General features: G+C 37.9%; 1 protein-coding gene across 2 annotated transcripts; it reads right to left on the bottom strand.

The window, feature by feature from the left end:
• Positions 1–28,524: 28,524 nt before the first annotated feature.
• On the bottom strand, positions 28,525–61,107 carry tsc22d3 (TSC22 domain family, member 3). 2 transcript variants are annotated; one of them, XM_081381920.1, is made up of 3 exons: positions 32,076–32,873; positions 31,844–31,895; positions 28,525–29,898 (listed from the first exon to the last, which is right to left on the bottom strand). In XM_081381920.1, exons 1-3 carry the CDS (start codon positions 32,195–32,197, stop codon positions 29,641–29,643), a joined length of 432 nt encoding a protein of 143 aa, XP_081238046.1. In that variant the 5' UTR covers positions 32,198–32,873; the 3' UTR covers positions 28,525–29,640. The 2 variants fall into 2 exon arrangements, with proteins under 2 accessions (XP_081238046.1, XP_081238045.1); XM_081381919.1 differs by lacking the exon at positions 32,076–32,873 and adding an exon at positions 60,432–61,107 and having other exon boundaries at positions 28,539–29,898.
• Between the last annotated feature and the right edge of the window lie 10,982 nt (positions 61,108–72,089).

The following is a 72,089-nucleotide window of genomic DNA, read 5'->3' as shown; positions in this document are numbered from 1 at the left end:
TCCGTTGACAAATGGATGACTTTGTCCTTTCAAGGACATTATAATGTATCCTCACCCTTCATTTGCAGTTTGCAGTCTTGTTAATGTTACATAGATGCCATGACAATGTGTAACAGGGTCCATTTCCGTTTTTCAACGGAATGAAATGAAACGTGCCAGCTTTCTTGCCACCAGTGGCAAGTGGCACCAGTTTAAACTCTGCCTTTGCCAATATTAATGGCTGAAATCAAAAAAAAAAAATTTTTTTTTTTTTATTTAATGCACACTTCACTTGAAACATTGAATTTCATTTGGCATAGATTTATAGTGGTTGTAATGTGTTTAAGATGTTGAAGGTTAGCATAAGGCCTTAAAGATTACAGACTCCAAAATAAATAAATATGTAAATATATAAACAACTGAAATAATTAATTAACTTTAAGTTGGGCAGGAGTCACTTTGTAAGGGAGGCCTGTTTCTGCTTAAGAATAAAAGTAATTGTGAGGTTTAAAATAACACACACTGATATAAACTCACAGATTATTGGACTTGTTTCCATGCGTTTTAGAAGCAAAAAAAAAATAAACAGTACCATTCAAAAGTTTGAGTTTTTGAAAGAAGTTTCTTATGATCATCAATGCTACATTTATTTGATTAATACAATAAAACAGTCATATTGTGAAATATCATTTCAATTTTAATTTAATTCATTTCAAATTAAAATTTCTGTGATTTTTAGCATCGTTAGCCTACTCCAGTTTTCATAATATGCTGATTTGCTGCTCAATAAACATTTCTTGTTTTTATCAATGTTGAAAACAGTTGTGCTACTGATTTTTGAAAACTGTGATACAACTTTAAAAACTATTAATTACTTAAAACTGTTAATTTCTTTCTAATAAATTAATAAAGTCCCAACCACAAACTTTTGAACGTAGTGTAAGTTCAACAAAACCATCTAAAATAGTTTCCATGCACAATAACACTCATGTTATTATAACAGTTACGTAAGCTTTTAGACTCTCAATCACAATCAGTTACTGATCAAAACCACCCACACATTAATTCTTCTATACCTCATCTCGTTTGCCCTGTTTTTTAGGGGAGTTTCGAAAACAATAAACATGCACTTTTTTAACCTCCTCAGTGTTGTAAATTTATTCTGAAATGATATAATGAAGAGCTTAATTCCTCTAAAAACCAACTGGCCAAAGAAAAAAAAAAAAAAGGAAGTGCTTCATATAATATTGTCTCGCCATGCAACTGGTTGCCTGGGTGTACAGTACACCAACACTACACCATTGTGTGTATACAGTGTAGATAAGTGTTGTTATCAGTTGCCTGGTAACACAGCAGCATCTCTTTTTGTGTGTGGTGACTCAAAATACATGACTAGACATCCACGCGTCGATGAAATGACGAAAATCTACTTGATGAAATCATGTTGAAATCTGTCAAATGTACAAACAGTTTCATTCTCGTATTAACTATTGTCATGGTAATATAACCATTACTTGTTGCAAAAAGCGCTTGTCTCTTATTTGACTTGTGTCGGTACATCTGCAGTCACTGCTTTAAATTGTGTTGCAAGACCTTTAACATGGCACTTACACAGGTGGGTGAACATGTCAAACTCCATTTGCTCTAAACAGCCCGCACATGTCTTTGAGTGTCTATAGCAGCATTTGCTATACTCTTGCTCAGGAAATACAAGCCTCCTGCGACACAGATTTTAATTAGCATTAGATAAGACTTCCTGCTTGGAGGACAAGGCTATGTGCTACAGGATTTTCTTGAGTGTCTCTCTAGCCATGATACACTTAATCACATGTCCCCAGTTTAGTTGAAGGTGCTGCAATATTTTTTAAAGGAATAGCTTGCAGGAAAAGTCCCTATTTCCTGACAGATATCATCACTAAAATAGGCGTTCAGAGATATTGGCTCCGTCTGTGAACTCTAGGCTTTATAAACAACAACATATATTGTTTTAAGTGCCTTTTAGTACAATCAACTTGGATGTTTAAAGGGGGGGTGAAACACTCAGTTTCAGTCAATCTCATGTTAATCTTGAGTATAGAGTAGTATTGCATCCTTCATATCTCCAAAAAGTCTTTAGTTTTATTATATTTATAAAAGAAAGATGGGCTGTACCGAGTCTTTCCGGAAAAAAACGAGCGGCTGGAGGCGTGCCGTGTGGGCGGAGCTAAAGCTGTGCTTACGCGCCGATAGCTAACAACACATAGACATTTGAAGCAGTTTTACTCACGGTTCCAACGCACGACCGTGAACCTTTATCGTTGGGACTGCTCCATCCTTAAGCATCAGACGATCTGCAAATCCGCCGTCGAACTGGGCCTTGTTTATAAAATGATCATCGTCGAAATGCAGGGAACAAACAAGAACACTTGCACAACTCCGTTGATGCTCTGGAAAAACAAACTCCATCCACTGGTCCCTTAAAGCTGGGTTCTTTGGGAATCTGTGCAGGGTTGTCTTGCCCTGGCAACCAAAAACACACTTCTTTGGTGACATTGACTTCCCTAAAGCCGAGCATAGCGTTTTGATGGGCTTACTGCTTTCGCTCTCTTGCTCTGGTCTACGGGTGCGCGCGTGCTCTTCCGGGAGAAGTGCCCTTAGGACCCGTATAAGGAAATTCCGCCCCATCTGACGTCACACAGGCCCATACTCGAAAAAAACTTTCCGAAACTTGTGACAAACCGGAAGGAGTATTTTTGGCACAGAAATACTCCTTCAAACGTACAATTTAATTTTTGAAACTTTGTCCATGTTTAGCATGGGAATCCAACTCTTTAACAGTGTAAAAAACTCAGTATGCATGAAATAGCATTTCACCCCCCCTTTAAGTCATTTCAACTTAAATTACATTAGTTTATAATAAGCCAAACGGCTAACTTCACTGAAAAAACCTTTGAGTGCAATTTAATTTTGTGCTAAAAGGAAATGCAGAATAGTTTTTAAATACTGTCTAATTGTGGACAAACAGTAGACACGTAGGACATTTTTGAGTGTGAGAAGTGAATGTACCCATGTTTAGTTGATCACTCCCACCTGCCTCCCTTAAAAACCACAAATGCTGACCTACTGACAATGTCGTTGACCAACAAAGCAGGCGGGAATTTGACTATGAGCAATTTAAGATAAGGGAAATATGCATTCCAGGTAAGAGTGTAATCAAATCCCTCTTCAGGGAAATTGCTGCTTTGAGGATTTTTTATTATTCATTCCAGCATGAGTTCTCCATTCTTTTTCAGCAGTAGAGCAATCAAAGTGATCAAATGAGTCACCCGAGACAATATAACCAAATTTTCCATAAACAAGAAATCATGCTGACAGAAAATGAGGTTTATAAATTGGTTTATTGGACGCGTTGTATAACATCTGTACGTGACATCCATCCATGTACTGTATCTGTCTGAGTTTATAGTAAATGTTCCATGAGTTTGCATGTATTCTTTTGTTTGCATCACTGACGCCACTCCTGTCTCGTCTGCCGCTTTGTCGTATTGTAGCCTACTTTGCAAAACAGTATTTTTTTCATGTCATTACCCTTGACTTGTTGTTCCTACCTGTCAGAAAGAGACAGCAACCTGAGCCCTCAGACTAGACCTACGGCAAATCTGCAAAAAGAAACCTAATATGTCTGTTCACACTTCATAACCAGATGAAATTCACAGGCTGTTTCAAGATAGCACTGTCACAATGCACAGTAAGCTAAACATATATTATGGTCTTACTGGACTGGTGCCTAAGGCCTGTTTCACACCACATGTGCGAGCAGTATTTATTTTGGTGCCCGTTTTAACAGGTTACAGCATTCACACTGCACGTACGAGCAGTCAAATGCTGTTTATCTGGAGTCAAGGAGTTTCACCGCTCTGCACTCAGCAGAAAAAATGCACTATAAACGTATTCATCAACATGATATTTTACAATATAGGCTTTATGAAATGATATAAAGTATTGTAGTGAATTACTCACGCATTAGTGAAACAAAAACACATTCTTTTCAGTAAATCTGAATTGATATTTGCCATGCTTGTGTGTGAAGGCCATATGTGACAACAGACACTGAAAAAGTGACTTAGTTTTTACAAAGTTGGAAACTAATTAGATGTAAACGATAAGCTTCCGTGACCACGCAGCACAGCAACGACGCGTGAGTGTAACCACGATACATGGTTGACAAATATATACCGGTTAAACGTGTCTACCGGTATATCGCCCACCCCTAATGGCTTGTCTTGAAAAGAACAATGTAAAAAACGAAGACAATGTTTGTAGAGCAAGAGGTTTTTTTTTTGTTGTCTCGCTAATTGAGCCATCAGGTTCTGCGCTCCTATTGGTTTTTGATTTGTCGTGGGAGAAGCCACACTGCAGGACTGTGCGTCAAACCTTCTAACACTGGCAGAATTTCACTGGAAGTTAAATTTGATCGCAACGGTCATTAATCAGCTGTCGGCAAACTAGCGATCAAAGACTTCTGATTTTGGATGAGAGAAATCTTTTAACATTCTCAACATTTGTCTCAGATGGCCAAATCGTGGCCAAAATCGTACAGTGTGGACCCACTGGTCTTTTATTTTTATTTTGGTCATTTGTTTTTGTGCGCGTGTGTTGGGTGCTTTGTGTCCTTTTAAAAAACATAGTTTGTTGTTTTACACACAGGTGCACTGGACTAAATAAAATACAACATTTTACCATTGAAATTCCTTCTATTTTTGGCTATTCTTGACAATAGCCCACCACTCTCTTTCAGCAAGAATGCACAGTCATTGTTTTCAGTAATAATAGGTGCGCACATGGGGGAAAAAGATATAAAAATAACAAATAGCTAGCAACCTGAAAAGCAAATGTGCCTGTTTCAATGGTGTCATAAAGATGGCTGTCTTTACGGCCTCGGATCATTTCTTTAGCCCTGGCAGCATATGAGTACTTTCAGTTCTTCCAGACTCCATAGGGAATAGTGTGTTCATGCCCATGTTAAGAAGCTGCAGAGCTGTGCTTCCCAACAGGAATTTATATAATCTGTCACTGGATGTTCCTTACTGTTGTGTACAAGTCTTGCCAAGTCCTGGTCTAGTCATTCAAAGGTCTTACTTTAGGTCCTGACTCAGCCTGGTAAAAAAAAAACAAAAAAACTAGGGGAAAATCTCAAGGCTATGAGTGGTCTCACAGCCTGGTGTAGTCTATATTTAGACAAAACAAACTATATATATATATATATATATATATATATATATATATATATATATATATATATATATATATATATATATATATATATTTATATATATATATATTTATATATATATATTTATATATATATATATATATATATATATATATATATATATATATATATATATATATATATATATATATGCAAATAAATTGGTTAATCTGGTGGCAGTCTCCTATTAATTTTAATTGAATTTACAAAAACTAAAAACTGAAAATAGTTATTGTGTTTTTTCTGTCCATAGCAATGCTTTTTGTTCACTAAGAAACAGATATGCAAATAATGAATCAGATTGTTTTTTTTTCCAGCAAATTTGGGACAGTCTTTAGTCTTACGTAAACATTCCGTACACCCATACAACCTTTTATAGTGAAGAGGTTTCTGGGATAGCCAGCATGACTCACTGATGACTTTTTATTTCCCTCTCTCTGTCTCACCCTCCGGTATGGACTCTTCACACCATAGTTGCCATGGTGACTCTGGTTGTATGCAAATAAACAGACAGGGGATCTGTTGAACTTGGAGAATGATGAAAATAGATTTCATCAGGCGCGGCCTGGTTGATGAGTGGTGCTGGCTAAGCCATACTGTGGTAGTTGAGGCTGCTTGCACTTCACCTCCAGCCAGGCTGAGTGAGCTTTTCCCAGCCTCACTCCCAGAGCGAAGTGGGTCAGGTCCTGGCCGCAAAGGGCATTCCTGCTAAGCACAGATGTGTGTCACAGGAGGTACAAGGCCCCTGGGATTTAACACCAAACTGTAGGCTGCCTTAGCAAGTCCTGGGAAAAACGCATGGTCAGCGTTTCATGCATAAACTTTACCTTATGTGTAAAATCCGTCAAATGGTTTTAAAAGACTTTAAGTCCTAGTAAAGATGGAGCGCCCACACAGATGTGGGTTATGTAATATTAAATGTAATTCCTTAATCCAATAGTAACCTGTAGTATGCTTTGAGCGGAGTCCTTAGCAGCTGAAATAATACACAACGGGCACCGAGGCGGTAGGAGACACCTCCTTCTGTGCACAGCTCGAGGCGACATGGCGCTAACACCAATATTCCAGATGTAATGAGGCCATTTGAAATATAAAGTATAACTGGTTGATTCACCTCTCTCATGAACCTTTAATGAGAACTACGATCACTGGTGAGTTCCCACTGCCCTATCAAACTGATAAGAAAAACAAATGAAAACATCCCCTGCTGTCAGTTACACATCTGTGCTTTCCAATAGTGTGAGAATGCTTTTTTTAATGTTTATTTTGAGCAAAACCACTATAATTACCCATATTATATATATTATAATATGTTGGTCACATATTGGTCACATAGATGTTGGTCATATATATATATATATAACATATGGGATTGGGGGGGGGGGCAATTTTCTTTTCAAATTTTTAGAAAGCAAATAGAAGTAGAACAATGAAGGGATCATTGATCAATCATTGTTCAATCACTTTGAACTATTCACAAATAATATTTGCATTCATTCATTCATTTAAATATGCACACATATACTTTTATTTGTATGCATAATGTCAAAAATGTAAAATGTTTCTTGTCTCGTCATACTCAGTAAGGAATTACATGAATCTCGCAAATTTTCACTGTCGGTTGTTAAACATTTGTATTGTAAAACAGTTGACGTATTACATGTTTTACTATTTAAACTTAACCTCACTCTTTCAACATTAACTGATCCTTTGAACGGAAAATCCGCCTACTTTGATTTGATTGGCCATCTCTGATTGCCAGGCGTGGCCAATCGAAGACATGTATGTATGTATGACTGTTGTGTGTGTTTTCTACAATACTTCAGCAGAGCTGGCTGGTGTAACTTCGTACATTTGTCTTATCACTGTCTGGTCAAAGGTCAAGTACACCTCACTCTACAGCCTCTGCACAGCTCTCCGGCTATCTAACTTTCCAGCTCACTAATTAAGCTGCTACTTCATTATGCTGAACTATAACACTAGTAATGGAAGGGAGATATGTTATATTTGTATGTTTTAGTGTAACCCAGGTGCAACAGTGGATTTTGATCCTAGTGTTTCCATGCTTCAGGGTATGATGGATGGCTCGAAGTTAGGGCATTGTTGATAAATAATACAAGTCTCATGGTCTTTTGACTCAATATGAACAGGCAGGGCTTATAAAGCCACAACATGTGACTGTACCAGTACGTCTAGATTGTCTACCAGGCACTCTACAACTGTCAATACAAAAATAAGAAAGCATGACAAACGTTATTTGCGCTGGGTTCAGAGGGTACACTCGAATCAAATAGATTTTGCCCTTTTGATTTTGTCATTCTGGTGTCATGCACACAAAACTGTTTCACATTCTGCACGTACCACAGTCTTTTTTATATCAAAGCAGTTCCTGTGAATATAAAAGAAAACCTGTTATGAGGATCTAGACAAACAGACAGATGGATATTTTTCGGATGGATGGCGTTAAGCGTATCGTAGTTGATCCGTACGGACCAGGCCCCACGATTCAGCACGCATGTGATTCGCGGCTCTTTAATTTTAACCACCATAGAATGAAAGCATCTCCTTGCACTTGAATGGACACGTACACACAAAATTATGTCAAAATACTCGTCTCTGCAAATATGTTCGTAAATTTCACAGTCAGTTATGTCTTTAACTGAAAGTAAACAGTTGAAAAAGAAATTGGATGTGTATCATTATATTGGACTCGTGCATTAAATCTTAGTGACAGCAGCCTGTAAATACTTGCTTTTGTCTGTCATTAATGTTAATTAAGCAACAAAACACAGTTTTAACATAGATTAATCTATATTAAATGTATACAGTGAACACTCTAGTGTTATTTTACGTTTAATTATTACATTTCTGTACCTGAAATGAATACTACAGTTAGACCTTACTTTATTTGTAACTGTTATATTGTATTTATAATTAGTATTTTGTAATTTTATAAATATAATTTGTAATTAGTGTATTTGTTCATATTGTCACTTGCTTTTAATAATGTTTGAACTTTATTAGTTAGGCAAGTAGTTTTTGCTGTGGTATCAGAGTACTTAAAGTGTGCTTTATGTAATAAATGGAAAGCAAACTTACCTAAAATATTGTATCTTTCTGAAAAAATTGCTAAATATTTTACCAAAACAAAAATGCAATCCGTGGTTTAAAAACCATAATATGATCCGAATTGTGAGTTGTATGATCCGTTGAACCAATAATGGATTTTTATTTTATTTTGTTTATTTTTTTCAATCTCTGAAATTTTCAGAGAGTTGCATAATTTCTAATCTTTTTATTTTTTATTTTTTTTTAACATGAACACATTTTGTAATCTATGACTAACTGCTAGGAATTGAGGATTTTTTTTATTTTTTTCTTGCAAAAGATCAGTAGTGCTGAAAGGAATTTTACAAAGCTTGTGGGAACTGCTTGGGACTGTTACTTATTAGTTTTTGTAATCAGTTTAGTCAACATGATCCTTGCAGCTTTAATAGGCATTCAGTTCTCAAAAGTGCAATCGCTTCTCATTTCTCAGTATGTTTCTCTGGGATTCGGTGTCGATCTATTTGTGCACCAGCAGGCTGTAGATCATCATCTCTGCGTACCACAGATATAATCCATCTGGAATGATGGAAAAAGAGTTATGAAGCCAACCTATATTTGAAAGCATTTTGCATACATCCACAAGATAAAGTCTATAGAAGACTACTGTATAATTGCAAAACAGCTCAGTGATCAAAGTCTTTGCGTTTCCTCCTCATGCCTTCTGCAAATGCCATGAGATGTCTGGACTTGGGTCATTTCATCTGGTCAGTGGGTAGCCACATAAACATTTGCAAAGGAAATCCTGGCAGGCTTGTGTTCTTCAAGGTGTCACCCTTCTTTATTACAACTCTTTCCTTAGTGTTAACCTGCCCCACCACATCTGCCCAATTACAGTTGAAAGTAAGTCACTTGTGACAGTTGTGTGAAGAGTGGCTGCTGGTGGACACAGTTTAGCATGCAGACTGAGACCTAAAATGGATGTTTATAGTTTTATGGATTGGTTTTGTTTTGGGGTTTTTTCCGCCCAACAGTGCATGACCAGTGTTAGCTAGCTACAATTACCGCACACAAATGGCTTTATCTTATGTTAAATAATTGAGCTATTTCGAGTTGATAAGATTTGTTAATGTTTTTAAACAAAGTCTCTTACTGAATGCTTATGGCTGCATTTATTTGATCAAAAATACAGTATAATAGCAACACTGTGAAACAATTTATAATAACTGTTTTGTATTTGAATCTATTGAAAAATGTATTCCTGTGATGGCAAAGTTAAATTTTCAGCATCATTACTCCAGTCTACAATGTCACATGATCCTTCAGAAATCATTCTAATATGCTGATTTGCTGCTCATATTTTTTATTGTAATTATTTTTAAATACTGTCCATTTAGAACTTGACTTGGAAAAGGAAAAATGAAACTAAATAAAATAATGACGGTACATTTCAATTTAAAACAGAGCTATTTATTGTTCAGGAACAGCATGTGATGTTCTCGGTATATTTTCCAGTGGGAAAATGCTGGTATTGTCCCACTGTTCCGCATGGAAGGCATCTGTATGAGGTTTCATTTGCAAGAGAACAGCTCCAAACATTTACAGCCATTGGAAAAGTCACGCACAAAGCTTGACCTTGTTGAACGATAGACCACACAGACAAGCATTGCGTGCCAGCTATTGTGTTTACCTCCCACTCACAGGCTCTGGCTTGATGACTTCCCCCAGTCTGAGATGTTGATGAACAGTATGATAGTACATTAGATTCCCTTAATTCAACACCATTGTGAGGAATCTTGCATTTACTGTACATGCTGACGTTTCAACCAGACTAAAAGTGGACATTTTGATTTTATATTACTTCAAGGTGAATGTCTGATTATTAATTTTAGATTATGGAAATGTTTGTTTCTGATGCAAATAATTGAAATTGTTTGTTCTGAACTACGTAAACAAACAAGAGTTCAGGATGGTGTAGGAATCGTGAGGACAGGTGGTTTCAGCAACACTGGTGTGAATTGTTTGCCGTTTGGAGCGCGTAGAGCATCTGCTGGCCCTAGACAGCGCCCTTGTCTGCTTTAACTGTTATGTAATCCACCGCCTAGCCATGTGCTCTCTTCTTGTTCCTCATTGGCCTAGAGACACCTTGTATTTGCATATCCTTTCAAAAACGGGGTGGTTGAGATTGAGCTTTGGATTTCTCCACCGCTGCTGACTTTCACATCCAATAAGCTTTTGAATGCTTGACCACATTTCTACAAGCTGCTCGGTTGCATTATCTGGGGGTGAACTGGATAGCAAAGGTCCAGAATACTGTTTGTTTTAGTCAGAAATGCTGCCGAGTGGTCCTGTGAGAAGCAGCCTGTGTCAATAAATGGAAGACTGCTCAGGTTTCTGTTTACGGATATCATATTGTGTGTTCATGCTGGCTTATGCATAAGGCTTTCAGCAACAAAATTGTCCTGTTATGTAACATTCTGGGATCCAGATTTGTGTAATCAATTCATGGGAAAGGTATTTTACCCATATATAGACCACAGTAAGCCCAAAATTGCGGCAGCCTCTTGAATCTAGTTTGATTGCAAATGCACTTGGTTTCAATAAATCCTATGGACCACCTAAGATGGCTGGTAAACATTTTTAGTTTAATCTTGCGAGGATAATGAGCTTTAAAATCAAATTAGAAACATATAGATGCCCTTCTGCATAACCACATTATAGGTTTGTAGTTGTAAAATCACACACTCAAAGAACTCAGTAAACATCACACTTTTAGCGCTGTTCTGCCAACCCTTTGTGCTGATGTTTATATTAGTGTTATAATGGTTCTGATAGTATATACTGCTTTTTTGCAGAAGGAAATGCTGAAAAGATTAGATCATAACCAAACATGGATGTTAAAGACTGAAGGGAACCTCTGATTTCCCTTTCGATTATGTAGCCTGTTCTATATCTGCTTCATCTTATTTCATTTTGACAACGGTAGTATTGGAGTCAGGACATGCTTTACATTCTCACAGAGGTTTTAATTGTCATTTCAGGTCACATTAGCAGACCAGACGGAAGCATAAATTGCTGTAATTTTACACAAACACACACACAGAGTTAACAGACAATAAGTAGGATGATGTCACAGTCAGAAATATGAAAACCCTCAGAGCTGAGAGAACTAGGTTAGATATTTCAGTAAAGTCACCTTTATGTACAGTATATATCGCTTTATACAGATTGTTTCAAAGCAGCTTTACAGTGATAACAGGTAAATGATGCATTTCGGCTGTTGTTCAGCTGAAGTCAGTTCAGTGTTGATTCGGTTCCAGTGTGAAGATCATCAACTATTGAATTAGTTCATTTTATTTATAAAGCAGTTCTGCAAAAAATTATGTCATCATCCAGCTCAGTTCAGTTCTCATACAACAGCGTCAGTACAGTCAGATCAATAATATGTAAGGGATAATCCACGGCTAGCCATGCATTAAAGGATTTTAATGCACGACGTAGAGGCGAAGAACCACCCGACGCGAAGCGGAGGGTGGTTGCCTCTACGAAGTGCATTAAAATTCTTTAATGCATGGCTAGCCGTGGATTATCCCGCTTATACCTTAGTTATTTGCCAAGTTAAAAATATATTAAAGCTGTAACTGATGTTTACAGTGTATATTTTTAACAGACGTGTAAAAATGACGGTTATTTCTTAAGTTAAGGCTCGTCAGTTCTTGCACTCCGTCTGCTTTAAATAAAGTAGAGCCATCAGATTGCTTTTATTTGAATGAATTCACATTTATTTAAATTCATTATTAAAAGAGAGAGACAGAGAACTGAAGGAGAAGGAACAGAGAGAGAGAGAGAGAGATGCGTGCGCGAGTTACCTGTGTGCGTCGATCTCTTCCTTAAAGTCTAGCAGCTACAGTCCCCTCGTTGCTTAAAGAGCAACTTGCAGGTTAGAAGACCCAACAAGTCAATGTATAGAAAAATAATGTAGGAACTAGATTTTCTTTAAAAAAAAATTATAAATATGCTACAGTGGCTTCTGGAGTCGTTTTTGTGAGAAAATTTTACTTCCGCATCTGAAAATGGGCGTGACGGGCGAGAGTCGTGACGTAGCACGAGGGAGAGCGGTCGATTCACACAACAGGGAAATATGGATTGCAATGACATTTCGGACGCTGAGGAAATTGTTTACGGACCACAGCCATACAATTATGAGCCTGCTAGGCTGCCAAGAGAGCAGGGACAGGCCAGGATTAATGTTAGACAGAACATATTGGAACTTACAATAACAGAAACTAAGCTTTGATCAGGCGTTTGTCATGCTCATTAATATCCGCCCAGACTAACGTTACGTGATATAACTTAGCAGTTTCTCATGGAGAGACAGAGAGATATTTATTCATGATACATTTTTTGTTCCATAGGTGCTTGTGTGGGAAATGCGAGGCAATGTTTACAGCTGAGGAAAGTCAGTGTTACAGGGAGGTGGATGCATACTGGGCCTTAGTGGAAAATGCCAAACTTCCATGGTTGCAGTTAGTGTTACTACAGTAAAGCCATGGTGAATGTTGCTGATCTGTGGACACTGGATAGTTCGTTCATTCATTGCACAATGTTTATTCCTGGTTTTCACGTCAGCGCTGTTTGATTCGTTAATAACGGAGAAATGTGAATATTTCTCACTAGATCTCGCAGCGATGTTATTACTTCAGTGGCGAACTCTTTATTTACCTCGCAGTTAGGCTACAGTGTTGCTTGATCAGGCTCGCGCTGCACTGGTCCAAACTGATAAACGGTCCACACAAACACAATAACGAGTAACTGTTAGCTCAGTTTCGTTCCGCTTACATTGCGTTTGCCAGTTGATGTTGTGCTCGCGCCTACATCCAGCGGGAGAACCCGAAGATGCGTACACTGAAGGAACCGCACTAGCTCTGAGTCTCACCCGGTTCTTACTTCGGTATCCCATGTTGAACTCCTTCATATCGCCGGGACGATAATCATCCGATCTGAAGTGAACGCTACACACGACCGCGTTTTCCGAAGCCGACGCGGAAGAGAAATCCCGTCTCTTCACCTGCACAACCCGCACCCAGGCACAAAAGATAGCACCGTCCTTTTTCCTGTTAGGAAACCGGTGGACTCGATGTCCTGACAGGCTGGAGTTTTTGCAAGCTCCACAAACACATACATTTACCATGACGATGATAAATTGAAATACAAAAACTACTGAAAACACACTGTCTCACGACCGCTCTTACTGAATACCAACCTACTCTGCACTGAGCTGCGGCAGAGCACAGCACACGTCTCCCTCGTGTGACGTAAAATGACGCGATGTTGAAAAAAAAAAGCGGCTTGTACGAGCAGTCAAAGAAACGCTCACTTTATCTACTAAATTGGTGTCATTATGTCGTTTTAAAACATTTTAAATCCTGCATTATCTTTTCATATGGTATTTTCATACACGGTTATATATTCATTTAGATTTTTTTTTTACCTGCAAGTTGCTCTTTAAGCATATAGCTAACTTAATGATTCTTTAATGGATTTATTACAATTATTTATGAATGACAGGCAACACTGATACAAATTAAACGATATTCAAAAATCATCCATTTAGCCTACCTAAACGTTTCCATATGCGTCTCTCACTCTGCTTGCAAGTGTATCTGTGTTACTATGGTTACCAATGTAGCGGATTAATTTCGAACTGTAATCAAACTGACTGGAACTACCTGTGCATTAAACGGTTTTACTGCACACCTTGCAGCCAATCAGAATCGAGTATTTAAACAGCCCATGGTATAATGTTGAATATTAAGTTTCCCTAACCCCAACTAAAGCCGGGTGCACAATGCAATTTATTATAGTCCTTTACGATTGTTCCTCACTGTAAAACCTGATGAGTTCCGTTTGAGGAAACCGATTGCCTTAAATCGTTTAAGTTTATTAACTGTCCAAGTAACTCAATAACTTATTGTTAAGATAACTTGGGTAAATAAAGTTAATAGTACTAATTCCATTCAGTTAATATAACTCAAATCTAGACTGTACAAACATGATCCTCGCTGTAAGCCATGTCACACTGTAAGATCTCAGTTTTTATTAATGTCAGACTGTAAGATAGTCAAGACGCGTTAAAAACGGACGCACGCAAGAAAACTTGTCCGGAGTTAATACATCATCTCTAACGTGTATTTTGGTCAAAAAAGTAGACAATTTGACGGTCGTCGTAGAAGTCACACTGCAGGACTGTGAGCCAAATCTTTTAACACTGCCAGAATTTCGTCGGAGGTCAAATTTGATCGCAACGTCATTAATCGGCTGTCGGTGAACATGTCAAACTAAGGATCAAATACTTCCGATTTTTAGCCTATAGGATCAGAGGAATCTTTTAGGATTTGCACAATTTGTCTCAGACGGACAAATCGTGGCCAAAATTGCACAGTGTGCACCTGGCTTAAGCAAGCCAGAGACGACAGTGGCAAGGAACCCAAACTCCACCAGGTGACAAAATGGAGAAAAAAAAAAATCTTGGGAGAAACCAGGATCAGTCAGGGGACCAGTCTTCCTCTGGTCAACGAACAAACACGGTGGGATTATGATTCAGGCTGCATCAAATAAGATTGAGCTGTCAATTGTGCTGTCATTTTAAAATTGTAATCAAAATTATTTATGATATGCAGTTATTTGCTGTGAAAAGCCTCCACATAAAAACATCATTGTGGAAGTCCATATATTGTTGGTTTTATTTCCATATCATTGAGTCCACAGTAATCCATTACAAAACCGAATGGCCATTCAAGGCTGAGTGGTTCTATGAAAACTGTTACGGTTATATTTCCACTTGAGATTGGTTTTTGTTGTGTTTTTGTTCGGTTGTGTTTTTAATGAAATTAAAATAGTTAATTATATTAACATTTTCTTACATAAATTCTAAAATAAACCACATGCTATACGTGATTAACAGTAGTTTTTTTTTACATGTTTCACATAAATTTACATGCAAAAACACTAAAAAACAGCAACCACTGGACTGTTGGTTTGAAATGACTGTATTTTTGTGGCCGTTATAGAATTCCATTCATTCATTGCCATCTTGTCTTGACGAGTGCCAAACATGCTAAAATGCTTAATCTGTATTTTATTGTAGTCCAGTCCAGATTTGAATTCAGATCAACCTTTTTTTTGTAATTTTAGCCAAGTGTAATTTGATGATCGTGCCCAAACGCATTAACCCCAAACACATTTCCACAACTACTCCAGTCCTTGGAAACAAACGTCTCCAGTGTTTGTTCTTGGACGGTAAATGAAAGCGAGGAAGCTGCTTGTGACCGGGATATGACTGGGTGCTACAGTTCTGCCAGCCGCTCCATTGTAACAAATGTATTTTACAGGGCAGGTTGTTTTGTCTGGCCTGTTTTCTTTGTGGGCTCTTTGCCCTGCAGCCATTTTCCTCAAAGGAAACCTTTCCTTGTCCTTTCTGTTTCATTTCCGAGACTTGCATAAGGCTGTCACACTTTTGTTCTGCTTTGATGCTGCTTATTCTTTGTGACATCTTGTGTACATTACAAAGGCCAATGTCTCACTTAAGCTTTGAAAGGATTGTGACCCACTAAACATACAATATAACAGCTATTTTCTGCTTCCAACACTGAAATCAAAGCTCTGAGGTGGAGGTAACGGAGACAAAGTCAGCTAAATGTTTTGGACTGCATTTTTAAAAAGTCAATACACACTTCCTCTCTCTCTCAAGGGGAAAGGAACAAGGCAAACAAAATCTGCCCCTCTTGACAAATATTCCACCAATTGCCAATGGAAACAGTCCTTGGGACAGTGTTTAAAGAGTGATGGATTGAGGGACTTTTGTCCATGCTTTTCTGGGAATTTATTGATATGATTAAGCTCATTTCATTTGCTTGGTTTAGTAGCGGCCTGAACTTTATCAGTCATTCAAAACAGTGGGAGTTCTCCGCACATGATCCGTGCGATAGGGTTCCTTGGACACAAAGCGGATTTAAAGAGGGAGTGCGGGCGGCCGTCCAACTAGGACAGAATGTACCGCACGAGCCCGCTCACATGCATAAATCTGCATGCAGCTGTCGTTTCGCACCGCTGATGAATCAATGCAGCATTTGAGTTTGTTATTGCCTTTGGAGTCTGTGCTGACGTAGCTGATGATAGGCAGACTATGTGTGTTTTTCACCTCCTCTTGCACAAAATTGCCCAGAGATTCAGTGGTGGGTAGAAAGAGGGAGGGCTGATACTCTAATCCTGTGCTGCATGCGTGTGTTTACACCTCCTCCCTAATGTCATGTGCTCTCATGTGCACTGACTGGCCCTTGTGCAAAGAACTCTGACTGAGCTGGAATGCACATAGCACCACGAATCAGGTTTATTTTAGCTCACGTTAAAAGAGAGTTAACTGTTTTGAAATGTTTTCAGCAGAACACCAATGCAATAAACATACACTGGGGAAAGAATATGTAGAAATAATTTTCACAAGTAATTACAAAGTAACGCATTGAATTAAATGTGAAATTTTGAAGCAGAAAGACTTTAAAAAAGTTATTTTGGTAACACTTTACTATGTGTTATGCGTTATAAACAAATTGTAAATATCCTCTTTTCATACAGGTTTGGAATGACATGAGGATGAGTAAATATCTATATATATATTTTTATATAAATCTTGTGGGGATCAGGAGGGAGCCCAACAGAGTCAAAGACTTTTAAAACCCCTGGTTTAGTAGATGATAGATGATCTGTAATGTGTTTCCCACCTGCAGTCTAGCAGAAACACTTGTGCATTACAACCACAACTCTTTATGAACTACAATTGGATTTAGGCCCTCTATCCACAGTTTGCCCTGTCTTATCAGCATTCCACCCCTCCCCTGCGACCTAGCTGGTGATTTACACTGGAACTTTGTGGTCACATTTGCACTCAATACTAACTTTTTAACAAGAACCAATTGTGCTCCCCAGTGTAAAATCTCTCTCTGCGTGTCTAGCATAGAGAAAGCTTAAATTTATCTTCGTCCAAATGGAGAGCGTGAATCCTCAGTAGGTGCAAGCCTTGTTTATTTTCTAATTTTATCTGAATGCATTACTTCAGTGTTAGCTGCCAGAATGCTAGTTTAAATTGGACGTGTTCAGCATATTTAGTGCGCCAGCACTGGAGCCCCTCCAACTAGTGTAAAAGTGGATGATCAAAAAAAAAAAAAAAAAACACTCAACAAATGTGGTTAACAATTAGGCATTACTGCTGCATCAGTTCGTTTTTTATTTGAGGACAGAGAGATAAATCTTTGATTGTGTAAATAACACTACCCCATTAAATCCAAGAGATCAGAATGTCTAAACAGGCAAGAGTGCCAAACAGGTCAACTGCTTGAAAACACATTAGTTGTACAGGGTCAGAAGTTCCTATCTAATGATCTTGGCTGTGGACGGCCTGGCATAACGCGTGTGGGGTTGAGCTTTGTACTTGGATCAGAACACTTCAACAAGCTCACTGTATTTTGCTTTAAACTTTATCATCCAAAAGAAATTTGCAGATTAACATGTTTTCTGTTGCCATTTGATTCAGCACACACATTAAAAATCAAATAAAAACTGTTAAAAACCACAAAATACATGTGGTATTCAGCTGAAAAATCACCGCTAGTAACGTTTGCTGTAAACCTTACGACCATAAAGTAAAAATTAAAATGTGTTGTATTTAAACATCCTTTCCAAGCTGTGGTAGAAGTGCCAAAGTGTGTATTTATACTCTTAAAACTTTAATTACACTTTTATATCTGCATGTTCAAAGGGAAGTCGGACCATAATCTTTTTCATAGTGTTGGGTATGACTGAAATAGCATGAACAGCAGCTCTCTGGAGGTTAAATGAATTAAGCCTTTTACACACTGTATGATTTATAATAGTCCTTTACGAATCTTACTTGTCAGACTTGTCAGACTGCAGTCAAGACGCGTTAGAAACAGACACATGCAAGACTCGTCTGGAGTTTTACATCATCAATCCGTGACTCGGGCATGCATTACATGCAGGATTGAAATGGTGGCTTGCAAACACAAACAGTCTCTAGCAGTGATTGTGATCATGGCTTGTCTTGAAAAGAAAAATGGAATAAAAGACGATGTGTGTGATGGTTTGTTGTTGTCTCACTAATGTTCTGCATTTGGCGGTTGTCGTGGGAGAAGCCACACTGCAGGACTGTGCGTCAAATCTTCTGACACTGCCAGAATTTCATCTGAGGTCAAATGAACGAGTCGTCGGTGAACATGTTAAACAAAGACTTCAGATTTTGGCCTTGGATCAGAGGATTCTCAGCATTTGTCTCAGATGGCCAGATCACGGCCAAAATCATACAGTGTGCACCCTGCTTTAGGAGGAATATAGATACTTGGCACACTTATGTTTTATAAGTGGGGGACATCTAAAATGAATTTATGGTTTGATTATCCCTGTCCAAACCCTTTTACACCATTCTCACTACTTTTTCAGCGTCTGTTTTTAATTCAAGATTTTTAATATAATACAATTACCAGAATTAAGATTTTATTTAACTTTAATCATAATTTAGCTTTAAATTTAAGTCCAAAATGCCTCTGAAAATGCCATTTATGTCAGGCATGGTAATATTTCTTTGTTTGTTTGTTTTTTTCTTATATGTCATTACTCATGTTATTGCTCAAGTTTAAAAAGTCTGGGAAGAACTGAGGCTGTAATTTTATTATGTCCAGGTGTTCTGCCAGCGGCTTTCAGAATTCAGTCGAAGTTGATGTTTCACTAAAATTAAAGTAGTCTACTAAATCCATCAAACAATAAACAGTGAGCTAATGTGTGACTAAAATGTCTGGACGTTTCTTCATGTCAAACAGGCATCAAATGAGTGCTTTAGACATCGTGTTATTTCCTTCAACCATTAGATTATTTATTTTTTTCGTTTAACTTTGGTTTGTATGTGTTGCAGTTTATTTTTTTATTTTTTTAAAGAGAGGTTCATCCTTCACCCGGAACATTCATTAAACTTGAAAGCATTATTCACTGGCTGAGTGGAGTTGGCCATTGCACAGTCCTTTCTTCAATACCCCAAATCTGCCCTGTGGCATTTCCCATAAAAATGTCTCTCACACACAAATCTAATGCTTGGATTATTTTTTAGTGTCCTCCTTGTAGTTGAGTCTCACAGCTTGCAGTTTAACTGTTTTCATCTTCTGTGTTGATGAGATACGACTATATTTGCCATGCATACAGGAAAGGCGTGTGCTGAACCGTTAGTAAACTAGGACATCTCCCCATCTGCAGTCAATATACAATGGAATGAATGTTATATAAAAAAGTAAATACACCAATGTCCAAGAGTCTTGCATGTGTTTTATAGGATAGTGGTGTTGTGTTTGTGTGGCTGAGGGTTGCAGCACACTAATAATCTCTGGCATACTCGTGTGAAGTGCTGCCTTTCCCAAACCACAGGAGAGTTGTAAAAGTCTCTAGAGAACACGGTGTTCCTCCTCAGTCTGTTGAAAAATGCTGTTTGTTGAGTATATGTGACAGGTGGGTTGTAATTACCATGTAAAATTATATGACGAAACAAACACAAAAATGTACAGGGAGCCATACCGGCTCAGCTTCATCCTGCATTGCCGTGTAAGCACCATGCAATTAGTCTCGCTCTTCACATTTATTATTTCACCGTGAATTCCCATATTTAATCTTTAACGGTGCTTGAGGCTTCAAAACAAAAGCAAAAACAAGCTGGTTGTTGGTGTGTTTGCATTGAAGCACTTAAATCAGCTTATTGCAGCTTATTTTTCTTGTTAATTTATCTTCATTGTGCCAAGTTCAACCGAGTCTGCACCATTTCAGACTTAAATGATTAATATTGCAGAAGTTCATATATGGAATGCTGTAAATTTCCCACCACTGGTCTGTTAGAGGCATTTCTTTCCCTGAAGGTGTAAACAGGAAGAGAAACTGATAGGCTTAGGCAGAACTCGAACCGGATAACAATCTAACCATTTAACTAAAACACATCTTAACATTTTTTAAAAGCTTTCATTAATGAAATTAGGAAACATTTAGTTATTATTTTATGTCGAATCACTGACACTTCTTGATTTGTCAGTGAGGTATCAATCATAAAACTTTAACACATCTTTTGAAGGCGTCTGTAAAGTTCTATTAAAATACAGTACAGTACAGGGAGGTCTATGGTAAATATTTTGAGATTTCATAACTAGGAAAGTGAGAGACATGAGCACACAGACAGCAGGTTAAGCTCAGGCTGAGTTGAAGCGTGTACCTTGCCAAGGTAGGCTTAATTGTGTCCATTACACTAATGCCTTCTTTATTGCTTTAGACGTGGAACGAAAAGACGGTGAGTTACATAACTGTCTCAATGTCTGATTAGCATGTTCTCATGTCTGTGACTACTCCAAATGTCTTAAATGTGTAGACAAGGTTGTGCCTCTTTATAGTGAATACGATAGAAATAGTTTCTAATCCTCTCTTTGTGTGTGAATGATTTTTTTCCCCACTTTCCAGACTAAGAAAAACAGATCTTGGAAGATTTACTTGTTCCTTTAGAAATGTGCGCAGGCCTTGCCCTCAGGAGTAACACATTAAAAGACTCACCCTCATGTTGTTAAAAAAAAAAAACAAAAAAAACTGTGGAACGCAAATGGAGACTTTCTGAAGAATATATTGGCCTCTTTTTTATATATAATTAAAAAGTAAGTGAGGACTGGGGCGGTCAAGCTCCAAAATGAGAAAGATAGTCCATATATATGCACAACTGCACGACACTGAAAATGTTAACATCTGCCGTAGATCAGACTTTTTCAATGAATCAGATGGTCCAGTTTACAATACATCTGATTTATTCGTAAATCTGACTCCTTCAGTTCTCAAGTTCAACTCACTGACTCAATGATCTGGTTAACCACTGGAGGGGAAGATTATCTTACAGCCTACATTTTGGCTTATTTCTCAATAATTATTACACAAACTGAATGACTTCGAAGACTTGAAATACATAGAGTTGCATGGGTCATATGGATTACTTGTATGATAAATGTATGGTGCTTTTACATCTTTTTTGACGCTTTAGCACTCATTCATTGTAGCTGCATAGACCAAAAGTGGACAGCACTTCTGTTTCACTATAGAAAGAAAGTCATACTGGTTTGATGACAAAATTAGCATTTTTGGGTGAAGTAATCCTTGAAGTTCTCCAAAAACTCAGCGATTTCTCAACAGTGATCGTTTCTGTCAGAGAGTTATTTATTAGGAAAAATTTATTATTTTGCCTGTTATATAATTGATCTGGTTTAAATTAATGTCTTTAGGTACAGTATGAGAGATAACACGATGTCCTTGTCATTGCGTTGGTGGCTTTAGCATTTAGCACCATTGTTTAGAAGCATTTTTGTCAACTTCACCCCACGTCACAGGGGTAAAATTTCCTTAAATAGTATGAGGTCTGGAACTCATGACTCCTGAGTTTCCTGAGGCAGGAAAAACTAAATGGTTTATGTGGTCAAAAATAGCTTGTATTTTCTCAGCTTAGTAGATGCCTGCTAAATCAACATGTACTCACTTGTGGTGCGAATATCATGACCGCTCTCATTGGCCTCCACACCCAGCAACCAGATCAAAACATTTAATATTCTTCTCAATCAGAACACAATTAAAACACGCGAGAATTGAGCTGAAGATATGACGTGATCCTACTGTTAATCCAACTGTTTATGGACTAAAGAACGAAAACAACGGGCCCGGCTGCCCTCATTTTACATTTTAGATGCATTTGCAGAGACAATAGCAAGAATGGTTCACCTGTGCAGACGTCGGGCTAACTGCACTCCAAGGCCTCTGTTGTTGGATTAAACCAACGTCATAAGGAAGAGATGAACATCCGTGTTGTGTTTTGAAAACACTCACTTTTAACAATACCTACCCTTGAGGTAATATCCAGTGTTGTTTACTGCATTTAGTTTCCTGTATAAGATTCAGCTTTGCCAAGCCAAGCAGATCTAAACTATGATTATTCCACAGTCATGACAGGCTCCAAACATAATTCAGAAAAATACACAAGTACGCAACATGCAGCATTAATACACTGTAAAGAAGTGAGGTAAGCACAGTTTCTAGCATTTTTCCAGCATCTTTTAAGCAACTTTTCTCTTGTTATGAAATGTGACCAAGGAGCTGTGTGTTTTAGAAACTAATCTTCCAAACCTGAATGCCTTCCAAGAAAAATGAGCCTCAAGCAGCTCTGTTGATGATTTTTTTTCTTTTCTTCTTCTCGGTTCTCTCTCTGTGGGCATCTGAGATCTGCAAAATTAGATTTCAGATGATGATTCACGAAAAAGAACACCAGACTGCTGTTAACACGCAAGATTATGAAATGCTGAATCTTAAGGCATGATGTTCTTCTGTGGCAGACTATGTAACATATGAAATCTTTTTGGGCAAATATGTCAACACAAACCAATACCTTATAAGCCAAATAAAATAAAATAAAGGCTTTAAACCCTCTGAAATAATGCCATTATAGGTAGGTAGGTGGATGGATGGATGGATGGATGGATGGATGGATGGATGGACGGATGGATGGACGGATGGATGGACGGATGGATGGACGGATGGATGGACGGATGGATGGATGGATGGATGGATGGATGGATGGATGGATGGATGGATGGATGGATGGATGGATGGATGGATTGCTTTCACACCTTCATGGTCTTCTGAGATGGTCAGTGGGTTGTCTGTGGGAGTGGAGAGTGTATTTATGGCAGGAGACATGCTGAGATCATTCCCAGGGGATCCATGTGTTGATTGGCTGAGAATCATGATCAGGACAAACAGACGCTCTGGTATTCCTTCATGCTGCTGCATGTGAGCAGCAGGAAAGCACCTTACAATATTCTGCATGCAAATCAAGTAGGAGTTTCACATTCCATGCTTGACATTCAGTAAGCAATACAAGGTATTACTTTGTTTCTTATTCACAGGCTGTTTTTTGCCTTGTACCTAGACTAGGTTAGAAGGTTAAATGTCTGACTGTCAAGCGTGAGGTGTCCTTAAGACAGATGCGTTAAATTCCAAGAACTGATGTGACTAGACTATTTGCATTAGTCACTTCATAATTGTTGTACACTGGTATTTGGGACCAACAACTCTATATGTGCATATTTAATAGAATACAAAGGCTTCTTTACTTTGATGGTCTCAACAGCACTTGGCCATATGAGTCTCTTAAAAAAGAGTAAGATTCATAAGATATTTCACAAGCAACAATAATAATTGAGTCTTCTATGTTACAATTGGATGTTTTTCTGCCTTTTACACACTCATGTGAAATTAAAACAGTTTGAACTTTCCCTAGGGGACCTGCAGAAGTTAAAGTTCCACTGGTTTTGCAACAGCATCCCTGGTGAGACATTTGACCCCCAGTCGACCTGTACTCTACCCCGCACTCACATGCATTCGCCACATATAAAGTTATACAACAACACAATACACCAGCAATTTAACTGCTCAGATAACATTCTTAAACACAAATCCATGCTGCTCCGAATACTATATCCTTTTAGGGGGAAAAAATGTTGACCTGCTGGTACATGCATCACATTACTTACAAATCAAGTTAAGTCAGATTTATTTGTATAGTGCTTTTCACAATAAACATTGTTTCAAGCAGCTTTACAGAAAGTCATGTTAATGTTTATAATATCTTAATATCATCTTGCCTTATTGACACATTTAGCAGATTAGAGCTGGGTGATAATAGTTCAAATTTTGTGACAATACAAGCAATCAAGCAGTTTAAATGTGCTCTATATACACACATGAATCTTTGTTAATAAAGAGCTATACAGTAGTTATAGAATATAGTTACATTTTGCAATGAAATAAGTCAAGCAGTTGAGATTTGCTATATAGTAAATATCGCTTTACATAAGTGTATTTGATAGTTATATTATGCAATTTTCATTTCACAGCAATATAAACAATCACATAGCTGAGATTGTATCTTAATGTGTGTATACTCAATATCACTTGCGAAAATGTGACATTCTTTCAACAATCAAGTTGAGATTTGCAATATAGTATATATGCTGTTTATACTTAATGAAACCTGAGGTTTTGTTGAATTTTTAACAATTTGGTGTAGTGACAAGCCTAATTACAATTTGGTGATGTGTATCACTGACTTAGTTAAGCAATGTGTATAACGGTTAAAAATGTCAATATCACCCACCCCTAAGCAGTTTATCTGAGGAGTTGATTGAATCTTTAATCTTTAATAATATCTTTAAGCAAAACAACTCCCAGAAGCCGAACAATTTTGAGGTACTCGAGTTCATCATGAAAAAGTTATGTAATAAGAGCACATCATTTTCCCCCATGACACACGTCAGTGCTAGAAAACAAACTGTGCTTGTCTCGTGTTAGGACTCTGAATTCAAGGCTTTCCTCTTAAATCCTCAACCTCATGCTGGTGGCTTTTGTTCTGCCCCACTTGGTCAAAATAAGGTGTTCCAAGCACATTCTTTGCGAGACTGGTACCACAGAGGAGCACACCTCTCACACAGACACAGTGTTTCACAGTGTTTTCCAAACCCCTGGGGAAAGATGGACACGGTTCCTCTCAGATCTAATGCGTCTAGGAAGAATTCCAGCACTGTTAAATAAGAGCACCTTCCCTTCTCCCTCCTACAAAGAGTCTCTTTTTGAGGATAGCCTAATTAAAGCCACTCAGATAAAGTTGGAGGATCTTTATTGATATATTTATACCCTCCTCATTTAAAACTCAACAAGTTGAGGGACTAACAAACATAAGTTCTGTATGTTCCTGCAACTCAGAGTCATTGGCCAACTTCTGTTGGTATATTTGACCTCTTGCACCAGCCCAGAGATTAGTAAAGAGTTTAGGGTGGAACTACTACCCATATGTGTTTGTGAGGCAACATCCTTTTATGGCCGTGTGAAAGTAACTAATGTTGGTTTCCAAATCCTCTTTCTATAGGTGGAGTGTGGTAAGCTTATCACATTCCCACACCCTTAGAAATCTGTAAAAACAAGAGCAATAGTGGCTTACCTCAAATAAACAGAACATTTGGTCTTGTGAACACAAAATGCTCTATCATAAGAGATAGTTGTGTGTATGTTAATGGGAATAAACAAGACGTTGTCGTAAATTATACTTGGAGGCCAATTAAATACATTAGTAGCCAACTATTCACGGTTTACTGCTTCTGCAAAACAGAGAGACCATTAGAAGATTGTATTTTAAGAATGACCAGTTAATTTTAAATCATGAGAGACTTCATGGATGAAAATGATTTTGTTCAAACTGGCTTGGGTAGATAATGAGATAAAACACCCAAAGCAATATTAGAGAACTTGAAAAGATTCAATACTTTTAGTCTGACTGTATACATTAAGTCTGACTGGCTGCAACAAAAGGTCATGAGTTTGTGCATACACAGACATACAGTAAGTCTTGCAAAACATGCTGTCGCATCACAGAAAACCTGAAATTGTGGTTTGTACAATGGAAATTTTATACATATCTGTGGTTATGACTTATATGCAACCCAAGTTGAACAATGGGTCATGTACAGTACCGGTATTTGTTTGCCTTTTATGTCTGAAGTAGATTAATCATACGCCTAGCACTACTCTAGAAACCTTTTCCAATGATTCTTGTATTCCAGTGGAATTTCCTCAAATGCGTTGTTTTGTCTTATAAGTCTAATATGAACTATATAAATTATATAATCTAATTCTAAATTATATAATGAAAAATCATGTATTTTAAATATAAGTTATATAACTTTTGAATATTTGGATTCAGGCGTCAGTTTCTCTGATGTAATTGAATGGAAAATTTGCAGCAATTTTTAATTACTCATTTTGGTAGCTGGACACCAGTCAGTGCATTGCATAAAAGTAGTAAACACTTTGGGCTCCTAATGACTTTGTCTATTTATACTGTCAACTTACTTCTTAAGGATCTAAAAAAAAAAATATTCCCGAAGTAAACATCTCTCATTTGCCTCTGTCTCTACAGGATGCACCTGGGAGCGAGAAGCTGTTTGTATAAAGTGAGAATGAGGTAACACCGTTTACACTGCGGATCACACTCAATAATTTTCCACAACAGGGTATTAGATCTGAGGCTTAGGAAATAATGTCACTCCACTGAAATATGGCACAAACAGCCTACTCTGAGCTATTTACATACAGAACAAACAAGTAAATGTATCAGTGCACTGTAACTCGCTCGCATGCAAACCCGGCCACACTTCACCAGGCCTTGACATAGAAATCCGCCCACTACACCAAACTGAAACAGATGTTTGGGAGTTGCATAACAGCAGAGGTCTTGCAGCTGTTTTGGGAAGCAGAACAAATGCCAGATCACCAGCGAATCCACTCTGAGTCTGAACATTGAACCACTGAACTTTGTCCATGGTTGTTTACTCCAGTCCAAAAATACCATGAACAAAAACTTGGTTACACTTACTTAATGCCTTTATATATAATGCATTATAATTTGAATGCATTATTTATGCCTGGTAATGCACCTTATAATGCATTGCATGGTCTCATGAATAATTGTAACCACAAAAACATTATAATACTAATCTATTAATTGAACACACCTTTAGAAAGCATAATGCATTGAAACACGACAAACAACCAATTTCAGATGTAACAAGGAATCGGATAATGTTATAATGCACTTTTACTTTGGTTACAATTATTTATGAAAAGATATAATGCATTATAATATAACATTGCCAATATCTTTATAATGCATTAATCATAAAGGCTTTAATTCAATTGTTACCAAAGCTTTATTATTGTTATTTATTTATATTATGGTTAATATTATAATACTATAACATTATTATTATTATTATTTAGTTTGTTGGTTACTTAGTTATTTGCCAAAAGAAGTTATCTTGTCTATTACACAATGAAGTGACATAATATGAAGCTTCGGTAACACTTTATTTTACAGACTCCTTGTTACATGTACTTATTGTATAACAGTAAATTATGCATAATTACAAGTAACTAACCCTAAACCAAACCCTATTTCTAATCCTATTCTATAGTAAGTATATGTTGTTAATTGATATTACTCAGTATGCAAATGTATATTTACACTGTAACAAGGACAAGGACACCTTAAAATAAAGTGTAACCCAATATTCATATTCACATAAACTTCACGAATATTTATTCATGTGTTTATTTTTAATGTGTTTGTCTATTCTGTTTGATATTCTAGTTTGATAGATAGCTGGATGTTAATAACGGCAATAAAACATCAGATCAGAGTGCATTTGGATTCTGATATTTCCAGAAGTGATTTCCTTTTAAACCTCCACCCATCTGTAATAGGACCCAGTGGACGTGACCCGCCGGAACCGCATAGTCTTTTGAATATACTTTATTACTTTTACTACCTTATAGGAATTTCTGAAGAATACTGAGATGTGGGTCTTACATAAGGGAGAGGATTGAGTTACACTGAGCGTGCCTTTCCTAAGGAGAGAAAGATGAGGGTTTCACACGCCATGATCTGTTTTCTCACTATGCTTTGCCCCAAAGCCTTGTGGATGACTACAACACAGTAGCCATTGTGCACTTAGCTCTAGATCTGTGTATGTACATAAACATCTGCAATTAAACCCTCTTTTTTCCATGTATAGTTTTTTTTAATAGTTATTTTGATAGTCCAGTGGAAAGTCCAAACATAGCATATTTTATTATCAGGCACATGGTGCCACGCTCACTGAGGTCAATGACATTTATCTTTATATATATATATATGTAATTACTGGAAAGAATTTGATTATTCATATAAAGAAGTTTCATTGCATGTAGTAAAATGTGAGCAGCAAGTGATGTCAGTGCATACTTGAATAGCAAATGTCTATCATAAACTACCATGCATGCTAAGAGGATATTATTGGTCTAAATAATTGCTTTGTGAAGGCCTTATCTTCTATGCATGAACTTTACTCATGTAGTGTCGAACACCTCATCTTTAAAAGACTCTCAGTCTTATATTGACGCCAAGGAAGATTGCTCTGATTTTACATCTCGTTTAAAGTTGGAATTTTTATAGATACTAAGAATCTGGTTGTAACTTCTAAGAGGTCATATGCACTAAATATGAAACTACAGAAAATGTTCTTGTCCTTCATGAAGAAAAAGCAAAAGATCTGAGGGTAGTATTTAGTGTAAACATCAGGTTTATTGCAATGTGCATTTTGCATCCATAAATCGTTAAAAAAAAAAAAAAAACACCATGGACACAATAAAGCAACAATACCCATGTTACAAAAAGACTGCTGTCAAAAAACTTCTTCCTGTGAAAAGTTACACATGGTCCTGTTGGCTTGTGAGTATTAGGCAAGTCTTTGGTGGTTAGAAAACACAAAGTTCATTGAAAAACATGTGGCCTCCTTCAGACACCATCGTGCCTGTTAGTTGGTTGGCATAGAGGGTCAACAGAACACACGTTCGACATGTCAGCAGAACATTCGCAGCAACATTTTCCGCCCTTCACCTCCATCCATTTCAGAACATTTCGCTTTACATCAGGTGCTAATTTACAGAACTATAGCAAATGTATACAGATTTTCATTCCCACAAAAAGAAAAAATCATTTTTACACACAGCCCACATAAACAAGTTGATTTTGTTCCGTTTCAAAACACAAACAAGCAATAATCCCCATAAGCAGCAGGCCCCATCTGCAGAGATACAAGCGATGCGATACAAATCATATGGCAGGAGTCACCGCTGTGGACGAGAGGACCGGTGCTCCGTACAGGTCCGTCTCAAGCGTCCTGAACTACGGGAGCTAAGAATGTCCACAGCGCTAGGGGTCAGTGACACGGAGGGCAGGAACAAGAGTCCCGTACAGCTTGCGTCAGGTGGGGCTCTCGTGAGACTGTGGGGGCAACTCGTAGGGACGTACATTTCCTTGGCTTGACCGAAGATGCGCTCTTGGCCAGCTCCATCAGGCAAACCCCTCTCCGTCTCTTCGTGAGAGGGACCAAAGGAAAGCAAGGCTGGGCCCCCTTCCAAGCAAGGGGCACGTCAGTCCCGTTGTACAGTAACCTCAGACGTCTACATCTCTCTCTTTTCCATGTTAGTCCGAAGAGATTGTCGGATAATACAGAACTTGGCCACTGGTACGTCGTAATGCTTTCATTTCAGGTCAGGTTTCATCTGTACAGCCAGCTTCATCTTGAAGTTGCATATCTGGAGGTCCATTTCAGGTGAGAGCTGTGGCTCTGCCCGCCCCATGGCAGAGCCACTTATACAGCAGACCCCGTGCTGATGTACTGGTGCTCGTTGTTCTCGGGGGAGCCCAGCTCCAGAGGCTCCAGGGGGAGGCTGGAGTCTGAGGGCAGACGGGACTGAAACTTCTCCAGCTGCTCTGGGCTCGCCAGGTTCTTCAGCAGGCTGTTCTCACGCTCCAACTGGTTGTTTTTCTCTGCCAGCTCCTTGATCTGCTCCTTCAAGATCTCCACTTCTTCCCTGACTGCATACATTAAGTGATTCTTTACAAGATCCTACAAGAGAAATAGAGAATTGAGTTTCCATGATCACACCAAAACATACTCAGACTATTAAGTACATTGCAACAGATCTGTTTGCATGTGGAATTCATGTATGAACTCGGAAGAATGAGGCTGAGAACTTGGATTAAGTCTAAGATAATTGAGCACATGTATTTTACCCCTTGAATAGCCCATTGAAATAAACTGTCATTCATTCAGGGTTCCTGAATTTGTAATGACAACAACTGTACATTATGTTCAATCATTGTGAGGGAAAGAGTATCCAAGGGGCTGTTTACACAATATCGTTTTTAATTAAAAACTGAAAACTTGTATGCGTTTAGGCCATTCATTTACACGACAACAGCGTTTTTGGTGCCTGAAAACACAAACTTAAAAAAATAATAATAATTCAAAGTGCAAGTGTTTGAAAACTAAATCACTATTGTCTGTAAAGTTAAAAAACGCGAATTTGTGAAAACGGTGACGCCATGCGCATGCATATTACATGTTCAGTCTATGGGCGCGTAGTATTTCTTTACAAAGTCGCCAACTACTGGCCTAGTATGAATAATACAGCATTTTTTTTTTTTTTTGTCGTTTTAGCTGATCAGTGTGAACGGGGATCGTTTTGACAATGTTGTCATCTGTATGTGAAAAACGCAAAAGAAAAACTTTTCCGTTTTTAGTTTATAAATGTAATGTTTAGTAATGTTTAATACAGTAGTGCCCAATAGGCCGATCGCAAAGACAATGCTGGTAGATCGCACATCATTTTAAAATATGCTTTTGTTAAATTTGAATAAAAATGAATATAGCATTGTCCTTCCTTCTTTTAGTTTCTGTATAACTTGCACTTGACTAATGAATTTTACCAGGCGCGATTTTTGTTTATTCGGTTGTCATGACAACTAGCCTGCTTCTGCTTTCCAGCTCAAGAGCTTCGGAGAACAGAGCGCGAAATTGTGAAGCTAACAGTATTCGGAATCGGTAGCGTACACAAATGCCATTCATTCATTCATAAAATGTGGAGGCCTGATTGAGACTAACGTTAGCTATCAGCAGCTTCTGCCCGGATTATATAAAACTGTCTGATTCCAGTCAGTGCAAGTCATCAGAATAAGGCAAAATAAATGAATGTTTCCTATTTGTATTTGAATTTTCTTTTTCTTTTTATGTTTAATGAAGTTATTGCAATTCAAATGTTTACATCTAGTGTGAGCATGATTTATGATTTATGTAAGACAGAGTACTTTAATAACAGATCATTTAAATATTATTTGTGCCAGATATGGTAGTTAAAGATATGCATTTGCTTTTATAGTTAAATAGTACTAATATGAGTTTAATACCCTTTAAAGGGGAAAAAATGGTTACATATATTACTAGGGGGATTAAATGAGTTAAAAGACACTTTTACTATCAGGTAATTGTGATGTTGGGAATTTAAGAATAATTATCTAAGAATTCTTTAATACATATTTATTTTGCTAGTTAATTAATCAAATGTGTCTCTGGGTTAACTTAAATGTTTACATATATTGTGAGCATTATGTATATACTATAATTAGCAATCTTAATACATTAATAAAAGACTTCAGATTATTTGGGCTAAATATGGTAGTTATGATCTGCTTTTCATTTATAATTAATAGTAATGTTTAATAAATAAATACATATATTAGTAAATAGTACATTTAGACTTTTGGTTACAGATGTTACTGGGGGGATTAAATGGGTTAAACAATTACTTGCTTTATATAAAATGGTGCATGTGGGTGTTGTACAGCAACCTTTGACTTTTACTGCAGGTGGGCAAACAAAGCATATGCAATGGATGTATATGCAGCAGCTCTAGAGCGTGCCACAGGTCTGGTTACAGCCTACACAGAAACTAGATACTTTCCACTGCAATTCTACAAACATCTGATCATACTGTTAAAAGAATAGATCTTACCATTGCTTGTTCGATCTTGTTGTCAATTGCCACAACGCTTGCGCCAGAGGCACTGCAAAAGACAAAGACACAAAGTATTAAAACGCAGTTCAGACAGTGCAGTAGTAAACAAGCTCTTAGTGCGTGACACCTATTCTGTGTCGATGCCGCAAAACAGCAAACTAATATTTATGTCCGACTGTAATCCTGTCGACTGTCAAAAGCATCTAATAATCTCGTAAAATCGGCATACCTGTTGTCTAGTTTGACCGACACTACATCCCCTCCAAGGAACGATGAGAAGAAGGAGATGGAGAAATTGTGTAGCTGGTAGACTGCGAGCTCCATTGGCGTTTTAAACATCTCTGTGCTCATGTTGAGTACAAGACCCGTCTGAATAATACTTCTCGCCACGTTTGCGACTTGTTGGAACACGATTTTAAGATCCTGGTTGTTTGTGTTGCGTTGCTCTGTTGCAATACGCGCAGATAAAACCGGGCACTATGAGTGAACTAGGAGCGGTTTCAGAGAAACACTGTCGGCAAGTGATGCTATTTCTGCCGCAGCGGGCTTTTATACTCCACTCGGTGACGCCACATGACGCGCGCATGTATTATTCAAATGAGGTTTGTGGCATAGATTTTCGTTTTGCCCTCTCACTGAACTCGCCTAAAGAACACACAGCATGCAGCAGCAGCAAACCGCGGGACAAACCTCCACAACACATCAACACAAACAAGACGTTTTCCCGCGTTATGACATGCCTCGTGAAATATATAGCTGCCCTGTGACTAATGCACTTGTCTTATCCATGTAAAGTTGTCACTTTAAGGAACCACGCGCTCCTATAAACCTCAGTAATTTGTTACATGGTGAAAATCAGTAGCCTAATTGAGCAGTTTTATTAATAGTAAATTGACCGAATTGGTCGATGCCTCCAGGTCTTCATAAGTTTCTAGTTTTGCAGTTGACTGCTTCGAGATTACGGAGAACTGGATGGGAAAGATGAATCAATAGAATTTTCTCACAACACTTTTTTCCATAAATGTCTAACTTCAGCCTTTAGTGCCTCTAGTGGCCAAACTGTGTATAACAGTCATAAACACATGCTCAACCAAACTTGGAATCAAAGTCACTGGCACTTTGATATCAGTAAGCTAATATTTGCACATTTTGCTCATTTAGAACATAAACACACTGTTTGGCTGTCCAAACATTAAAACATTAACATTAAAAGTAATGATTCCATAATAAAAGAATACAACAGTAAAGTCCTCAGCAAGTACATTTTAACGCATTTTACAACGTTGCAGTTATAAAACAGTGTGAAAGAAACCACACCAAAAAATAAATGTTTTAATCCTTCTAAAAATACCTGCCTGGTGTAGACTCAAAACGTAAATATAACTATATAATAATATAAACTGTAACAAAATCAAACTTACATTTTGTCCAACTTATAAACTTGCACAGCTTACAAACAGACACTGTTATTATTCACGTAATATCTGCTTTGTGAATTGAATTTTGGGGGGAAATCATTTGATGGGACATGCTAGCAACATTGCACAATGCAAAGTTATGAAAATGAATCTATTACAGTATGTCACAAAACGTAATTTTACGGACATTATGGACTCTTTCACTACATTTTACAATCTATCACCTATCTTTTCTGAGCGGAGCAAGAATTTGTTTGGATGCTAGTTTAGCCCTTTAAAAGGGGACGGCTCGAAGCTGATCCTCCTAATGAGACTTTACAGAAAAGCACAAATTAGTCACCGTGCTGTCACTTTCCATTTCATGCTGAGTTAGTTAAGCTGACAGATTAGATTTCCGAGGAACGCTCCAGAAAGAGTTAACCCAACTCCTGGCGAGCTGTTACAGTCAGGATAATTGGCAAGTGCTTGTACAGTTTGTACTGTATGAAACGATAATCATCCCTCAGACGAAGAGGGAAAGACCATGAAGTGGCTTCTTAATTTGAAGAGTTATGCTTCGTGAGAGTCTGCAGGCAATGAAGTGTCAACAGAACCTCCCTGTTATAAAGTACTGCTGATAGTGTGTTAATCGTCGTCATTTTAGTGACGTGACAAAACCAGGACAACCAGCCTCTCTGGCAAAGAGAAAGCTGCATGTATTACATTCCAAGAAAACCGGGACTGACAAATCAATTTGCTAAAAAATTGTTCAGTTTTAACTTTCACATTGTTTTGATGCAGCTAGATGAGCAAACAGATGCTTCATTCAGTCGCCACTCGTACATCACAGTAAACACAGATGTGCCATTGTACAGTATGTCTCCGTCTGTCACCATGGCCAGGGTGGAGATGTCCCAGACACTCTCCGATAAACAAATGCTTTACACTGCTACTACACAGTTTAAAACAAGGTTGGAAACTTTAAGACTGGTCTCAGTGTATATATCATGTTCAATACAGTTACACTGAGTGGCACTAATTATTTACACTTGCAACAAGACTTCATTTAATAAAAACCCACAAAACTGGATTAGAGTTCTCAAGACACACCTAACCATACTTGGTTAACTTAGTTAGCATTTACGCACTCAAGAACACACCAATAATCCCTACGAAAGAATGTGTGGAATGACATATTTTTAGTCTGTCAAGTTTGCATTCTGTGAATAGCTGCTGCTTATTAGGTCAAAAACTTGAATCTAGTTTCTTTAGAGGACAGCAATAGAGAGACCTTCGCCACAGAATAAAATATGTAAATAACATCATCACTGTAAACTCTTGATTTAGTATCCTACGAATTGAAAAAAACAAGTTATGCAATACGTCTGTAAGTACTTTGTAACATGATACACAGACGATGAACCCGGTAATGCACTTTGCTGACTGTCTGTAACGTAACGATTTTCACACCTTGTAGAGCAAGACCTGCATTATTCGCCAGTTTGAGTGGTTAGACCAGACTAACTTTCCTCGCTCACATTCACACCTACACAATGAATCCATCAGCTGTCAGTTGTAATGATACACTCACGCAACATTCTTTCACTTACCGCCTGTCCCTCTTCTTAAATAGACTAGGTGAGTAAATAGGTGGCAAACTCATGGCTGTTGCTCTGTGGATGGTCACTATGAACAAGTCTCTGCGGATGCAACCTTGCGACTCGAGCAGCGTGGATGGTGTGAAAATGTCCCATTCTCTGTTAGATGGGAGGGAGGTGGACATACAGAGATGTTGTGTCTTGTTTTTCTCTGTTCACTGTCTATCTGTCAGAGACATGGAGGATATGAAGAATTTGTTTTTTTCCACATAGGAAGTTTGATTAGCGACTCTCGTAGCAACAAGAATATTCTGAGTATGAAAAATGATTAAAGTCAACAAAATGACAACGCTATACAAATGGAGTCTCACTGTACCCTGCTTACACCTGGTATTAAGATGCGTTTTGGTGGATCGGATCACAAGTGGACAGGTGTAAACCGGGTCTAACACGGTTTGAGCTTGTCCACTTTCAACCACTTCCAGAGGTAGTTGAAAACGCATTCATCCGGATTGCTTTCGTGGTGTAGACGCTCATGTGGTCGAATGCATTCGAATGCAGCCACAAAAGATCACTCTACGCCTACGGAATTAATGCATTATGCGTGCTAGTCAAACGGGATTTAAACTTTGTCAGCTGAAGACCCAAGTTTGGTTTGAAGACGAAAAACGCACCAAGCACAATGTTCTCTCACCATTCCTGGTTTCTAACACGCATTCACTGCGTTTGGCGTGATCTTGCGGCTTTCAGAGCAGAAACGAAGAGAAAACAACACTCTCCGTATGTTTTTCTGTTTTCTCCGGTCGTGTTCATGTGTAAATTTCATCCAGTAAATTGAAAGATCTGAAAAAGTCTATTTCATTTACATAGACCTGCCCCTTGAAAAACTTACGACAGAAGTGGTTGAAGGTGGACAAAAGACACGGATTAAAATGCCAGGTGTAAACGGGTTTGTGTCTTCCTTTTCTGATTGTGATCAGATAGTCCAAAACCCATCTTAATATCAGGTGTAAACGGGGCAGTTGTTGCTATCTGGAATTTCCAAACATATCCATCTCAGATGACTCTGCAAAAACAGCTACATTTCCATCTACAATTTTCCATAACGGTTTATGGAAGAAGTTTGCTCAGTTTAAGGTCCCTTTTGTAGGATAAGAACAGACGTGCTTCAACTTTTATGTATATACCATGCTCATTTCTCAGCAGACAGCTTTGTTTTGTCTGATTGTCTGAAAGGACTTATGCGTGACTGCAAAAAAAAAAAAAAAAAGCAGTTATGAAGCATGCTATAGCAATTGGGTGTTTGTTTGCCCTCATAAATCATGTCGGTACAGGAGATGCACATATGTGTTATGTAAAACTTTATTTCCATTGCTTTAATCTAGATACATTAAACTGTCTAACTGAGCTGAGTCAAAAACGCATTACTAATTCGTACAGACGTAATGCAGGTCAGCCTGAAGGCAAGTAAGGTGTTTGTTTGTTGGCATCTATAATGTAATTTAATTTTATGTTCCAAAAGTAAAGCTTTCCTTTTGAACAACGTGTGCGCATTTGTTCTGCTTGTTTTTTCCCATGTCAGGATGGCTTCCCCATGTATTGTGCTTTCACGGAAGCTCTTGACTTGACCTACTTGAGCATTAATAGCGTTAGTGCCAGGTCCTGCCTTAACAGCCAATAAGATGGCAATTTAGGCCAGAAAGATACAAAACAGATACAAAACAGAACATTCATAGAAAGTTTAGTTTGGTAAGATTTAAAAAAGAAAAAAGTTTTTGTAAGAAGTCTCTTATGTTAACCAAGGCTGCATTTATTTGTTCAAAAATACAGTAAAAAATAGTAATGTACTTTAATAGTAAAATTAAAGTAATTACTCCAGTCACATGATCCTTCAGAAATCATTCATGATGATTTGATACTCAAGACACATTTCTAATTATTAGCAATGTTGAAACAGTGGTTGTTATTTTTGTGAAAACTTTGATTTATTTGATTTTTTAGGATTATTTGATGAATATAAGTTCAAAAGAACAGCGATTATTTGAAATATAAATCTGTATATACTGTATATACATTTACGTTTGGTCAATTTAATGCATCCTTGCTGAAAAAATAAATTCATAAATAAAACATCTTACTAACCTCAAATGTGTTTAACTGTAGTGAGGGCTTGCATCCCTGTGCAGTGCTCATGAATGCCTGTTTCCATTGACGTGATGAAATGAGGTGGAAAACAGGTTATTATATCACCCATGCAGCAACTTGCCTGCAGTGGCTGACTGAGCAATTATGATCGCTTAGACTGTCAATGGCACTATTATCTTAGTGCATGAAGGAGCTGCTTATGTATAGACTTCATTTTAACAGTTATAGAACCGCTTCGAATCATAGAGCAAGTATCAGCAGATGGTTACCTTTACAGCCCAGGTGTGTCACAGATCCGACCCTCTTTGTTATCTGTCTAGACAAGACTCAGTGTGGACTAGAGCGCGAATGGGTTTGATTAACTTCTCTGTTACCCAGTTTCCAATGGGCCTCATGTAAATTCTGCACAGCCTCCACTAAAGACCCAATCTGTTCATGACACAGGTCCCCTGTAATACATTGACTTAGCCACTTGAGGCTGTGTGGACATTCAGATCCTCTATTCCTGCTGGATATTTACACGTGCTAGAGAGCTGTGTCATCTCAGCAAATGCAGTCATCTGTCTTTACGCTACTAAAGAGAATATAATGCCCTTTCCTGTTGTATGGGCTTGTATTTTCAGATTACATATAAAAAAATTTAAAAAAATAAATAAATAAAAACATATATATATATTGCTGTGTGTGTGTGTGTGTGTGTGTGTGTGTGTGTGTGTGTGTGTGTGTGTGTGTGTGTGTGTGTGTGTGTGTGTGTGTGTGTGTGTGTGTGTGTGTGTGATGATGATTCTTTGAGTAGAAAGTTAAAAATAAATATTTTTGTGACAATGTACTGTAAAATTACTTACTGACTTTTTCTAATCAGTTTAATGCTGACTAAAATTTCTTTGAAAACTTTTGAAAGGAAGTGTTTGAGCGACATTTTTATTTGTTGACTATAAAAACTTAAATGCGTCTCATTCAGATACAAACATAATTTGACTCTTGAATGCACATTGCAGTCTTATTACTGTGCATGCAAAATGTAATGGAAATAATTGGTTTGCTCAATGGTGCCATTTCCAAATTACATGACAAATTACATCACTCCGACTAATACATGTAAAGTATGAAATGCAGGAATGACACATTAAGTGAGGTAGAGATAAAGCTGCAGTTTTGTCCCTTATGTCCATCTTTCTAAGAGTACTGATGGCGCCACAGAGATCGAGTTTAGGCTTTTCAGTGAAAAATCTATGAATATCTTATAGTTGTCCCAGTAATAAGCTGGGTACACTCTTAAAAATAAAGGTTCTTTATTGGCATTTATGGATCCCTGAATAACCTTTGACATCACTGGAACCTTTCCTTTGCATAAAAGTTTATTTATAGTGGAAATTTAACACTGACTGATATTTTTTTCAAGAATATTTTGTTCTTTCTGCAAGATGTGAGCTCAAATCAAGGAAACCTTAAACCGAAAGGCTGCTTGGCATGTTTCAGTCCAGTGGGAGAACCTTCTCTCCAACAAAAAATGGCTGTTCTGCACACTTTGTAAAATTATATCAAATCACTCTAATTTATCTGTCATAGATATTCAAGCAATAAATGAACACTCTAATGACTAAGTGTCATCATTATCATCATTATACCATCATTAACAAACTCATAAACATTAGTCCCAAGGTTATGTTGAATAAATAAAATCCATTCATGCATTCACAAATCAGCACAGTGAGATGTGTAAAAATGAGTCGTCTCCATCTATAAAAGTGATGATCCTACTTTCTCATATAATACAATAAGGTCAGAGAGTAGATCGAGCCCGATCTCATGGGAAAACGTACAAATTCTACGAGGTGGCTTATTCGTACGAATTCATACGACCTGACTCGTACGAATTAGTACGTTTTTTGCAAAATCGTACATATTTTACGAATTGGCCAATTCGTATGAATTCATCCGAATGACCTACCCCTGACCCCGCCCCTAAACCTACCCATCACGTGGGTTTAGACAAATCGTACAAATTCGTACGAGTGAGGTCGTACGAATTAGTACGAATTAGCCAACTTTTTATCATTCGTACGAATTCGTACGAATTGGACATGAGATAGCGTTGGTAGATCTGCCTTCAGCTCTGTACGGTATGTACCAATGATCCACGTGTTCAAGCAGCCCCTGCTGTGCAAACATGAAAAGAGATCATTCCAGATGTGTCTGTACACTCTTAATTAATAATGCATTGTTTTCTGCAGAGAACCATCAGAGCGTGTTACTCTTGCACGGCTGCTCACGGGTCATACTGATCAATGCCTCTCACTGCATGGGCCGTGATCTCCCATGGGCTCGGCAATGAGGAAGAGCACCTTCCCTCAGAAAGTGGCCCTTGCATGCCATGGCAGGCTTATGTAAGCATCTGCAGCCTGGTCATAAAGTCATTGCCAATGCAGCAGTTCCTCTACAGCAGTGAAATCATCAAAAATGCATTAAGGCTGTTGTATATGTTCCATCAACCTTTCAGACTTAGCACGTATTCCAATAATAACCAATATTGTATAATAACCAAGTCATTCTAAACACGTACAGTCTACTATGTATGTATGTATGTATGTATGTATGTATATGTATATGTATATGTATATATATATATATATATATATATATATATATATATATATATATATATATATATATATATATATATATATATATATATATATATATATATATATATATATATACACATTGATACTTTGATAATAATCAGAAATGTTTCTTGAGCACCAAATCAGCATGAGACAGCTTTCTGAAGGATCATGTGACACTGAAGACTGGAGTAATTCTGCTGTAAATTCAGCATTGGCATCACAGGAATAAACTATATTTTAAAAAATATTAAAATAGAAAATGAATTCAAAAAGTTCTGTTAAATTGTAATAATATTTCAAAAATGTTTTTACTGTATTTCTCATCAAAGAAATGCAGCCTTGGTGAGCATAAGAGAAACAATTTCAAAAACATTTAACTGTTTTATATATAATCTTATCTTATTTATTATATGAAGTAATATATCAGATTTAATAAACTAAACTAAAAAAAAAAAATTTTCTTGTGACTGGGGAGGGAATATCAGCTGAAAGTTTCATTACTGGACATTTAGCCTGAAGGGAGTCTGTGGGTAGCCAGTGACTTCCCTGCCTGCAAAGTAGCGAAGCCCCAGTGTTCTGGCCTCGGAAGATAAGTGGACATGCCAAGAGAAGGGTGAAGCATAAGGCTTCTGATGTCAGAGCGCGGTCATTACATCCGCTTTAACGTAGATCCGCTGGCATTAACACAATGTGCAAAGCCTGGCGGTGTGCCTCCTGCTAAATCCATTCATTAGTGCGTCTCATCTCAACTGAAAACAAAACGTGTGTGTGTGTGTGTGTGTGGAGCGGTACTAATTTATTTTATCAGGTACGGTTCAGTGTCTGTTGGCTGGGGATCTGCCTGTTTTTATTCTGCGTGACCAATGAGGCTTGAAAACGAAAGTAAATCAATTTAAAACATAATTGTGTTAATCAGTGCAATAAAAGGCCACCATAAATCACCCAAAAAGCGACTGTATTCATTAAGTGAATCCTGAGAATAATCATTCTTTATTTACTTAGAGAGAAAACATTTTTTGATTTACTTTCTTGCATTGTATAATGTGCACTGAAAGAATTTGTCCTCTAAATCATATGATGTTGTCATCGGACAGTTTCCAAAGACAACACAGACAAAATGCCTTTGACACAATTGAACCATAAACCTTAAGGCAAACACTGATGTCTAAATAACTAAGGAACACGAGCAAAGGTTAAAAGATACCGTGTTATCTTGTATGCATGTTGACATCACAGCGCACATTTAAAGATATACACAAACAGACAAGAACAATCCACACAAATCCTGTCCCTCTAAGTCTATACCAGGCCGGATGAGATCCATGTGTTGGCTGAAGTCTGCTGGCAGCCGGGCAAGGACGATTTACAACACCTTAAACTCTCTACCCCAAGCTCATTCCTCTCTCTTTGTCATGAATGGATCCTAGCTAAAAAAAGGCATTTCCCAGAAACGTGGTAACCTCACTCACCCTGAGCCATAACTGAAATATAACCGCCTCTGTCTGAGGACAGGTGTTTGTGTGCGTCTTTCCAGTTATGTATGTGCATTCAAGCAATTACCTCTGCAGAATGAAAATGTGTTATCTTGAGGCTTTGTACATTCTTAATCTCCTTTCACACAAAAGCATTAAACGTATGAACTGAAAGATGATACATGTGCAGGTAGCAAAGGCAGTGACATAAAAGCTGAGATCAAAGTCAACCAACCGGACAGAAACACGTAGTTCAACTGAACGGTGCAGAGATGCTGTTTTCTGATGTGCAGTGTTTTTACACGTAGCCAGCTTTTGAGCCAATTAGCTGTCAGCATATATCTCCAAACAATCTAGAAGTCAGACTTTAGAAAGTTGTCCAAAAATGCTGGCACTTAGCTATTTTGCAGAAACGAGCAATGTTCAGATGAGTCAGGGAAGGTGGAGACCATATGCTGCCCAACAGCATGAACTACAATGGGTTCATGTACTGGCCTCAGATGATCTCTGATTATCTAACGTACATCATGGGGGTATTGGTTGGGAATGAATTATGCAAATCAGATAATATCACACGCACACACTCTAATTAGTGCCGAATGCAGTTTGCATGCCTCAATTTCCAATCTTGCGCACTAAAACGATCTGCCGTACTTTATTGTGACTGCACAGCACCGAGATGCAGACGCCTTTAAAATGCAGACAGTGTGCTTGACTAAACTGGATTGCAGTGAACAACACACAGATTTTTCCACTGAAACGCTGTGTGCAAAAGTGGCGCAACAGTTGATTTGCTCCATAATTTGAGAACCTTTGTGTGCCAACAGTGCGTGTTGAAAGACAACTGCTTCTCTCTACTCTGCAAACTTAATATACTGAGACTGAAACAGATCAATGCCATCAAGAATGTGTCTTTCGAGACATTGTTTGCAGTTCTTAGTCACTGTAAAAACAAGCCAGTTAGTAGAAAGCCAGTCTCAATCTAATGCAAATACAAAGGGCGCAAGCAAGTTCAGTGTATTTGCACACAAAGAGTTTATCTTCACTTTCTTTCTCTCTCAGTCACTGTTCATGATTATTCCATTTTTTGTTTAAAAATGAAATATATTATTAGTATTTTCCATAAAAAGGACTTGATAGGATTTCTTAGCTCAAATATATGGCAACACAGCTAAAGATCAGAAGCAGTGAAAGAAGTCCTGTTCATGTAGAGAAACAGTTATCTCTGTATGGCCCTTATTCATATTTAAAATACCACTTACTTTTATTTTCAGATACGCAGGCACACAGACGTGGTTTTACATAACAGTGAACTTAAGTCAACTGCCACACCCAGAGCAATGCAGAAGTGCAGAAAGCCATTTTGAAACAACAGATTTTGTATCTATACTATATATATATAGTATTAAACCTGTTTTAACATTGACTCAACCATCACATTTTTTTTTCTCAGTGCGCAGTCTCAACATAAAATCTGACTTGACCCCATTTACTTCTTTGATGCATGTTCCTGGTGATATTGTCAATGATTCATCCATGCACGGGATTCTTCATAAAATATTCCTTGTAATTCATTAATCAAAATAAAATATCCTGCTCCGTCTCTGATACAAATTTTCATTTCTGCTGATTACACTAGCCTCTAAGAGGACATGGTGATGGGAAAATATGAGTTGGGTAGAAAAAAACATAATCAAAATTGACCCTATTTATTTTGTTAGAGCACATTACTAGTCTTGTAGTAAACAATGTACTTCCCCTCTGGAATGGCCTTCCTTCTCTGATGACGTCATTTTGACAGCTAGGGTAGAACATCCCCTCAGTCTGCTGCGAGCTTTGACAACGACCTGAATGAAATGCCCACTTTTCTAGATCCAATCAATTCCCAGTGGGAAAAAGCAAGTCACGCCCTCTGTTTGTCTCAATCAATTTTCAGTTTCAATCAGAAAATAGGTGACTGAAATAAAATCGGTCGCAGCTTCCGGTTCAGGGTGACTTTAAACACTTTTGTGTTCAACTTTAGTGTCCTCCTGAAAAAACACTCAAAATTAATTTCCTCGCAAACTTTTTTGCGTTCTCATTGAAAACTATTGCGTCTCTCGCAAAGCATTGCATTCCCCTTTATTGTGTTTGCTCACAAAAGCACTTCAACCTCATATGATTTCCATCACCAGTTTCTCCGGGAAGCACAAAACTTTTGTGAGCGAATGCAAATTTACTCAAAGGAGTGCAAATGTTTTGTAAGCGAACGTAGAATTATCCCCACATTTCCATTGAGGCAGCCGTAGTACTTTGTAAAATAAAATAAAAACTAAACAATCAAAATAGTCATCAAAGATAAGAATCTTGGGCTCAGAGAGCCAAAACAGTGATGTCTAAGAATTTTTACCAAAAATGTACCCAAAAAAAGTTAATATTTCTCCCTAATATGAATATAAAAAGGTTAGATCAGATGGTTTAACAGGCTATTTGTTTATTTTTATTTTTATTTTTATTTTACATAGACACCTTTGTGTATGGCACATTAGGCCTTGGGACTGAGAAAACATAATGGGGTTTCAGGTTTACCTCTCAAGAATAGTATGGACCATTTTTTATATTTTGCTTAAGGCAAACAATGTACATAATCTAATAATTAAAAATAAAAATAATTTAAAAGGTTTTTCGTCTTCCCTTGCCATCTTCAAATAATTTTCCAAAATCTAACATTGTTAATTATGAAATACTCATTATATGCTGATTAATCATGCACTTTTAGCTCTAGATAAAAGTATTATAGATATATCATTACCATAAACAACCCTGAGTGTGTGTGGTGTGAACCGCTCAGTTGTTTTGATGCGCTGCTCACTTTAATCTGTAGAAACGGTAAAATGGTGTAATTATGTCCTGCGGTCCGGATGATCAGGAGCACGGTCTGCCATTTGCACTGATTTAGGCTTTCAAGGGGGAAAAAATCCCCTTTGAATATTGTTTCACTGGAAATATATAATATTATGGTTATAAATTGAATTGTGATCAATAATTTATTGTGACTTTTAAAGTTTAATCCTAGTAACATTTTCATGGAGTAATTTGGTATTCGTCTCACAACGCACACAATGACACTTCCACCAGTTCTCGAAAACACATCTGGAGTGCTCAAGGACTGGAATTATAGCTGTAAAATGACAGAATCTCAGCTCAAATTGCAGAGTCCAATATAGCTGCCATTTCATAAATGTGCTCCAAACCTTCATTTGCCCTAAAAGCATTCCTTTTGTTTCAGAGTTGCACAATCTGCGCCAGATTGTGAAGGTCAAGCTCTTCAGCAATTGTCTACATACTAAGCTCATCCCGTCTGCATGTTTGCATACTGTATGCCCCTCCCTGCTTCAAAGCTTTGCATGTCTGCAAGTGTTTGTCTGTTGTCTGGCTCAGACGCTATTTCTGGCATGAGCAATGGTGTTATGTTTGGTGTGACATTGACATTACCTGTAGGATCATAACAAGGCGAGTCACTTCTATGTTGATCCTTTAGCCCTGTTGTTCGTTATGAACTCTGACCAATGTGCCATCGCATTCTTTATTGCTAGAAGGAACTCTCTTCACCGTCTTCACCGCACGCAAGAAAACATTAATATCCCTTCTTCTGGCTGTGGACAGACTCACTTCAAACGGCCCTGTGACATACACATGGTAAGCAGCGTGTTCTCAGAAGCCCTGCCCAAGTGCACAGACCACGGGAAGAGACTCTGCATGACCCTCACATGAGGACAAGAAGGAAGCTGGTTGACATGGGCTCTATTATTAGACACTTCGTGATAGACACTGGCATGGAAGTTGTGGTTTTTGTCGTGCAAGACCCTAACTACCCTTTGCTCATATGAGAACGAAGTGGATGGACTTCTGATGAAGCGCCTACAATGGTTACATATCTTGCAGTTTCCCACATTCAAAGCCAACGTGAAATCAAAAGTGACCCTATTTATGGTTCATTGGTGCATGTCATTCCAAGAAAAATAAAATGTTTGTTAAATTATAATAACTTGGTCTTAAGAAAAGACACTACAGGCAAAACCACTGTTTTTCATGCACTGGTCCATTTTGAGATTTTTTGTTTTGCTTCCATAACACACTAGTGGACAGAAAATATCCAAATATTTCTTTCTTCTGCTGAACACAAAATAAGAAGAATATGGGGAACCAAACAGGCCCAAGGCCTCATTGACTTCCTTAATATAGAAAAAATATATATATTATGGAAGTCAATGGGGTCCATCAACTGTTTGGTTACCGGCGTTCTTTAAAATATCTTCGTTTGTGTTCAGCAGAAAAAAAAAAAATTCATACAGGAACAACTTGAGGGTGTGTAAAGGACTTTGAGATTATACTATAGATATGTTTCAATTACAGGCCTTTTTTTCAGAATTCGTTTTTTGTTTGTTTTTTCTCGTTCACTAAGACAAAAATCCATTGATCTGTATTTCTTCATTCTGAAATGTAACACTCTTTTCAACCTCTTATCAAATACAAGGTCTTATTCTAGATTGTTTTCTTATTAAATATCCTGTTTCACTTGGAAATGTCACATTGAGGAAGTAAAACAGGTTATTAATTGGCAAAATGTTCTTTATTTTGCTATTGTTGTTGTTAATATTCTTTGATTTGGTGATATCAGAATTAATCCTAAGAAGCTTGCCATGGTTTGAAGTGAGCTTGGCGCAGATATAGCTCTCTTCTGATTCGTGCCATTATATCATTTGTCAAGATCTAAACGGACACGTGATGTAATGTCGTGTAAAGTTTATCTGGGGGATGTCCTGTGTCTCTTTTAGATCTGGATGACTGTGAGAAAGAAAGACATAGAGTACATACTGAAACAGGGAAATAAAAAAAAAATGAGGAAGAGAAAGAGCTGGGGTGGGAGGGCTTTCACAGCTGTTGTTCTGCTGTGTTTCCTCTGATAGTGGACTTGGCTGTACTCCCAGTTCTTTAGGTAAACGACTCACAACACAATCACCTCCAACGCCTTTTTATGAAAAGACAAGGTGGAAGTATGCAAAACAACACACATTATGGATTCCCACCAAGATTTCTTAATTTTCTCTTAAATATATAGTTGGGTTGTTTTGCTTGAATATTTTGAATATTTTACGAATAAAGCATGTTAAAGCATATTATTGTGCAAATACTTTAGAGATAACCTCTTATAAAACTGTTGCTAATCACACAAAATGCTGACAATGCTGACATTAGCTTCTTATATCTAGATCAGCTTATGGCACATGCACACTTTAATTCTTTAATCTGTTCACAAGTGACCCTTTGCGAGTTGCACTTGGTCGAGGCGAGTTGCGTTGGAGGGACGGAACTTATTCTAGAATACTAATTGAGGAGAACAATGCTCCCAATGGGTCCTCAACCATGATTCTCCAGGTGACCATGGCAACACTGAAAACCTGACAGATAACGTCTTCTTGAATTTCAATGTGCATCGAATGTCTTTTATATATATATATATATATATTACATAAAATAATTAAAATAATTCATAGTTGAAGTTGATCATAGGTTCAACTTCAGAAAATAAATGAAAAGCACTGTTGTGTTAACAATCAATTTAACATGCCAAGACTTTGGCTCATACATGTTCAGTCTTTTACCCTCAGGTGTGGTTTGTGAGACAGGTCTAGTAATGTAATTATATCAAGTTAACACATAAAATAAAGGTGTGTTTCATCTACAGCACAAACTTTCCATGGAATCATATGTTCTGTCAGTCTTTCATTCTTTTTTAACAGCTATGAGTATGTCTTGAAAATCATAATTACTTTGTGCAACTTTACAATAATTTCTGTGTTTGTCCAGTCTGTACTAGTATGGTATCATATCTTTATAGAATAAATACTGGTTTTGGAGGAAAAGATAAATGTCTTGTTGATCCAAAATTCATCCAGAACTTTGGACTGATGTTGAAGTACATTCACCTATAGAAATCCAATGTAAAGCATCTTTCTCAAATGTTTAAATGTCAACTAATTATTCCTTTATGACTTTGTATGCATTTATTTGTAGGCAAATCAGCATGTTTGAATGATTTCTGAAGGATTGTGTGACACTGAAGACTGGAGTAATGGCTACTGATCAAATATATTGTTAAATTGTAATAGTATTTCACAATACAAAAATGTTACTCTATTTTTAACACAAAAAAGCTGCCTCCATGAGCATTTATTTTAAACACTGTTCCTGAACATTATAACCTCAACGTTTGTCTGTGCTCTGCACATTTCACGGAGAACATCTTCCAGAAGAGCACAAAGCAGGCTTTACGCACAAAAGCTTCACCTGAAAGATGTAACCATTCTTATTTTGTCAGGACAAACTGTTGTTATATAATATATAATATAATATATGTTTAAGCTTTTGTAAGCTCTTGCTTTTGTAAGACTGTTCACCGCCCCTTAGGACAATTATCCATGATTTTGTGACCATAGTTTTCCGACAAATATGATTAAACGGTGGATAACAGCATATCTATAAGAAAAAAACAAAAATAAAAAAACATACCACTCTGAAACATACTGTGAAATCTGTGTTTGCAAAGTCCGTGCTTGAAATCCTTTCAGCACGATCTTCTTGTTCGTTAACATTGTCAGGGTCTGAATTGGTTTGAAATTGACGCCATCCTTATTCATTATTACACTAGAGTAGAGCTCACGGTTATGAAGAGGTGTGACATTTCCCGAACACGCCCTAAGCGCTGACAAGCACATTTCGGAAGGAGGGGCTTCATTGAAAATGACGCGTTCAACCAGACTGCGGAGAGAAGAGCTGTAATAATTTAAAATATGTGAAAAATAATGCGTTTTTTTAACAATAGGGCATGAAAACATTCTAGTACACCACAAAAACAAAATCAAGACTTCGTAAAAATGGCGTAATAGGACCCCTTTAAAGTATACATTTTATCATGTGTGTTCCCATTAAACCTACAGTATGACCTTGGTGTTAAGTATATGTCACACTCTACTTTCTGAGATCCAGGAAATCAAAAGAGGAACCTCTATACATATTCATATAACGTACAGTTATATGGAGGAACATACATTTCCTAAGTGAGGAACTGATTTGGTGGTTATATTTAACGTAGAACACCAGAGAGTTTGGGATTATGTCAGATAAGTCAAAGGAGCACATAGGTTCACTCTGAAAAAAAAAAGAGAGAGAAAACATCCCAATAAATTTTCTATGCACGGCTCGTCTCCTTCTCAGATGCTGTCTCTGGTTAAGTATGTTCTATGAAGACTAGAACGTTCTTTACTCTTTCTTATCGGACATAAGAGCAGCCCAGTTCTCGAACAAATGACACATCATGAATTGCAGGCCCTGGGAGATTGCAAAGTTGGGCCACAGCTCTGTATTTTAAGTCCAAAAAGAACCCAATTGCCCCTTTGGACAAGGCTGAGAGCAGCATGTTTCACATTCCATATCCCAGTGTCTTAGATTTCTTGGCAGAACTTCGTTCATAAGTTATATCCGACTGTCCCAGAGTTCACTTCTCTGTTTACTCATTTGTCTATTTGTATTTGCTTGCATGACCAACCCATCATGATGATCCATTCCATGACATATCAGTGGAAAGAATGCTGATGCAAACATGGTTAGTGGCACTAGTAATTAGCACAACACAAGACGGCAGCAGCGTGAAAATAAGCTACATGATAACACGTCATGCATATTGAGCATGGAAGATACTGTAAATAACTGAAAGAAGTCACAGCTTACAAAGCGCATCTTTTCCGTGAGTTTGCCTCTTCGGAGCCACTTTTTAACTTCTCTGACTTAAAGGGAAAGTTAACCCAAAATGAAAACTCGCTGTTAGACACTGCTAAAAGTAAACATATGTCAAAATGTAGAATAAAAGTGATCATTCAAGTCATTCTTCAGTCGTTCTTCAAATAATTGGCTGAGTTAATTCACAAAAGCGACCTGGCTTTTGTGAATTAACTCAGCCAATTATTTGAAGAAATCTGACTCAAAAGAATGATTTGTTTACTAACCGTATCGTCACTTCTCTTTCATGCTGTTCCACATAATAACATAACGTAACTTTAATTTTTGGGTGAATGTTCCCTTTAAGCAACCTTTCTACAGATCAGACTGCACAAAAAAGATGAGGAGTAATTAAAATCACCTATTTTTGTATTGCTGGATTGCACAACCTCATCCCGGTTTACAGGAAACCCAAGACTGAACTTGGTTATCATTTATCACATTGACTTTTGAAGTCACTAAGAATTAAAGGCAGAGCAGTCTACTGGCATGGACATGTTATGGAAAGATACTTGGCAAAATAGCTTTACAAAGGATTTTCAGTACGCCCCTAACGTTTCCGATAAAAGCAGAGGAAGCTTACTTAAGAACTACATTCGGTTATTCATGCAAACAAGTCAATTCCACTGAAAAAGCAAGCCTGATGAATCAGTGTCATTGACTCTTTATTCTTCTCTTCTTGTCTTTGAGAATTGACACCAACAAACCGTAAACCTACGTAAATAAAGCTTGTAAGTAATGTCTGTTTAGATTTAGCAGGGTCTAAGTTGGTCAGCATCTCTTCACATAAGAGCTTTGCGCCTATGAGAAGACACAGTGCCTCTCCTTCATCAAGCCTGACATTTATAATGAATTACATGCTTATGGGAAGAAATGCTTTTGAGTAGTTGCAACAAAACTGCTCCATGTATGTTATCGATCAAAATTAATGCGGGTGGCATCCATACCATATCCACACTTTTGATTGAGTACATCAAGATAAACTCAGTTCTATTCATATATGAACACTGTGCATAATACGCATTAGACAAGCTTTTTTAAGTTGTGTTGGATGACTCAAAGTTCCCAACATTATACTACAATATCTTATTCTTAACCAAAGTGGACAGGCAAATGCAAGTTTGGCAATTTTACGCCACAAAACAATCTCAGCTTTTATTGCTTAAAATATGGTTTTAGTTCTGTCGCATGAGACTTGTGTTTTGAGAAACCAAGCTCCTTTAAATAGCCGCCCAAGTCAAAAAAACAAAACGAAGAGTTGTTTACTGTGAAAGGGCTGTTTTGGACTGAAAAGTGTTCACTGCGTAGCCACACGCACACAGATTTTTCTGCAACTTGCTGTGCACATGCCCAACACGCCAGTGAAGAGACGATTTGTCGCTGGTTTGTAACATGTGATCTGTAACTGGGCAAAGTCCATAGGTAGAGCTGTGACATCCTGCTTGGATGCTGCACAGCAACCCTGTGGAGAAGCTTCACATGGGACTGCAGCCAAACAGGGATGAGCTCTAATAGCAAGCGGATTCATTCACTCGATGTGTTTTAGAGGACACAATGTTCCAGCCCAGTCAAGACAAGCCTGACCCATGGCTTGTCGTGGTTAAGTGTTCAGACTAGCACAGTGGAAAAACACTTTCCTTAGAGGTCTGTTCTCTCCACTGTAGAACCGTTCAGTGTTCTTGACTATACAACATCAAGTGAAAATAGCTCTGATGTATCTTGTACATAAAAAACCTTTTGTCAGGGACTGTATCTTAAAAATGTGTTTGGTAACATCTAAGTAAATTTGTTTTATTTAAGGCAAAAATATTGTTTAAAATGATTGAATCGACCGGAATACATTAGATTGCACCAACAAAACTATGTGCCAGATAAAGTATAGATATTAAAATTTTTATAATCAATGTGCAATGTACCCCATTGACTTCCATAGTATTTTTTTTTTTTTTTCTATTATGGAAGTCAATGGGGTCCATCAACTGTCTGGTTACCGACATTCTTCAAAATATCTTGCTTTGAGGTTTGAAACAACTTGAGGGAGAGTAAATGATGACAGAATTTTCATTTTGAACTCAAGCCAGTAATACGTCTTTTTACCCAACAATGCATGAGTAATTCACCCTATTATTTTATGTTCCTTCATAAAAACCTATATTACAAAAGATAATGTTGATGAATATGTTTTAGTGCATTTCAGCATGTTTTCTGCTGAGTTATGTGTGGAAAAAAATAGACTCAGCACCGAAACTCTATACCTTTTTCTACGTTCCTGATATGCAGCGCTGCTCTTAGGGCGGGCAGTGTGAATACTCAAATCTGTTAATATGGGTGCTTAAATAATTGCACGCTGCTTTTCGTGCGAAGTGAGAAAGGCCTAAGTCATGCACAGATTCTGCTCAGCCCACGTGGGCTCCCAGACGTTGATATAACAAGGGCAAACGTTACAGACGACAGACTACTGTTGACAAGTTCTGTCATTATCTCAATGGACGTCATTGCCAGGGTGTGAGCAGACAAGACAATAAAGGGCAAGCACTTTTTGCAGGGCTCACCTCTGTATCATCATATAAACAACTCATGCTGATGCTTTCCATAACTTTGCATTCTCATAAATAAGCGAGGCAAAAAAAAAAAAAAAAAATCACTGGTAAACATCAATAAATGTATTTTTTTCCCCATGTTGGAAGTAGTGGAAGTTATTTCACTCCAAGAGAGTTACCACGACTCTGGCCACTGATCTTTTCGGAGTTTGTGCCATCATTGATTCTTAGCCAATAAATGTCATTTTTCACATTCAATTCTGAATGTGGCACAAAAACAAAACAAAACTGTCCTTTCACTTTTCGACTGCAGTGAAGGTGCTGTGTACAGTACATTTTAATTAAACTGGCCTTGGGGGAAATTAAGGATACAGTCCCGTATGCCTGTAAAACTGTTATTATGTCTCAACATGATCAGACCTCTGCTTTACCCTGAGGTAAACACAACTGAAGTCATCCAGAAGAGTGTTTTAACAAGTCAACAAACCATGAACCCAGGAGGCTATTTCACAAGCCACCGGGGCAATTTTATTTCACAAGCAACTGATCTGACCTCTTCGCTAATACTGTGGTAATATATTTTTGTTGAAGGCCAGCCACAATCAACAACATTAGTTTACCTCCCAGCGGGAAACCTTGTGCCACTGAAAAACTACACTGGCTTTAAAGGGACAGTTCAACATGACAATGATATCATTATTTACTAACCCTTCTGTCATTCCATTTTTGGGGGATCAAAAGTACCATAAAATGTGTAATTTTGTGAAATATTATTGCAATTTAAAGGAATTGTTTTCTATTTTAAGGCATTTTAAAATGTAATTTATTCCTGTCACGCAAAGTTGAATTTTCAGCATCATTACTGCAGTCTTCAGTGTCAAATCATTCTAATATGATGAAGAAACATTTCTTCTTTTATTAATTACCGGTATAATTATTTAAAACAGTTATGCTGCTTAATATTTTTATAGAAATCATGATTTTTTTTTCTTCTTTGATAAATAGAAAGTAGGCCTGTTCATTTATTTAAAAAAATTATAATCTTACTGACCCTGAACTTAAAATATGTTGGTGTGAGGAACAGACCCAAGTTAAAGTCATTATTCACTGAAAATATCGTAGCTCTCTTAATGTTAATGAGAGAAATAAAATGTGCAGATTCAAGAATGAATCGTTCTCTTGTTGACAGCTCAATGTAAATGAAGTTTATCATTGAATAACATATTTTCTTATATAGCTTCAAAAGACTTGCAATACAGCACATGAGGCAGATTGACCACTTTTACATGGAACTTGTAAGCCTTAATTTTGCAATTAATTTACAAATGCCACCATGACAGTGTATCACTCACAGTAAGCCTTATTAGACAATATTAATATCACATGATTATCAGTGACATTATTTGGTCCCTGTTAGATTATAAAACAGCACAATGTCTCTTTATTAGCCTGTGTAACCATTCAGTTCATTGTCCCAGGTCATGGACTCTGAGGCACTCCAGTGCCCTCAATAATATGTTTGTGTTTTGGCTATAGCATGGCCGCTCTGGATGAGTGAATGCCAGTGCTGGGTGGGCTTGCAGACAGTGCCTGTCAGTACCCTGAACCCTCCTTCTGGGAACAGGAGCACCTTATACCAGACAACAAAGCCTGGGCTGGCCCCGAGCCTCTGGCTCACTGTCAACTCTCCACCGGCCCAGTCACAACAATGCTGCTATTGAGTCAGCCAATTAAATGGATATTATACACCTCTGTGCGTGTTTGTCTGACTATGACAAGTAAATTACTGAACAAGCCTCTGCCATGAAGACAATTGACCTGTTAAGCCGCTATGAAACTTCATCCACCTGTTGCATTTTAGCACAGCACTCCATCTACTGTCTGCAAGCCATTTTACAAACAGCTTGTGTTGGGGAAAGCGCTCGCTACATTCAGAACTGCGTGTGAACTCATAATCAGAATCATCAATGCAAATGACTTGCTCTCACAGCACGAGCTCAATGGAGGTTTAATTTTCAGACCAGCTGCACGAATGAATGCATCGCATGTGTTACATCAAAAGACTGCATCTCATTCAAATATTAACTTCGACATTATCAATTCATTAGGTTTTATATTTATGAAGGGGGAAACTGATGGCACGTGATCTAAGGCGGGTGGAATGTGTGTATTGCTTTTCTCCATTGACTCTTCTTTTTAGTATGTGGGTTTATATTTAAAACCGCATTAACCCTTAAATGCATGAATGTTCTCTCTCTGTCTCAGTGGTCATTACCATACTGTTGGATGGAGAAAAAAACAAACATCGGTAATTATGTATTTGTTATTAACACATCCAACACTTGCATCTATGTTGCGTAATTCAACAGATGTCAGAAGAATGCAGCCTTTTTTTGAGGAAACAGCTGATCGCGAGCAGCTAATTTGCAGCACAAATTACTCACTCACTCACTCACGTTCATATCTAAAGTGAAGTCATCGTCACCCCTAGAATCAGGTAGTTTAATCTCAGGTTCGATTCTGCAGCCTGTTCCCCAGTCAACACATGATAGCTTTCACATTACCAATTTTATTCATGCAAATCAGTGTTTCGTAAAGGCTGAATTCGACATAGCATACTAGCATACAACTCCTTCTATTCCTCCCCTATCATTCAGAAAAGCAGGAATGGCAGGAAAAGTAAGCTATGCTATTTCAAATTCGGCCAACCTGTCTAGACTGCACATCCTAGTGCTGTTAGCCTGTATATGAGTACTAATTAAAAGTTATATCACAGCTTTGCAGTCCGTGGGTCTCTGATTGTTCACTTTTCATGGTTTGGAAATCTGATCAAATCAGCGTTTAAATGATTGCTATTCTTTTGAAACAGAAGTCTTATGAAATATTTCCTGGTCCTGTTGACACAGCTGGGAGTGGTCAGCATGTCTTCAGAATGTGGTGTAATGTATGTCTAAGCTGATCTTCTATATAACGATGACCATGTGAAATAAATAGGCCATTGAGGCCACAGAGAGCCAGGGATGGGTGGAAATAATACTCAGAGGTTCCAGGCCTGGGGTTTCTCAAAGCCTCGATTTCTTCACGCTTATAGTGCAGAATCAGCCTGACGTTCTCAAAACAACTTTAAAAGAAAGACCGCTCAGCCAAAACCACCGAAACCCTCATGACCCCAGGACTTTTATGTAACAGTCTGCTGCGTGTTCCCTTCCAGATAATATCCTGCAGGCTTTAGGAGGATCTCTCGGAAAAAAAGTTTCATCTTTTGATATGTTTTTGTCCTCTGCTGTAGACTTGGCAGTGTACAGACGTTCATTGTTATCAAAGAGTATTCTTTGGCATATCAGTACTACTTGCGTATATTGATAGGGATTTCTCAAGTCTCTGCTTCAACAGATCCTCAGCATCTTGAGAAAGAACAAAAAAGCTTGAGCTCTCATGTGGCGAACATTAGCTCTCTTTCCTCATGTGATGTGCTGGATGCCTTTTATTAGTAGTGGCTCCTTTTCATGCTGGCTGTGCAGACATACGCGTGACTTTGCATGTGTGAGTGTGCACATCTGATCCATATGTGCGTGCATTGTAAAAAACTTTTTTAAGCAATCCAAAATGTGTTGTGTGTGCTATATACACTACTATGGTCTGTCTGAATTAATGAACAGGTAGTTCTAAATCAGTTTAATCACCGTTCTATATTAATGTGCTGTTTTTGTTAAAGCACACACAAGCATACGTTCAGGGCCCTTGCTAGTGGAGCAAAGGGTAGTCACGATTAGTGTTGATGCGATTAGAGATCACACTGCGCACACAGAAATATTCAGGAGCGTGAAAACTTATCAATATTTCTCAGCAATGAGAGGGTAATATAGCTGGTTTTGAAGTAATTAAACTCACAGCTGTTAGTAGAGAGAGACGCTAAACAGACTCAGGTAATTCACGCACGCATCTCTCATCTCTCTCTCTCTCTCTCTCTCTCTCTCTCTCTCTCTCTCTCTCTCTGTCGATAATTAATTCAAATAAAAGCTATAATATAAATAAATGTAATCTTACACTATACTTTATCTCTGTGTCTGATTAAAAACGGGCAGAATGCTAGATCTAATGAGCCGTAACTGACGCAAAATAACGTAACTTCCAGTCAAATATTGCGCTACAAATATCAATAACAACTGTCAAGTTGTCAAATCTGGCAAATGTCCATGGTATAAGCGGGATAATCCATGGCCAGCTGTACATTAAATGATTTAAATGCACAGCTAGCCGTGGATTATCCCTTACTTATTACACGGCTCTTTGGAATATTTGATTATGATCGGTCAATCGCGCCATCCAGCAGTATGTTATCCTCCGATAATAACCGGTAAAAACTGATAACAGGCTCATCCGGGTAACTGTCACTGAGGTCGGCGCTTTACGCTTACTAGGAATGTTTTTTCCCTGTGGAAGTTTTGCGTTTGGTGAGCTAATAAAATATTAAAACTCAAATCGATATTTTGTGTACAGTTATTTAATTACGTCACTGAAAAAATCATTAAAAAATTGTTTTTTTTATCGTAAGCGGTTGCATTCAATTAATTTTACCTACATTTAAACAAATGCATTAAGTTGAACTAAAATTGATTAAGTTCAATGTAATGCAATTGTTTAAATGTACGTAAAATCAATTGAATGCGACCATAATTCAACTAATCATTTTTTTCAGTGTACCGTGGACTCGCTTTCTCGTTTCATACAAACGCAGCTGCTGTCATTTTGCGACGATTGTTTTGAACACTATAATGGATAATAAGATAAAAAAACAGATACAATTTTAAAACAGTTTCATCTCAAATCAATATCTCTTATCCAGATAATTATTTATGTCGTGAGATACCGTGTAATAAGTGGTATGACTATACCGTATCCCTTAAATGTCTGTCTACACTGAACTTGCCGCTTGCTAGCAATTGCTCTCATGAGCTTTGCAATAATATATTTCGACTCAAAGATCAATATTTCATGTCTAATTATTTACTTATGTGCAAGTATCCGTGTAATAAGCAGGATAATGTACATCCAGCAGGTTGTTATTGCAGAATATACCTCTTCAGGCTGATACAAGATCACTCTGTCAGGGTTTATTCTGTGATAACAAGTGGCTAGATGTACATTACCCCTTACATAAACCCTTTAGATCCTTAAGGTAGCCTAACAATTGCACCATTTCACTTTTTACTGTATTTGAATGGTCACACTTTAGAATAGAGTTGAATTCTCACTATTAACTAACTATTACTTTTGCCTCAATAAACTCCTTAATAGTTAGTAGGGTAGTTATTAAGTTTAGGTATTGGGTAAGATTAAGGGAAATAAAATATAGTCATGCAAAACAAGACATTAAAATGTGCTTTTATAAGTAATAATAATCAGGAAATATCCTAGTAATATGCATGCTAATAAGAAACTAGTTACAGTAATAGTGAGAATTGGACCCTAAACTAAACTGTTTCAAATTTTATTGTAGAATTGTTTACTTTTAATGTAGAGTTTTAAAGAAGCAGCCAAAAATTCTCACTTAGGATGGAGGCCTGAGAACAAGCAGTTCTGACTTTTGTTTGTCAATCAAACTGTTTGGTCAGAGATTTAGGGGTCGGTCTGGGCAAGGCTAAGGGTTCAGATGTAATCTCACACATGGGCATCGACCATGAAGGGTGGCACAGTGTTGTCTTTTCAACATGTTTTGGAAGGCGTAGACGGCATTTAGCAAGCTTGTGCATACTCTGCATTTGAACATGGATTTGGGGTGTGATTTAAGTGCAACGGTGTTCCCAAGAGTTATGCATGTCTATGAGTCACACTTCTGTTTTTCTGTTTTTCAGGTTGAAGGGCCTTATTCTCAATTATCTTTAAACATATGGTTTTTTTTTTTGTCTATGTTCCACTGGCTCTTTCCATATGTTCTTTGAGGTTTGTGTTGTATTGGACCGGCTCTTGCATGGCACTGTGTGCTTCTCTCCCTGCTGGACAGAAATTTTGTTTTGTAGTGACTGTGGGCATCATATGACAGTTTTGGGTCGTCTGCGGTATATTATCTTATCATAAAACTCTCATTAAACTGGAGTGGATCTAAGATAGGGATATCAGATTCTGAAGAATAAATATATATTCTATAAATATTAATATTTATTGCACTATATTTAGAGCTCACCAAGGATATTTAAATATGAATGTGTTGGTGTTTAAAATATTTGAATTAGGGCTGTCAGATTATTATTTTTTATTTTATTTTTATGCAATAATATAATATATGATATAAAAATACCGAGTGCACTTTTAATATGTTGTGCAATTGCATCCATTCACCAGGCACTATAAACACACCTTTTATTTAAATCCCATTGGATAATTCCCAAAAACACTGGCTCCCAGATGCTATAGTGCAGATCATGAGCTGTTCAGCTTGGCATGTCTGGATTCATGTCTCTGCATGCCTGGAGATGTGGATTACATTTTTGCATATTAAGTAAATAAGACTGGCTTTTTAGAAATATGTCTGTGGGTTTAGTGGACATGCAGGACTTTTTGTTGGCAAGACCTCTGTTACTTTGTGTCCTACATACTATTATACAGACACACCTTTCTTATCATTGTTCTATCAATAACAAAATGTTCCTTCCTCAAGACATCAAAACCTTTGACCGTAACACATATACTTCAGTATTTAGTCTGCAAGAAGTGTGAAATATGAAATATTATACCATATAAGGAGGAGAGAAAGGAATAATCTTATCCATAGACACTAGAGTTCCAATTTTGGAAAATTGATGGGATCACAAGGAAAGTAAGTCTATCCCATAGCAGAGAGCGGTCCAACACCAAAGAGAATTGCCTTTCCTGTCATGGAATACAAGAATGGGTCGGTGTACAGACTAACAATGGCTATTTGATCATAATAAAACAGCGGACTGTTGAACTCTGTGTATTTAGTAACTGAGACTGTGAAGTGTCACTGGGCCAGAGGTCCCATGCAGACTGCTCCTGTTTACATCCCGACACCAGGCTCATTAAGAAAAGCTAATTATGTAGACTGTAACCTTTCACTGCCACGTATAAAACTGAGGACACCCCGATAAAGAAGATTAAACATTAACTGGAACACAAGAATATTGTTTCAGAGGCGTCCCAGTAAGGTTAAGAAGTATATTGTCCTGTAGTAAAACAGATTACGCTGAGCAAGAACTTTATCACATTAAGCCATAAATAAGATTCCACTGAATAATCGATTTAAATTGCATGTTATGTTCATATTTATTGCAAAACATTTGAGCTCACCAAGGACATATAAATGTTGGTTTGTTTTTGATATGTATGTATATATATATATATATATATATATATATATATATATATATATATATATATATATATATATATATATATATATATATATATATATATATATATGTATGTATGTATGTATATATTTCTTTTTTTTTTTTTTTTTTTTTTACAATGAATGAATTAAAAACTTTAGTCAATTGACGGCCTTACTTTTCATATGTGTATTTGTTAGCTTAAATGCAATAGCTTGCAAAAAATTATTTGCTGACTTGGTATGGTATTAACCAATTTTACTATTTACTATTACTATTTGAGCAGGTGTGAAGTGTTGCACTATCTGAGAAAAAAAAAGTAGACAGTATGACAGGCTAGCTATAAATATTTAATATATATCTCTGCTAGATTGACATTAAATATTTCCAAAGTGATGTGCGTTATCAACAGCATATGGAATGCATTTGTCATCTGGCTGCAAATGTCAATTAAATACGGTTCAATCTTTTTGTAATTACCTGGCTTCAGCTGATCATTTTTTCCATAGGCCTCATCTCTAATTTTCCCGCAGACTAAACATTTCAACCACTATCAGATTTTAGCAAACTATCCTGATGTCCAAATGTTTATTTTTAGTTGGGATAGCAAGGTTCCATGGGAAAATGTGCTGTGAGCTTGATCCTGATTAGACACTTTTGCCAAATACCTGCTCTGGATGGCGTGCAATCTGTTTTTGACACTTTAATATGCTGTAGTACATCACATCGACTTGTTCCAAAATTCAATACCATGTATACATGCTGTCAGACATTAGATTAAAGCAAATGGTAAAGGTTTATGAGATTTTCATTGCATCCAGGGTTGTTTTGGAAACTCCTTTGACCATTAAATTTGACAAACATGCATATTACCTGGAGAGGAATTTGTTTTGCTGCATACTTCAGCTATGGGGTGAAAGACTATGCCAGAACGGTATGTAAATTGCCCATAGTTTGTAAATGAATGGGTGTTTTGCAAATCGGACTGGTTGGGGGAAAAAATCCACATGCACTTTCTACACAAATAAAATGCAGCGTGTGTAGAATATTTAGACAAAATCATTGCATGAACCTAATGAGTTGCAATGGATGGGGAGTGAGATTTAAGAAGTGAGAACTGCTATAAGGTGGACTGACTCAAGATCCTAAGTTGCATGCGCGAAGGCATGTTCTTCATACAAATCTACACATTCCTGGAACCCTGCTGAGAACGTGAGCCACCCTGTTCTTAAATAACACAGTTGAGCATGGTCTTTAATCACAAGTTTATCAGGAAGTGTAAATAACTAGTAGTGTTCAGTGTTTGAATTGAGATTGTGTAACATTAATAAGTGATGAATTAGTTGCCCCAAACCAATGAAAATGAGCTTGAGACTGATTTAGTTCAAGCAAAACGATAATGTAACCAAAAACAAATCACTTAACACTATACTTAGTCATGAATAACCAGTTAGTCAGGAGGAGGCTAGAATTAAATAAATGAAAACCACAGAATGTTGTTGTCATCAAACTCAAACATCCTGACATTGGTCATTAACCAGCAATCACAGCTCTGGCAGAGACTTTTACGGTTTTTATGACCTGAACTAGATGTGTGTGCCAGAGCAGGTGTGTGATGCATGTGAGTTTATTCACATACCTGTGGAAGAACAACAGAATGGACAGCATGGTTTGGTCGATGTTGCTGTTGCAGATGCCCTCGTTGAGCAGGTAACAGGGGTCCCGGACCACCGACTCCAGTGAGTCCTGTCTCATGATGTTGTTGAGCTTATCTGTGTTTAGGTTCTGAAAGTGAAGCTGGTCCCGGAGCTGTCTGAAGTTGTTGACTGATGTAGGACTGCCCAGGCTCGCTTGGCCCGGCTCAGGCTCGCAGCCATTGGCCAGATCCAGACAGCAGCTGCAGCAGTCCAGGCCGATGGGCGAACGGCACTCCTCGTTTGACATCAGGCGGGTCAGGTTCCCCACGAGGGAGTCAGACGGTAGCCGTGAGCAGCGGTTCTCCTCCACCTGCTCCAGGTGATCTTTGAGCAGACCTCCCTCCTTCTCACGCAAGTGTATACCAGGTGCCACGGGAGAAGCTGCTGTGAGTTGATCCTTCTCGACAGCGAGTGCCAGAGTGTGTGTGTGTGTGTGCACACAACGCAGGTTTTTATGAGCTGGGGTGCCTGTTCGCTCGTAATGATGCAGAGGGAATGCGTAAAAAAAAAAAGAAAAAAAAAAAAGAAGCTGCTTCTGTTTTTTTGTTGTTTGTTTTGTTTTTTCTTCTCGGTGTCCCCTGCCCCGCACTTTTCTCTGCCCCTGTGCGTGCATACAGCGCAGACAGCGAGAGAGGAGGAGGAGGGATGGAGGAGAGGGCTGGAAGGGAGGGAGGAGGAATCTTTCTGATTGGTAAAGCAGGCAGATCAGTTCACAAAAAGATCCCACCTACTTTCCCCTCAACACCACAATCGGGGAGGAGCGAAGCTAGGAAGGGAGTAAAAGCATGCTCTTTAACATGTGCACTTCAGTGTTGCCAGGGGCGGAACCCTGAGAGAGAGCAAACATGTAGTACTTCCCTGTTTATATCACTGAATCAATCACTGGTTTGGTCTCACTTTCCTAAGGCTATTGAATTTAGGCTCGACTTTGCGTGCTGGCGGTACAAATACTGCTTGTGTGTAGTGTTCCTTGTCAAATGATTCAACTCTAAAATGTTTTTCATCAGTCTTGTTTTACTTGTACCATTTTTTCCCCTTTCCTTTTAAAGAGAGAATTTGGCTTAAGTACCAGTATCTATAAAATGTCACTTAATCAGACCTTAATTTTGTTTGAAGACCGTACTATGCTGCATTCCATTTACCTGGGAAGAGGAATGTATGCGCTGGGAATGACTTCACACCCGAGGTGACCTTTGTTTTGCTTGCTCTTTCAGAATACAAACACATAAAAAAGCGGTATTTTGCACAGATAATGCCGAAGTATCATGTCCAGAAATAGAGGTTGAATAGTACTGTGTAGACCACTGCATTTATTGAGAGACAGACAAACAAAAGTGATTCTATGGTTGATGCACTGAGCAGCCATGTTGGATTCTGAAGCCAGTGTTGTTGCGTGTATCCCAGACACAAAATCTTACTCGAGGGGGTGTTTCAGTTATAAGTTCCTACTGGGGCCTAGGAATTTCCCCCATCTGAGACCAAATGTAACGCACCGTTATTCCAAACATACCAAACAATTGCTCTGGCGTCATTAGTTACAGGTTAAAGGTCAGTAATCCAATATATTTAGACTCTTATTTCAGGGAGAGATTTTGACGTTGATCTGTTTATCTGAAGTAAATAGGATTCCTATCATATTGCTTAGCATGATAAAGAAGAAATGCTGACATGAACAAACACGGTGTGCTCAAAAAATCATTCAGTGGTCAGTAAATTCTCAGAACACAATCCAATGATCCACTCATTTCGGAGAGAATGTTTGAAATATGCTAAATATGATTTCACCACATTTTTAGCATTGAAATTCAGTCGAGACCAAATATTTTTAGTGTTGGGGCCAGTGCAATGACAGAAACTGAAATGTTAAAAGTCTGATGATTCTTGTGTATAATATGATGTTTTAATTATGCACTTGTGTTATGTGTGTGTAGTGCAGAGCTCATCAATTCAATGCATTGTGCTCCTTTAATAACATGTTAAATGCCTCTTTGGATCATCTCTTGAAATGTCATTTATTGTGTTATAAGACTTACCAAAAGCCCCTTAATAGGAGTGCGAGAAATTTAATTTAGCAGAGAATAGGTGAATTATGATTGCTTTATTGAGTGTATAAAGTGGTTGAGACACTTAAGGGCCATTTAAGGATTTTGCCAGCATGGGGTAATATCAGTTCATTATTTGGCCCTCTTCTGGCAGGAGCAGTGAAATGCAGATAATAACAGATGAAGAATTGACCGTGGGATATGAAATGGTTCCGTTATATGCTCAGTAAGCTTTCTGAGTCCAAGTGTTTAGGTTTTGTAACACAATCTGAGAACAAAAAACATCAAATGCGTCATCAGACAGATAGCAAACAAACGGTTTCTTGTATAGGCATGGTGAATGCAATCTGTAATCAGAGAACACTAGACCTGTTTACCGTACTGCAAAAACAGATGCACTGTCAGATAATAAAAAGGCTGACCTTGCATTTAGCATTCTGTTTTATCCTAGTCATCCCAGAAACTTGCTATATATAAATATTAAAAGGCAGTACAACAGCACAATTAATTAATTGCACAAAAATATTAAATTATATATATATATACAGTGTGTGTATGTATATATATATATATATAAATACTGTGTCTGTGTGTGTGTGTGTGTGTGTGTGTGTGTGTGTGTGTGTGTGTGTGTGTGTGTGTGTGTGTGTGTGTGTGTGTGTGTGTGTGTGGGTGTGGGTGTGTGTGTGTGTGGGTGTGTGTGTGTGTGTGTGTGTATAGATCACAGCTTCTTCAAAAATATTAAGTTTAAATATTAACCATCATTAATAATGAAGCTGAAAATTCACATTTTTGCAATTTACTGGAATATGCACAATACAAATGGTGGGATAGGATTATACATACAGCATATGATGGAAAATGTTTCACTGTGGGTTAAGTTGGGCTGGCAAAGGTCCCATGCTGTTTACCCAGTCCTAGTATTCCCAATCCTTCCCTGCAGTACTGTTACACTGGGCCTGGGGTGAATAAAAAGGCCATATAATGCTCTCTTATGAATGCTAATGTGTACACTAAAGCTTTACATTGATTCTTTGATTGAACACATCCAAATCACTTAGATAACAGTCACCGCTGTCCAGGCAATCATGCTGGGGTGTGCTTGGAAAACAGGCCTTTGCATGTTATTATTGATTAATTTTCATTATCATTGATGATAATTAAATCATTAAAATCAGAGGGATTCCAAAGAACTCTGTACAAGTCATTCAACTGTCTCTTCACAGATTGCATAGATGTAAGCATGTTTAAGTAAAAAAAAGAAGTGTGCTTCGTACCAATCTTACATTGATCAATCCAAACACACAATACAGGTTAGCAGTCAACTACTTGTTATCATGTTTAGGGTAGTCCACTCTTCTAAAATGTCCAAATTATTTGTTTTTCGGCTCATAAATGCCACATGATTCGTCAATAAGTTCTAAAGTGACTGATATCGTTTTGCCTGTTATCTACTGCAGAGACCGTACAAAAACATACAGTGCCCGTCCTGAATGCCAATGGGTCAATACAGTGTTCCAACTGTGCTAAAATACACAAAACACCCGTTCACCTGCCAGGGACTATATCCTTTAGAAGAATTACTAATAAAATATACTTCAATGAAAATTGCCATCCTTAGTATTTTTTTATATTGTAATAATTTTTTAAAGCAAGGTTAGCAGCCAACTACTTATTATCATGTTTAGGGTAGTCCATTCTTCTAAAATGTCAAAATTATTTGTTTTTCAGCTCGTAAAATGTCCAAATTACGAGCCGAAGCGCACACACACACACACACACACACACACACACACACACACACACACACAGAGAGAGAAAAAAAAACATTTCTTAATCAGTATTTTGTCATGTTTTCCTGTAAAAAATACCTAAATATCCTTAAAGCAAGATAAATTTCCCTGAAAAGCAGTTGCTTGACTTATTTAGATAGTATATATTGAACTGTTTATTTTTGTAACCCTATTGGCAAATTTATTGATTTATTTTCTTGTTGAAAAGCTATTCAAATTCAGATGCTTATAACAAGAGTGTTTACCAATAAGCTAAGAAAACTAATTCAAGATGTATTAAATACTCATGTTCATATTATAGCACTACCACTCATTCATTATTGTATAAAAAATAGGAAGTATTTTAAGACATTAATAATTAATGCATTAATAATGCTTAAAACTCTTTCTTCTGTGATATTTAAACTGGAAGCTCTAGTGTAGAGTTTTGCTGCCACCTTTTGGAATGAAAGTTTAGTTACATTTAAGGTTAATTAACCCATTTATAAAAATATTTTTGAATGTATAATTTTAAGACATGGACTGAAAGAGTTAGGACAGAAATGGCAAGGATCCCTGGTACAAAATGTATTCATCACATGCAGTCAAAGTCCCTATAACAGCATTTGATTTCAGATCTCCCTGTTCATAGTTCAGAGTGCGTACAACAGAGCCAAGTGAAGGTCCTGGTAAACCCTGTTAGGAACAAAGTCACCAAAGATGTCAATATCTGAAATCCATATCCAGGTGGGACATTTTTTGCTCCCCATAAAGAAAACAGCTTATAAATCATCTTAATTTATGTATTTTTGAAATGTAAAATGCAGAAAGTTTTCTGTAATTAGTACAGTAGGTTTAGGGTTAGGGTTAGGGGACAGAATATACAGTTTGTACAGTAAAAAAATCATTATGCGTATGAAATGTCTCCATAAAACCCATGGAAAACCAACGTTTGTGTGCGTGTGCGTGCGTGCGTGTGTGTGTGTGTGTGTGAGACAACAACAAGTATAAACAGGCTAATGATGAATATGTACTAAATATAAGAATATATTTTTAACTCAGGTAATTGTAGCTGAATGCTTAATAGTAGCTTTAAATCTTTTGATTTCTAAGAAGAAAGTAATACATATTCACTTTGTTCTATTATTATGACAGATGTGTTTTTTTTGGAAGAAGAACAGAGTTGAACTCTCGTAATGGCTTCTCTAATCAGTGTTACAATCTGTGTCACTAAGCATAACACAATCTACTTAGATAAATGACCCCATGCTGGTAGGCCAGTGTGTGATGGATAGCTCTGATTTAGTATCTCGATTCTGGTTCAAGGTCTGCTGATCTCCTCTTTTTCAGTCGAGTGAAGCCACAAGTGGATGACTTTGTGTTTTAAATAAAAATGTGGGTCCTCCTGTAAGCCAGCCTCATATGACACGCAATCACGGGGTGCATTTCATCTGGGTTTTGTTACCAAATAAAGCAAATAAATGAGTTAATTAATGAAAAGAGAGTAAATGTTCATTTCACCTTCTTGCTGCTCATAACTGTACCTCACTGCTATAAACACTAACACAACCAATAGTTCTTAACCAGTTTACTTAAAGGGGGGGGGGGGGGTGAAATGTTATTTCATGCATACTGAGTTTTTTACACTGTTAAAGAGTTGGATTCCCATGCTAAACATGGACAAAGTTTAAAAAATAAAGTTGTACGTTTGATGGAGTATTTCTGTGGCAAAAATACTCTTTCCGGTTTGTCACAAGTTTTTTTCGAGTATGGGCATGTGTGACGTCAGATGGGGCGGAATTTCCTTATACGGGTCCTAAGTGCACTTCTCCCGGAAGGGCGCGCGCGCACCCGTAAGCCGCTTGTCCACCAGCGTCTCAATTTCTGACGCGACGCCAAAGCCCATTCATTTCCTATGGAACTACGTCAGGCAGCAAAAACGCCCCCGCAAAGCATGATGGGTTGCGTCGCGTCGATTTGGTCAACAGCGGCGCTGCAAAAAAGTATCTCGGTGGATTCTTTATGCAAATGAGAGCGTCAAAACGCGGGGCAGCAGCCAATGGAAACTCGGCGGCGAGAATTTGTGTATGGCCGTTGCTATGGTTTCATATTTAAAGTACACACAAACCCCGGCCCCAAGCAGCGAAAACGTCACAGGCGTCGCGTCGGAACAAAAATTGATCGGACGCTGGTGGACAAGCGGCTGTAGACCAAAGCGAGAGAGCGAAAGCAGTAAGCCCATCAAAACGCTGTGCTCGGCTTTAGGGAAGTCAATGTCACCAAAGAAGTGGGTTTTTGGTTGCCAGGGCAAGACAACCCTGCACAGATTCACAAAGAACCCAGCGTTAAGGAACCAGTGGATGGAGTTTGTTTTTCCAGAGCATCAACGGAGTTGTGCAAGTGTTTTTGTTTGTTCCCTGCATTTCGATGATGATCGTTTTATAAACAAGCCCCAGTTCGACGCCGGATTTGCAGATCGTCTAATGCTTAAGGATGGAGCAGTCCCAACGATAAAGGTTCACGGTCGTGCGTTGGAACTGCGGTGAGCAACACTGCTTCAAATGTCTGTGTGTTGTTATGCTGTTAACATAGTCAACGCGAGCGACGCGCTCCCTTTCATAGTCAAAACAGTGGACGCAAGCAGACGCAAGCGTCACGGGCGATGCATGAAATGCAATACATCGCTCTCGCAACAGGAGGTAGTAGAGTCATAGTAGAGTCATAGCACTGAACGCACGTCTCGCTTCAAACGCTCGCTTTCGCTTTGGACGCGCGAATGGATTCAAAATGTTCAAGCGTCGAACTAGACGCGATAGACCCGAATTTGACTCTCTATTCGCGTTTTGGACGCAGCTTAATAGCTTTTTTTTCCAGAAAGACTCGGTACAGCCTATCTTTCTTTTATATATATAATAAAACTAAAGACTTTTGCCAGTGAGTAGGCTACCTACTCTATAGGTAGCCTACTCAAGATTAATATGAGATTGACTGAAACTGAGTGTTTCACCCCCCTTTAACAAAGAAGAGTGCTAATTTCCATGATGACAACTACTACAAAGTTCTGTCATGAAACTCTAGATGGCCGCAGGCTGATAGATCCTTAACTCAATCTGCTTGCAATAACGTCATACAGGGCACACCTGATTGGTTCCTGCTGTATCAGTAGCCAATGAGCTCATTGCTCAGCATTCAAATACTTGATCAGCATTTGCTGTAGCAGTTGGAGCACACTTTCAGAAACCCTCCACCTACCCCAGCTCCACCTGTATAGATCTGCTAGGGGTAATTCGTGTATGCTATATTGTACAGAAGCAGCATGTTTTTCTCGCTCACAGCAGCGTGTCTGTGTATTGACTGTAGCAAGTCCCGTACATCAGCGTACCAGATCTATTCTGCCAATACAAACATATTATCAACATTGTCATATCAAGGGCTTGACATTAACACCCACCAACCTGCCAAATGCGGGTGGCGTGTAACGTAGTCACTCCTACTTGGCACTTTGGCGGGTTGAATTTTATATTAATATATAAATAATCTGAAATAAGTGCAATGTAGTTTTGTCAAAAATATTGGCACACAAACCCGCCTTCCCCACTCACTCATTTCTTTTGCTCCAGAAGAATATTGTTGGTGTTACAGGGCTTGAATTTCGGCATGGGATTTTTCACACCCAAAGTGTGCAAGCATAAAGCCGTCTCTCAGTACTAAACTGAGTTCTTTTCCACTGCTTATTGCAGTCAAATACCCAAATAATGTCAAAATTCCGGTCTTAGCAAGGATTCACGTAAACATAGTCAATAACTGCGTTTCCACTGTCGGGCCAGTGCAAGCCAGGGCTTTAAAGGATAACTCTCCTCACCAAAATATATAAAAATTTAACCTAGGCTCTTTTTGTTAATCTTCCCAAGTCAAACTTTCGTGTAAAGGCATAATTAGAATGGAAACGCCACTTTTAAGATTGACCGTATTTTCGTTGTAGGTCAGAATGCCTTTTGAATAGGAGTGGATGAGGCATTTCTATGATAGCATCAAAATCACTATTTTTAAAACACTAAGAAGGCTCCACACAACATAAAACTGTGCTCGAACTTAGTATCACCAGGGGCTCACATGAACTTGAGCATTGATTACATTGTTTGTGTACACAAAGTTTACTAAATGAAAAGTTTTGTACGAGTCATTTAAAGCTGTTTTGTATTTAGTTGACGTCTCATATTCATCTGTGAACTGCAGTTAAATCTGTCTGTATTGCATGTTCAAACGTTAAAAATTATTCATATTAACAGGTTAATTAATAGATGTCTTCTCCGGGAATATATAATGGGTTTGGAAATTTTAGAGAAATTCTAAATTAATGCATTACAATTTAACTAAACTCATTCGATTGTCTAAAATCTTATTGTATATAAAGTCCGGTATAAAGAGACGAGATGTAGGCTACTGACAGATAGAATAAAAACAGGATTGTGATAGCCTTTATGATTTGTCTGATTTCTTCAAGCATTCATATTTACGTTACCATGTTTACAATAGTAATGGTTAGCATGCATAGTCTTTTGCATCACGTATAAATATCATCACGTATAAGCCCCATAGACTGTAAAAACATGGACGTAGTGTCCGTGATGTCACCCGTAGGTTTCTGAAGAGCATTTTTGAAGCCTAAAGTGGGCGGAGCCGTCCGTCGCCATCTTGGCCTTGCGTCACTCCCGGATAACAGAAAATGGGCAAAGAGGCTGAGAAATCACGCCCAAATAGCTCGACGTGATCGAGTTAGCTCAGGCTGTTAACGGCTCTGGGTAATGCTTGATAACGTCATGCTACTGACAGTACCAAGTCTGCGACTGCACACAGGGCCTCGCGCTAAAGTGACACTTGATGGTGTAAAGCCAATTAAAAGTTCCTGTTTTTGCCCTTCGAAATATAATAAAAAGACATGGCTACAAGTGAGACTGTGTATCGTGACTCTGTACTATTCTGCTAGTTGAAAATTTATTATGCAGTAACTTAATATTACTCTAGGAGTGTGTGTGACAGTGAGTTCGTAGAGAGCTTATGCAGTCCATTTTAAATTCTAATTTTGGCCGCCTCTCAAATGGGTTAAACCATAGACATATTGCCTATGAAATTCAAGTAAATGCGTTAGAAAATCCGCGCTCATTCAATGATGTGCATTTATTGCATTAACGGAAAAAGCGCCGACGCCTGCATGATTTCATCAGACGGTACATCCATCCATCAGTGCATGTTCACAGAGGAAAACAACTGAAACACAGCGCTGGTTGTTCTCTCGAACGATACTCGACGACAACGACGAAATCCAAGTGGGCCTTGTACCCAAGTAATGGGTGTATTAAATTGTATGAAATAATCCTGAAAAAAAAGCACAAACACTGCAGAGAAGGCAAGTTCAGCAGCAACATTTGCTGAGGTGAAGTGACGGCTAGTAACAGCAGACAAACGGCTAGCATTGACATCAGCAGTCCTTCTGTCACTCAAGTGGCCACACCCTTAAATGCAGAAATTTAAATATTAATCAACTAAACGGATGAGTTATAAAAAAATTCACCCCCCTCACAGTTGTTATGAAGGGCAAAATTAGCTGTATAGACCAAAGCCACATAGAGATCCAGGCTCTAAACATGTTTTTTTCTGCTGTAAAGTTGGTAATTTTAACATGGGGGAGATACAGATTTGACTCACTTCTGCAGCCAGCCCAAGCGGCCAGTCAATGAATCGCAGTTTAACTCACTTCCGTGTTGGTCTCAAGAGAGAGACGGGGAGGTTGCCGCTTGGTTGGCCCCGAATAAGCCCCGATGAATCCCCGGAAGTGACAGTGGAAACGCGACTGGCCTTGGCATGCACTAGCATACCCGGGACTGGCCCGACAATGGAAACGCGGCTAATGAACCTAACAGTTGAGAAAAAAACGCATGTGTAACAGTATAATGGCTCCATCCGTTAGGTCTTAAAGGTGCTGTATGTAACTTTTTTTATAAAATGAATCCTTTTTTTATTGCCCGTCTGTGAAGGGGTTGTAATCACACATTACATTGATCCACTTTTCGTGTTTTGCTATTACCTCTGAAGGCCAGTATTCCTATTTTTATGTGTAGTCTCCGGGTCGGATTTTCTGCGAAATCCACCGGATGTGACGTGCATGCGCGCTCCCGAGCCTACAGTCTATTGCAACTGCACTGCAGCTAACGACATGGAGTCTGATAACACCAAAAAACGACCTGCCTCCAGCACAACACAGACTCCAACACAAACTCCAACACAAACTCCAAAAAAAAAAAAAAAAAAAAAAAAAAAAATATATATATATATATATATATATATATATATATATATATATATATATATATATATATCTGCTGAAGCTCGTCAGGCCAAACGTCAATCGGATCGACGAAAACACGGATCAACATCGGCAGAGCGTTTGAATTATGGAGAGACCTCCGTTTTGAAATAGCAAGGTAAAATATAACATACATAAGACATGAAATGAATACAAAAGACTGTTCCATGATAACAAAAAGCAGGTGCTTTAGGATGTAACTTTTATTTTATGTACTAGATCTACTGTCTAACGTCACTCATCCCACTACTATCATATTGTTTATAATACACATTTCCAGACATGTTCAGTACAGTAATATTACTTACTGTCTTATTGTTACACTGAAATTATCCAGTCTAGTTGACTAACCGTTTTCGTTTTCATTCATTGACCTATGTTAACATTGCTGATTGTGAAAGATACACAAATAGTTAGTAAAATAATGCTAGATAACACCACATGTCGGCCAAATACAGTCGATGTAACGTTACCATGGTACGAGCATGGAGCATTAGTTCTATGTCAAGCTGATAAAAGTAGCCTATTATGGTAATGTTGCAGTGGGAGTTTACATGAGTTTCCAGCATGTTGTGTGATGCTTTCTCCGTTGTGTTGAAAGTCTCAGTGTGGCCGCCGGTGAGTTCGCGCTCTTGAGTTTGAGCACGCGCACGAGCACTGTTGTTGCAATCTGAAACATCACCGCTAGAGGCCGCTGGATCCTACATACAGCACCTTTAAAGTGACAGAAGCCTATTTTACCTGCTGCCATATTAAAAGTATCTATATGGCAGTTTTTCCCCATGGTATCGATCCATGTCAAAATTGTGGCCAGTGAACTTGCTGATTCGCTAGTAACTTTGTAAAACCACTGGCCACAGTGGCTATATGAGTCAAATCTATTAACATGCCAAACACTCACAGAGTTGTCATGACAGAAATATTTCTGTCCATGAACAAATGATAAAATCAAACAAGAAGTTTACTGATGTTGTTAAGCAGTTGTGTCCAAAAAAATTGCACTCTTAAAAATAAATGTTCCAAAAGGGGGTTTTCACAGAATAACCATTTTTGGTTCCCCAAAAACCTTTCAGTGAACAGTTTTTAAAATAACCCTTATATTTTTTTTTTCTTCTTCTTAGCGTGAAGAACTTTTTAATAATCTGAAGAGATTTTTCCTATTGATTCTATGGATGTTAAGGGTTCGTCATGGAACCTTAAAAAAAACTTTTATTTGTAATTGTTCAAACAAATTTTGTTCCTTTTTGGTTGCACTTAAATCAAACACTAGATGTCACCCTCTCCCCTAATATTAAAGGGGAAGTGAGCCTGGCCAGAGTGAGTGAGATCTCCATTCGGCATGCCATCCACAAATGTTTCCAAGCTGACAGAATATTAGTTTTCAGTGTCCTATATTTCGATGCTAATTTTTAAAAGACTAAA

Source organism: Scardinius erythrophthalmus (genome assembly GCF_964197995.2).
Source record: "Scardinius erythrophthalmus genome assembly, chromosome: 13".
In the NCBI taxonomy this organism is placed as follows: domain Eukaryota; kingdom Metazoa; phylum Chordata; class Actinopteri; order Cypriniformes; family Leuciscidae; genus Scardinius; species Scardinius erythrophthalmus.
The sequence above is the reverse complement of the archived record's forward strand: the minus strand, read 5'-3'. Positions and strand labels throughout refer to the sequence as shown.

Coding starts and splice junctions, on each gene's coding strand:
- tsc22d3 (XM_081381919.1), bottom strand. CDS start 61,102: ATGCACGCACAGGGGCAGAGAAAAGTGCGGGGCAGGGGACACCGAGAA. Junction 31,896..60,431: donor ATTCTGTTGTTCTTCCACAG/GTATGTGAATAA, acceptor TGTCTTTTGCAG/TGCCTCTGGCGCAAGCGTTG. Junction 29,899..31,843: donor ACAAGATCGAACAAGCAATG/GTAAGATCTATT, acceptor TTTCTCTTGTAG/GATCTTGTAAAGAATCACTT.